Here is a 72,089-nt window from a genome sequence, read left to right on the forward strand (position 1 = left end):
ATAATTATGAGTTATTTTGTTTCAATATCAACATGATATTGCTCTGTATCCGCACAAAAAGGTAGGGGTCATTAATTATGAGAAATACAGGAACATAATTATGTTTGTTGGGGGGATGTTATGCTCAAATGTTTGCAGTAATCTCAAACACAAATCTCATGTATGAAAGAAAGAAGGTTTACTTACCTATTGCAATGCCAGATCCAGCTGCAGGACTTATTTTTTCGCAACCTTTTTGATCAGCTGTATGGTAATAACCATTTGGACATTTACATTGGACGCTTCCAGGAGGCTGGTTTAGGCATGTTGCAGGAGAACGACAGGGATCTGAAGTTACACATTCATTAATATCTGCAAGAAATTGAGTGGAATGAGATACAATATTATTATTAAGTAGACAGATGAAAGGTATACTGTAAATTAGAATTAGATAATTAGCTTTAGTATTCAAGATGCTCAACACTCTTGAATACAAGAATGTGACAGAGCAACAGATCAAGTGTCTAGGAACGATCTCCGTACCTATGCAGCCATCACTTAGGTAAGGGTTTCCTTCAAAGCCAGAAGGGCAATTGCAAAGGTAGCCTGCGCCTTTACCATAGACTTCATTATAGACTGAGTCACTGCAAGTGCTATTTGGTGCAACACATGCATAGCTTGTTTTATTTTTCATTGCTATGGCAGCAGGTTTCATTTCCAACAGCCCAATCAAGCACAACTGGAAATGACATTTTGTTTAATGAATTTAAGTCTGAAGAAACAAAGCTGTAAGCATTGTTTTCAACAACAAAAGCTGAGGTACATGGAATCTTTGCTAAAGATGGAATCCTTGGTAATGAAGAGCTATTATAAAGCCCAGTGCTTACTTCAAAGTTCCTTGCACCTACTGGGAGTGAAGTTTGGCAACACCCCTTGCCGAAGCAAGTGCCATTATCTGCACTCTCAACGCCATCGCACGATGAGACACATCCACTAGTGTAAATTGGAACCGCATCACCCGTGATTAGTGCTAAAGACGAACATCCAATGACAATGAACTTATTGAGAGTACTGTTCACTTGAAAATCTGAAAATGTAAGCTTATACAGCAGGTTCTCTGTGATGTTCCCCCATTCATCGTAACAGGTGTAACTCACTGGAGATAAAACATGAATATGACCTTCAAGTGATATGTTAAGTACTTGAAAATCTCCGAGGCGCGGCGTGTTATGAGTGCAGTTAATAAAGTAAGTATTAGAAATATGTCCAAGACAGCAGTCTTCGGTTGTGCCGAATGGGTTGGGAACCACAAGGCCACCGCAGGTGGAACTACAACTAGAGTTGTTCACGAACCGAGCCGAGCTGAGTTTTGATCGAACCGAGCCGATCTTTAATTTTTTTCTGCCGAGCCGAGTTTTTTAACGAACAAAAACCCTTGTTCGAGCTCGAGCTCGTTATAGAACGAGCCGACCACGAGCTTTTATCGAACAAAATCGAGCCGAGTCGAACCGAGCCAAACACGAGCCGAACACGAGCTTTCTCCATCAAAACGAGCCGAGTCGAGCCGAGCCGAGCCGAATTAAAAAATTCTGGTCAAAACACCGGTTGACTGTTAAAATAACAAACCAAATACTTTTATTTTTTTCTAAAATTTTTGTCATATCACTAAAATATATTGATCTTAACATCCGTACGGTTGGATCATTCATAAATATTTTTAAAAAAATCGAAACATTAATACGATATTAAACACTAATTACAAGTACAAGTCAAAACACCGGTTGACTGTTAAAATAATAAATCAAATACATTTATTTTTTTCTAAATTTTTTGTCATATCACTAAAATATATAGATCTTAACATCTGTACGTTTGAATTATCTATAAATATTTTTTAAAAAATTAAAACATTAATACGAGATTAAACACTGGTTACAAGTACAGGTCAAAACACCGGTTGACTGTTAAAATAACAAACCAAATACATTTATTTTTTTCTAAAACTTTTGTCATGTCAATAAAATATATAGATATTAACATCCGTACGGTTGGATCATTCATAAATATTTTTTAAAAAATTGAAACATTAATATAAGACTAAACACTAGTTCCAAGTACTGTTCAAACAATTGGTTGATTGTCAAAATAACAAACAAAATAAATTTATTTTTTTCTAAAATTTTTATCATGTCACTAAAATATATAGACATTAACATCCATACGGTTGGATCATTCATAAATATTTTTAAAAAATTGAAACATTAATATGAGACTAAACACTAGTTATAGTAAAGGTCAAAACACATGTTAACTGTTAAAATAACAAACCAAATACATTTATTTTTTTCTAAAAATTTTGTCATATCACTAAATTATATAGATATTAACATCCGTACGGTTGGATCATTCATAAATGTTTTTAAAAAAATCGAAACATTAATACGATACTAAACACTAATTGCAAATACAAGTCAAACATTGGTTGACTGTTAAAATAACAAATCAAATACATTTATTTTTTTCTAATTTTTTTGTCATATCACTAAAATATATAGATCTTAACATCCGTATGGTTGGATCATCTATAAATATTTTAAAAAAAATCAAAACATGAATACGAGACTAAACACTAGTTACAAGTACATGTCAAAACACTGGTTGACTGTTAAAATAACAAACCAAATATATTTTGTTTTTCTAAAACTTTTGTCATGTAACTAAAATATATAGACCTTACATCCGTACGGTTGGATCAATCATAAATAATTTTTAAAAAATTGAAACATTAATATGGGACTAAATACTAGTTCCAAGTACTATTCAAACAATTGGTTGATTGTCAAAATAACAAATAAAATAAATTTTTTTTTTCTAAAATTTTTATAATGTCACTAAAATATATAGATCTTGACATCCGTATGGTTGAATCATTTATAAATAATTTCAAAAAATCGAAACACCGATCAGGATATAAATACTAGTTACAAGTAGTAGTCAAATCACTTGTTAATTATTAAAATATCAAAGTAAAAAAATTATTTTTAATATCTGAATTTTTTCAAATTACTAAAATATATATTTTGACATTCGTATAGATCAATAATTTAAAAATATTTATAAAAAATATGAATAAAATTCATAATAATTAAATATATAAAAATATATTTTTTTTAATTTTTTTTCGAACCAAGCCGAGCCGAGTAGAGCTCGAGCCGAATATGCCAAAAGCTCGGCTCGAGCTCGTTTTCTTAACGAACACATTTTTGTGTTCGAGATCGAGTTCGAACCCTTAACGAACCAAGCCCTTAACGAGCCGAGCTCGAGCTTGTTCGCGAACGGCTCGGTTCGCGAACAGCTCTGACTACAACCAGGCTCGGCCATTACTGGTGCGGGCACCAATTCAACTGGTGCTGATTGAACCAAACTATTAATGTTTGCAAGTAACAAAGTGAACGATAACCAAATATATATCATACCTGGATACTACTGCATGCTCTTAGTTTCGTCTGGTTTCTGTAAATATTCATCCTTCCATTCTGTTGGTTCCTTCATTTTTATAGAAAAACTCGGCGAAATTAACCTTTGGTCAAACAAGACCCGTTATGAGATGGAGGAAGTAATATTTTATGTTCAGAGCTTTTAATGCGCTGAATACAATAATACAAGTCAACGAGACTCGATTGGAGCGTTTGTTTAAGCGTCACGCAATGATGGTAACAAATTTGCAACCTTATTTAAAATATGAAGTTTAGCTTACTAATGAAGTTGTACATAGAGCTGTTCGCGAACCGAGCCGTTCGCGAACAAGCTCGAGCTCGGCTCGTTAAGGGCTCGGTTCGGCTCGGTTTGTTAAGGGCTCGAGTTCGAACTCGAACACAAAAATGTGTTCGTTAAGAAAACGAGCTCGAGCCGAGCTTTTGGCATGTTCGGCTCGAGCTCGGCTCGAGCTCGGCTCGGCTCGATTCGGCTCGAGCTCGGCTCAGTTCGGCTCGAAAAAAAATTAAAAAAAAAAATATTTTTTATATATTTAATTATTATGAATTTTATTCAGATTTTTTATAAACATTTTTAAATTATTGAACTATACGAATGTCAAAATATATATTTTAGTAATTTGAAAAAATTCAGATATTAAAAATTAATTTTTTAATTTGATATTTTAATAATTAACAAGTGATTTGACTATTACTTGTAACTAGAATTTATTTCCTGATCGGTGTTTCGATTTTTTGAAATTATTTATAAATTATCCAACCGTACGGATGTCAAGATCTATATATTTAAGTGATATAATAAAAAAATTAGAAAAAATAAATATATTTGGTTTGCTATTTTAACGGTAAACTAGTAGTTTGACTAGTACTTCTCCCATATTAATGTTTCGATTTTTAAAAAAATATTTATGAATGATCCAGCCGTACGGATGTTAATATCTATATTATTTAGTAATATGACAAAAATTTTAGAAAAAATAAATGTATTTGATTTGTTATTTTCACAGTCAACAGGTGTTTTGACCTTTACTTGTAACTAGTGTTTAGTCTCATATTAATGTTTCAATTTTTAAAAAATATTTATGAATGATCCAACCGTACGGATGTTAATATCTATATATTTTAGTGACATGATAAAAAATTTAGAAAAAAATAAATTTATTTTGTTTATTATTTTGACAATCAACCAATTGTTTGAATAGTTGTTAGAACTAGTGTTTAGTCTCATATTAATGTTTCAATTTTTTTAAAAATATTTATGAATGATCCAACCATACGGATGTTAAGATCTATATATTTTAGTGACATGACAAAAGTTTTAGAAAAAAATAAATGCATTTGGTTTGTTATTTTAACAGTCAACCGGTGTTTTGACATTTACTTGTAACTAGTGTTTAGTCTCGTATTAATGTTTTGATTTTTTTAAAAATATTTATAGATGATCCAACCGTACGGATGTTAATATCTATATATTTTAGTGACATGATAAAAAATTTAGAAAAAAATAAATATATTTGGTTTGTTATTTTAACAGTCAACCGGTGTTTTGACTTGTACTTGTAATTAGTGTTTAGTATCGTATTAATGTTTCGATTTTTTAAAAAATATTTATGAATGATCCAACCGTACGGATGTTAAGATCAATATTTTTTAGTGATATGACAAAATTTTTAGAAAAAAATAAAAGTATTTGGTTTGTTATTTTAACAGTCAACCGGTGTTTTGACCAGAATTTTTTAATTAAGCTCGGCTCGGCTCGGCTCGGCTCGGCTCGCCTCGGCTCGTTTTGATGGAGAAAGCTCGTGTTCGGCTCGGTTCGACTCGACTCGATTTTGTTCGATAAAAGCTCGTGTTCGGCTCGTTCGTTAACGAGCTCGAGCTCGAACACAGGTTTTTGTTCGTTAAGAAAGTTCGGCTCGGCTCGGCTCATCAGAAAAAAAATTAAAGCTCGGCTCGATTCGATCAAAACTCGACTCGGCTCGGTTCGTGAACAGCTCTAGTTGTACATTTTGCATTCATTTAAAAAAGGTTTTGATTATGACTAGTCTTGTAAACCCCTCGGCATCACTTTATAGTTATTTCATTCAAGTTGCATTTAAAATGACCCTCGTACTAATAAATTAACTCAATACTGTTCCGGGCATTTGATCAGTGTCAGATAAACTGAACAAAATAAAAGGAAAGAACGAATGAGTTAAAATAAAATAAATGAACTCAATATTGTGCCTGTGAACGTTCATTTTTAAGTTAAAAGAGCATTTCACAATTTAGCTATATGAGTTAAAATCGATCATATATTATCAAAATTCGAAAGCTAGAAAACCCAACATTTTTATCTTATTTACACTCAAGCTCCCTGTGTATATATAATAGATATTGTAACTTGTAAGTGATTAAGGAAATAAGCATCTCGATCTTTTCTTTCAAATGTATGTTTTTTCATATTATGTTTACGGTTTTCGATTCTACTTGTAGTAAATTTTCGTTCATCATTTATTCTAAGTGACTTATACGTCAATTTTTGGTTTTTAATCTTGTCTTAACCCGTTTTAATCGTATAATTTTGTTTTAACCGAATATTATTATACTGTCCAAATTAAATCAATCTAGTTATATCCAATTTTATTTTTTTAGTTTGGATCAATATTATATATATATATTATAATTTTATTCCGAGATTAGTATCCTTATTTCTAAATTTTTATCTTTTTTATTTTATATTCATGTATTAAAAATTTTAACTCATATAATTTATACTTTATAATTTAATTTTTTAAAAAAATATAAATTATAAATTATGATTTACCACACACTATTTTTTATTAAAATTATACAAACACCTAAATAATTTTAACTTTATAAGTTATATTTTTTTTAAGATGCCCCACGGCTCATTAATGGAACATTTTTGTTTCCACAAGTTCTTGAACTCCCAAGTTAATTTTAGTGTATTCTGCAATAGTAAATGTCTCCGATCAGCTTCTCATACAATCATACAAATTGAGGAATGACTTCAATGTTATTTTCAAACTATTTGAATCAACAAAGAAAGGCCTATACTTTGATGAGAAAAACATAGATAGTCTGGTTATTCCTCGTCTACAGAGAAGTCAGGTTCGTCTGGCTTGTGCAAAGACTTAACATTAAGACTTGATCCAGGATGTACATTCACACCCCTCCGACTGCTTGCAGTCAAGCTTTCGGGGTACATGGCATTTCCAGATCCAGGCGAGGGCACATTTTTTTCTGCATGTACTTCCAAATTTTCCGTCTGATGAGCAGCTGCAGGGTTTTCTCTAGTTTTAAGTTCAGCATTCATTTTCCGTTTTTTGTACCTACGCCATGCTGCTTGTACAAAGCATGCAGCCCAGGTTCGCCACTGGTGAGAATAGAATCGGAATTTGTGCCTGAGTTGTTTGCTGTGTAGCCTTCGGAATTGGGAGGCAACAAATTTCAAGTCTTCAGCCATGACCATGAGTGCAAAGACTTCAACTTCAGAAATGGTTTTTACTGTGCGAGTGGATGATGGGAGGGTGACACTTGGACGAGGATCAAGGGCCCATGTTAGTAATTCTTTACCACAAAAATCTCCTGAACCAATACGGCAAGAATTGAAGAAGCCAGTCTGACCACCATTTGTTGTCAAGGAATCAAGGTTTCCTCGGATTATGAACAACATTTCATTAAATGGGTCACCCTCACGCACTAGGCAAGTGCCTTCAGTGCACAGGGCAGGCTTCAGCCTCAGACATATGGCATCTAACATTAAATCATCCATTTGATCAAATAGTGGAACCTGCAGTTAGATTGAAAAATGGAACAATATTATATCAGAAATTATAAGTATATATACTGCAAATAATTTTTGATGATCCTAATATTGAATCATATTTGAATGAGGAACAACACTCTTTTATTGATACTATTTTAAAAATGAAGCTTTGGAGACAGACAATTTGAACTTAAAACTGGAGGTAGAGAAGGGTGTGGAGGAGATAGCTGGGGCCGTCGGCAATGGGTATGGTCGATGCCTGAACCGTATGAAGATGGCTGGCTATGACGTCGAGGGACATGCTTTTGATGATTATATCCGAGACTTTGCAGAGGAGACTAGGGGGAAAGATGTCGAACCCCTGAAGGCGAGGGATGCCTTGTTTGTCTATGTATTTTTTAAACTATCTCTTTTCTAATTTGAGTACGTTATGGATTTGTTATGGATTTGTGTTGGTCAACTCCTTTGAAGCAGCTCTTTGAAGCAGCTGCTCGGTTTATCTTGTTTTTGTATGCACACTTCTGATTCCGGTCTTAATTAGCCTCAAGGCTAACTATTGATTTTTGAAAATATTGAAACTTGTTATTTCATTCAACAAAGGGGTTCTTTAATTGTTACTCGTCATTATTGTCTTGCAATCGTGTTTGATTTTGTGATAGTATTGTTACGCTTGTTTATCTTTCTTTTCTTTTCTTTTTTTCGTTTGTGCATTTGTTTACCAATTTTCCCTTATCTTGATATTCTAACTTCGCTTAAAAAGTGTGCTTGTTTCTTTTCTCTTCTTCTTTTTTAATTATAGTCTCGATATATGATGGTTTTCATTGTGCTGCAACCCTCATTGCTGGATTTGATCCTTTGAACTTGTTGGACTTAGATCTCTTTCCTTAAGCTAACTAAACTTGTTTTTATACAAGAGCTTTTATACTTACGAATTGCACAATATCTTGAACAAAATAGATTGCATTGATAATTTAAGGTAATGTCTTAGCGGGGATCTCATATCAACCCCTTTTCGCTAAAACTGCTTTTGCATAATTAAAGGTAGTTCTGATTCATACATTTCAAGCAAACTGATTACTGATAAAACTTCTTCAAGTGAATCGCGTTCCACGCATTCTTAATGGGAGTCCCATCGAGTGTCGACAGACGATAAGTTCCTGGTGCAACGACTTCTGTTACTTGATAAGGTCCCTCCCACGGGGCTTTGAGCTTTCCTGTTATGGAGGGATGGGATGATGCTGACTCTCGGAGAACTAGATCTCCCACCAAGAATTGCTTAACCTTCACCTTCTTGTTGAAGTAAGATGTTGTACGCGCTTGTTGCTGGAGGACTCTCTCAGATGTTTCATCCCTGATTTCTTCCATAAGGACATTGTGAAGTTGGATTCCTTCCTGTGATGCTTTGGAGTCAAAGTACTCGACCCTTGGTGAATTAAGAGAACCTTCGACTGGTGAGACAGCTTCTAAACCAAAGGCCATCTTGAAGGGAGATACTCCTGTTGAGCTCCTGGGGTCGTTCTATAAGACCAGAGTACATTAGGCAGTTCCTCGACCCATGGCCTTGGCAACTCGTCGACCTTTTTTTTGATCCCCTGTAGGATTATCCTGTTGGTCACTTCAACTTGTCTATTGGCTTGGGGGTAGGCTATCGAAGATTTGATGTGCTTTATTTTGAGTTGTGAGAGTGTTTCTGTGAACGTATCCCCCACAAATTGAGTTCCGTTATCGGTTACAATGATTCTTGGTACCACAAATCTGAACACAATGTATTCCATCAGAAACTCGACCATCTCTTTCTCGCGTATCTTAGCCAAAGGTCGGGCCTCGACCCATTTTGTTGTATAGTCGACGGCCACGACAATATATTGGGCTTGGTTCTTAGACTTTGGGAAAGGTCCCACGATGTCTATGCTCCACTGAAAGAAAGGGCATGGGTTGGTAACTGGAATCATTTCTACTGATGATTGATGGGACACCGACCCGTATAGTTGACATGACTTGCACTTCCGCACAAAATTTTCACAGTCAATTCGCATTGTAGGCCAAAAGAGACCCTGCCTCACTATTTTGAGGGCTAGGTTTTTACCCCCTAAATGATCTCCACAGATACCAGTATGGACTTCAACCATTGATAGGCGAGCGTCTTCTGGGCCTATGCATAGGAGTAACGGGTCTACAAGTCCCCGACGGTATAGCTTATTTTCTAGCACACAATAGTTTCTTGCCTTGTATGATATGGATCTAGCCTCATTTTTATCTTGCGGCAGCTTGTTCTGCAAGATATATTCCAGAAAAGGTTGGCGCCAATCTGCCATAGAAGATATCTCATTGATCTTCAACATGTCGGGGAATGGAGGGCTTAAGTCAATGGATGGAACCTTTCTTTCCTCGACATAAATTGCCTCAGATGTTGTCACAACGGATGAAGCCAATTTAGACAGTGCGTCGGCCCACTGGTTATCTTCCCTGCAAATATTTTTAATTGTCCATGACTGGACTTTCTCCAACAAAGACATGGCCAGTTTCAAATATGTTGACATTCGAGCATCGTGCACTTTGAACTCTCCCTGTAACTGTTTTGCTATAAGCTGTGAATCCCCAAATATTTCTAAAACCTTTACCTCTAGCTCAATTGCTAGGCGAAGACCTGCTAACAAAGCCTCATACTCAGCTACATTGTTTGTTACTGAAAATGAGAATTTTAAGGCCTGTTGTATTTTGAATCCCTCTGGACTGATTAAAATGACCCCTGCACCCCCTGACAATGATGTTGATGATCCGTCGACGTAAAGAACCCAGGCTTTTTGTGGAAATAATGTTTCTTCGAGTACATGACTGTCAAATTTGCATTCCACAACAAAGTCTGATAAGACTTGAGACTTTACTGCATTCCGTGGTAGATACTAATGGGTTTCGAAGGCATAAAACGCAGCGGATAAACGTAAATAAAACAAAAATTTCGAAACCCAAAAACAGGATCCATGTATAATTATGGGCAGATTATGGAGATAACGAATCATTCCTTTCAAGAGCTTAACTTTCACGAACTCAACGGAGATCCTAGCTATCACGCTTTGTGTCTACCTCTCGGAGAAACACCTCTATGGTATCCACACGAGCACCTTCAAGAACGTCTCAAGAACTTAACTATGGAATGGATGTACTAGCCTCCTTCTTGACGATCTGAATTGCCTCTGCCTCTCTTTGCTGCTAGGGTTTTCTCAAAAACGTACAAGTCTCTTTAACATATCATTATGTATTTATAATGGCTGATTAAAAAGGCCCATAACAGCAAAGCCCAACCCTAGTAGGTATTGGATTAAATAATAAAAATAAATTTCTATTATTTAATTAATAACTAAGTCATACTTAATCATTATGGGCAAAAATATTTCTTTTAATTCGAATTTATATTATCTCAATTAAGTCTTACTTAATTATAATAAAATTCAAATAATCATCAATTAATTTAAATCCATAATTTAAATTAACTATTCCATTAAGTGCTCTATTTGTGCGACCCTATAGGCTATTATTTAATTGGCAATAATTTTATTCTCTAATAAATTTATAAACAATGAGCGGTATCTAGTAATACATCATTGTTACCCAATTAAACAATAATTAAATCGTGATTAGATAAAACCTTTCGTGATTAATGTTTTTCGTGTAATATAATCCATTTAACCATACATATTATAGATTAAACTTGAGGCATGTATTTAGTCATCCTCTTCAACATTTAATCCGGGTTTACTTGATCCATGAGTAGATTATCGAGACAAATCATTATTTGAGCATGGTCATGCTTTTATAATCTCACTCAATCAAGAGGCCAATAATATCTCTCCTAATTATAGGAGGGTTTAATCCTTTATCTATCATTCATATTTCTCATACGACTCATGATATACCCGATGTCCACTTTTATCATCACCCGATCAAAAGTAACTTTTAATGTAGTCAAAGTATATTAATCCTCGTATAAAAATATAATAATTTCAAGTCAAAGGATCGTTACACCATTATCACTGTGAGTCTTTCTTATGACTTTATTAAACATGAAGAATCTCACTGTGGGTCTGTCCAGTACCATGTACTCTCACATGTACCTATGTCTTGACTTTAGTATCCCCATACTTATAACCAATGAGATGTGGTTATCTTGTCAAACAACATACTAGTCTATCTATGTATTATTATTGTCCTATATAATAATACTCGACTAGGGACCTTTAAGAATATGATATATTATATAATCTCAATGTTCAAGTCATGTACTTAAACTATACAATTTGTATCATGATTCTAAGGACATTTATTATGCTAACAAAATATCGCAGTAATTAAGGTCATAATAAATACATTTATTGAATGATCAACTGATATAAAGATTATAAAAGAATAATATATTGCCTCTAGGGCACCTACACTAACAGATACTCGATGTGGAATTGGCCAAGCTCGATCGTCCAGGCGGCGAGACGCCCTGTCATGTCGGGCCTGTGCAAGATACGCTTCAGGGGCTGGTCAGTCATGACCTTTATAAGACGACCTTGAAAATAATGGCGGAGTTTTCTGCTTGCTACCACGAGAGCATAAACTAATTTTTCCACATGTGGATAACGAGTTTCGGCGTCTTTCAGTGTGTGACTGACGTAGTAAACTGGGGCTTCTCGCCCGTCGACGTCTTTGACCAACACAGAAGCTACGGACCCATCGGAGGCCGAGATGTATACTTTCAAAGTCTCACGAGGCAATGCTCTTGTTAAAACTGGGGGGCTTGTCAAAAATTCTTTTATAGCTTCACAGCTTTCTTTACATTGATCGTCCCATATCAACTTTTTGTTCCTTGATGCTTCTTTGATGACCTTGAAAAAGGGACTACATTTTTTGGAGGCTTGTGGTATAAAGCGTCGAAGGGCCGTTATGCAACCAGTAAGACGCTGAACCTCTTTGATGGTCGACGGGTCTTTCATTTCATATATGGTTTTTATCTGTGAGGGGTCAGCTTCAATTCCTCGCTGGGAGACAAGAAATCCTAGGAATTTCCCAGATGTTAAGCCAAAAGAGCACTTTAACGGGTTCAACCTCATGTTATTGCGTCTGACGTTTTCAAAAGTCTCTCGTAGGTCGCTGCAATGATTATTTGAGGATTTTGATTTGGCTATCATATCATCAACGTACACCTCGAGGTTCCGTCCCAATTGCTTCTTGAATATTTCATCCATCATACGCTGAAATGTTGCACCAGCATTGATTAAACTGAAAGGCATGTTTCGGTATGCAAAGACCCCGCAATGTATGATAAATGCTGTTTGCTCCCAGTCTTGATCATCCATCCTGATTTGATTATATCCTGAGAACGCGTCCATGAAAGATAACAATTCATGACCCGGCATAGCGTCAATGAGTTGATCTATATTTGGCAGAGGATAATAGTCCTTCGGACATGCTCTGTTAAGGTCTGAATAATCAACACACATTCACCATTTCCCATTACTTTTTTTTACAAGAACAACATTAGCAATCCATGTTGGAAATTTTACCGGCTCGATGAAATGGGCAAGTAAGAGTCGATCAAGCTCCTCCTCTATAGCTCGTCATTTTTCTTCTGAGAACGTGCGCCTCTTTTGTTTGAATGGGTTTTTCAGGCGGTCGACGTGTAGAGAGTGTCTCGCTACATCGACGGGAATTCCCGGCATGTCAGAAGGTGACCATGCGAATATATCTGCAAATTCCTTAAACAACTTTGTTAATTCTTCTTTTGTCTCGATGTCTAGATCTTTTCCCACTTTTACTGTTTTATCCGGCGAACCTTCCACTATCGGCACCTTGAAAGTCTCACCAACGGGGAAAACGAGGGCTCCCTCGGGATATCGATGATGTTATCAGGGTCTATTTGGACAACCTCGTTGACCGTTTGAGAATCACAATCTTGCTTCTTGGGTACCACGATGGTAAAGTAGCATTGTCTCGAGACCGCTTGGTCACCGCACATCTCCCCTACTCCAAACTCAGTTGGGAATTTCATCTTCAAATGGGGTATTGACGTGATGGCTTCCAGTGCCGAAATGGTCGTTCGACCTAGGATGGCATTGTGACTTGAGTTTGCACTGATTACATGAAATTTAACTATCTTCCATACTTGACAAGGCATTGTGCCGAAAAGAACCGGGAGATCAATTGTTCCAACAACCTTTACCTCATTACCCGTGAAGCCATAAAGAGGCGAATGGGTATTTTCTAATCTCCATTCCCCTGTATCCATTCGCGCCAAGGCGTGATGATACAGAATGTTGACAGAACTTCCATTATCCACAAGGATTTTTTTTACTGTATTGGTGCCAATTTTTGCTGTAATAACCAATGCATCTTGGTGTCCTCTTATGATATTTGGAGAGTAATCTTTATCTGAGAAGGATATGACAAGAGATGGAGATGGCTTACATCTCTTGGGATATGAAGGGTTGACACTACACACCTCTCGGGCGTAGGACTTACGAGAATTGTTTGACATACCTCCGGCGGCGTAACCACCGAAGATCACATCGACTACTCTGTGGTCTTGTCTTTGTTGATTTTGGCCCTGTCCTTCGACGTAATGGACGAAATGGCCTCTTCTGATTTTGGACTCGATGAGATTGCTTAATTGATAGCATTGTTCGGTGGTGTTTCCTGTATCTTCGTGGTAGTCACAATACCGAGAGCTTGGAGGACGACGCGGCTTCATCGGCCTCGGAGGTCGAAAGTCAGGCTCTATTTTCAGAATTGCCAATATTGTTACTTTGTCCACTGTAAGCTTAGTGAACTCTTTGTCTTTTCTGTCACGGGGCTGCCGCTGGTATTCTCGATCCCTCGAACTTTGATATTTCTCTTTTGCAGTATCCCTCCTCGGCGATGAACGTCGAGGAGATTTGGAGTCATATCTTCGAGACCTCGGGGTCCGAGGGCTATGAGTTCTTGTTCTGTAGTACTTGTAGCTAGAGCGTCGAGGAGATCTTATGCTTCCCACCGCTTCTTGGAGCGTCATCCTATGGTCGACAATCTGGAAAGCAGCGTGGAGATGTTGAGGATGTTTCTCTATGAGTTCTTCTAGCAGAATAACATGTCTGCTTCCATCAATGTTTGCTGCTAAATAGTTTATTGCCAAAGGTTCCTCCAGGTCTGTTATTTCAGATATAGATTGACGAAAGCGTCCTAAATAGCTTCTCAAGGATTCGCTAGGTCTTTGACGCATCGTAATCAAAGATGCTGTGATCTTGCCCCCTTTGTAGTTGCTTGAAAACCTCGTCTGAAATTTTGTCTTTAATGTAGTCCAGGAGTCGATTGACCTAGATGGGAGATTGTTATACCAACGCAGGGATGTTCCTTGAAGACATGTGGAGAAGAATTGGCAACGGGCGACTTTTGAGTGTCCGTAGAATGCCATTCGACCGTCAAAAGTATTGAGAAAGCCTGATGGGTCTGTTGATCCATCGAATTGATCGAGCGCCGGGGTTTTTAGAGTCCTGTCTATCTTAGCATTTTCGATACTTCGAGATAAGGGGCTTTCCACCGGGGCTTCAAATCTCGATTGTGTTTTTACTAGGTCGCGAAGTTGAGCCATATCTTCCTGCATCTTAAGGAACTCCTCTTGTGATATCGAGTCTGTCGACATCGACCCTTGTGGAGTACCGCCTGAGGAAACTGTCTTTGGGCGTCGAGGCCTGGAATATATAGATTCTGTGGATACTTCCTCCTCATCATAGTAGTAATCTTCGTCGTCCTCCGACAGCTCTAAATATCCCATCTCTTCATCACCCCCTTATTTAATTGATGCCTGCTTCAACTCCTGTTGTAAACGATGGATTTCCTTTATTTTCTCTAACTTTGCTTCTAGTCTTTTAGTTTCAGCTTCTAACAACTTAAGCTCTTCATCTGAACCTTCCGTGCCCTCTATTTCCTGCTCCCGTAAAAGTTTTTTCTGTCTCAATTTCTGCAAATGCAACCTAGCATCACTGGAGAGGACTTGCTTTCCTTTCTCTGTTAAAACACGGGAACGAGTGTCTTTAATGATCCTCCTCTTACGCTTAACAGGTGGTTTCTGCATCTAAGAACCTTCGGGTGGGGGATTATCCTCCACCGGAAACAGCCTTCTTGGCCTGAGGGTCGATGGTTCTTTTTCTTTTCCTGCTGGATTGATTTGTTCTGATTTTTGGACAGTTTGAATTTCTGCTGTGTTTCCACATTTCGCTGGATCTTCTTCCTCGATTATCATGTTGGAGTATCAAATTTCAGAGCTCCTTCTAGCGCCAAATGATGATCCTAATATTGAATCATATTTGAATGAGGAACAACACTCTTTTATTGATACTATTTTTCCAACCCTTTTTATGTAGGGCAATTAGTCTCTATTTATAGGGGACCCTTAATGAGATTTTTCCTTTACAATTGGGCCTCTTATTACAAGATTATATATCAAAGTTCCTATCTATGGTGCATCTTCTTCCTTTATTCTCGGGCCCAACAATTTTATAGCCGGTTAAGGTCTTTATATTCTTGTGATTATCATCGGAATGACGTGACACCTAAAAGACTAAGAATTATCAATGTATGTAAGCTCCTCGTCTGAACAAATTTTTCATGAATTATGGCTGGAGGTAAAGCTCCTTGTCTGAATCGATGTAGGTAACGCTCATTGTCTGAACAAATTTTATTGAAAGGGCTCGTTTATAAAACAGATTCCTTAAAGTAGCACATGCCTGCATGCTTCTTTGATATTGTCATTGCACAGCTAAGTAATACAAGTCAAAACTCTCACCAGTCCAGTGGAGGGGGAGGGAGAGGGGTAGATATTACAGTGATATGAAAGGGGAATTGAAATAAAATACGAAACCACAATACTAACCCGTCGAACAAGATCGTAACAAAAGTGTCGTTTTATATCTCTCCTAAGATCCAATGGGAGACCTTTCAAAAGAGCCTCTTCATCAACTCCTCGGGTAGCAATCCACTTAGATTGGTTGTAATTCCTAACAGACTGTCTCAAGCATTGAGGTAGTTGCCTTCGACGCATCCATTGTTCTGTATCTGTTTTTTTGATCCTCCATTCTTCTAACCGAACTGTGGTTGATTGGAGATAAGTCTGCAGTCAATCATTTTGTGCGGTATTTTAAGTTGCAAGGAATTAGAAAATCACAGATTTAATAAATTTTCCCTCCACTTACAAATTTTATTTTACTTTCTATAAAATTGCCAAGCTTTATGTTGGTGAAGTTTACGTGCCAAACTTACTTGAAGTTGCAGCATAATCAAATCAGTTATCCATTATCATCAAAAATCAAAAACTTACTTGCATATTTCCAATGAGCAACGCAAAGAGAAATAATCCCAAAACTGCAATGATAATTGCAAAACATATTTCTCCGTCATAAGTGGTTGTACCAAGACCTTGGCCCAGAGAACTGCACAATTTTCAAAACTTGTGAGCATTGAAGTGGAAGTTGATATACCACATACTCCTGTAAGTGGAAGCACCATAGAGCAAATGTTGTCCTCTGATTAAGACAGCCAAAATACATAATGAAACTATGATTATATGTTACTAAACGTTCTTAAAACTTCAATGGTATAGTCATTCATCATTTTAGCTAACAGCAATACCAAAACGAAATGATGCTTAATTGACGTCGTAAACCATGGTTCAAAGTTATATCTATTTATTCCGCTCGTTTGATATAGAGAACTTGATGCAAATGAGTTAACTACAGGACCGTTTGTAAACAGAAGTGTAAACGCAAACTGACAGCTGAATAAATTCTAATTGTGTATTTGTACATAATCTTCCACTTCACACAAACAAGTCTACTAACAAAAAAGAGTCTATAGACAGTTTAATACCTGAGATTCTTCAATCCCCACCAAAGACAATAAAAATATTTTTCACAGAAATGTGAGGCTGTAACATGTTTGGTCAATGCATCGCCATAGATACCAAAAGGATAAGAGCTGGCTCTTGGATTGCATATCTTTGTGATGTTGCTCAACTTGAACCAATCACTTCTTGCAGCATCATTAACCTTGTGACAATCAAAGTATTCCCGTTTACATGATTCACCAAGATTGCAAACACTTTTCCAGCATGCTTCTTGATAGGGCATAGCAGACCCGGGTATGCTTCAACTTGGACTAAATGGAGGAAGGCTCAACCAACATGCTAAGACCCCCCTCTCCCAGGCCAATCAAACATAGGAGCCCAGGCCCGGGCCTATCCTACTTCCCGGATCCGGATCCGCCTGCATACCCGGGTCCGGATCAGGGCTAAAACCACAGTGAGGGAGGTCCCATCAAGCACATGCACATCCCGCAACCCGCCAAGCAAAGGTACGTGGGCACGTGACTATGACAGCTATGAACAACCAGCGCACTAGACAAGCACTGCGCGTGTCAGAGGCCGTTTGGACACTCTGGAGGTGGTCCTCCCCTGGACACGTGTAAACAATCCACCCAAGCCAGGCGTCCTCTGGTCCCAGACATCCAACGGCCCAGATTTAGAGGTAACTACCCCTAAACCCTACCTTGGGGCTATATATACCCCCAAGACTGAAGGGTTTAGGGGTTGGAAAATATTTTTTACTCTTACACATTCACACTCTCCCATACACTCAAAAACATACAGCAGCCACCACATGTATACAACCACACACAAACACACAGCAGCCTCAAAGATGACATAAATATATATATACCTTCATCTTCTCCAAAGCCTGTTCTTATTCTTACACCGGAGGCGCCGTGGGAGCCAAACCCCCCTTCCGGTGTTGTTTTGCAGGCGCCCAACCTACAGCTACACCTCTCTCACGCACGGAAGGTCCAGGAACGCCAACGGACGGAGCCACCCGCTCACCGGAGTTATCATTTGGCGCTAGAAGGAGGGGTTCCGTCCTTGGGTCTCGGTGCCCCTGGATTCATCTTCATCAGCAAACTCTTGAGAGAGTCCACTTTCAAACCTGTAAGAACATAAACAACCAAACCCTTCCTTGAATATGAGTTTTCATTTTAGCCACATTTGTATGAGTTTCTTGCTTTAGGCCGTGGTTGTGTGAGCCCGCCCTTGTTTGTTAAGTTTTAGTTGTTTAGGGTTTGATAATCTTGGTAATCTCGAAGCCTGGGGTTTAATAGTCTTGGTGATTTAAAACCCAGAACTGTTTTAGCTTGCGTATTTTCTTTTGTGTTCAAGAGCCTGCTGTTCTTGTTTGGTATTATTGTTAGCAAAACCCAGAAAGTTTGCTTGTTGTTATTCTGGAAAATTTTTGTAATATTCAAAAAAGCAACCCCAGATCCACATTTGTAGCCTCAAATCTTGGTCAGTTGTTTGTACATTTGTGGTGATGGCAAGAGCAGGAAAAAGTACAGCTGGTAGGCCCTCTGCCAGTACCCATATTCAGGATCAAGACCCCTCTCAAGTTCAAGAACCTGGGGGAGACAGGGAGACCTTCCAGGAGCAACCACTGACACAGCATACCCCAATCAGGGATGCTAGAAATGTTATAGAGCTAAATCAGTACAAGTACACCAATGTTCCAGTTGCAGAGGAGCATATGGCTAACTTAACAAGCCATGAACTTGCTGAAGCAATCAGGCTCTACAGAGATGAACAAGCCCGGGCTCAGATGGAATTTGAACAAGATGATGAGCAAGAAGAGTCCGGGGACTCTCAGCAATCCAGGAGATCTGTCTTCGACCGAATTGGGGCTAAGGCAAAAAAGAATCAAAAAGAGCCTAGTAAAAAGGAGACAGAAGCAACCAGAAAGAAAAAGATAGAAGAAATCAGAGAAAAGATAAGAAAAGAAGAAGAAGAAAAGCTAGAGCAAAAAATTCAGAAAAGAATGCAGATGGAGGAGGAGAGGCTCCTCGCTAAGACAAGAGGCAAAAGAACTCGGAGGGACCCTACCCCCGAACTTATTTCTGATGACGAAGAGGAGGGTCAGAAAGATCTCAAGGACATGATTTACGAGCTCCAGAGAAAAATGGAGAAAGAATCCGGGGTGGAAGTTGGGGAGACCCTAACGCCCTTCAGTCACTCCCTAGAAGCCATCCCTCGACAGAAAAATCTCAAACATTACAACTTTGACTCTTTCGACGGACTTGGGGATCCGGAAGAGCACCTCAACTACTTTGAACAAATAGCTCAGATATACTATTACAATGACTTGACGAAATCTAGATTCTTCGCCTCGACCCTCAAAGGGGGGGCTCAAAGATGGTTCAGCAGGATCCCATCAAGAAGCATCCACTCCTGGAAAGAATTCAGAGGAGCCTTCCTTAGAAGATTCAGAGCCAATAAGACACATGAAATGCACATGTGCCACCTGGAGACAATCCGCCAATATGATAACGAAGCACTTTCAGCCTATATGCGGAGGTTCCAGGAAGCCATTAACAAAGTCTCGAATCTCGATGAAAGGGAGGCTCTAAGCATATTTCGAAGAAACCTGGATCCAGAACACAATGAGAGGTATATTGTGGAGTTGATAAACAAAGAGCCCCAAAGCCTGGCCGCGGCTTATTCCATGGCAGCCCGGTTCATAAAAGAAACAGATGTTCTCCAGGCGATGAGAATGACTCGGAATGGAGGGAACAGGAACAAATCTTCTGATGACCGACCAAAAGGGGGTTACCATCAGGAGAAAAAGTTCAAACAAAGCAACCAAACCCAGCAAACAAATGTGGTGCAAAGCACCCCAATTTTCCAAAGATTGGGTCCTAAAACAGAGTCCAAAAGTGATCCCGGTCCCCCTAGGCAGCAAAGGGAGCCCAGGCAAGAGCCAGAGTGGACACAACTAAACAGAACCCGGGAAGAGATACTGAAGGAGATCAAGGGAAAGCCATTCTACTATCCTCCAAAGCCAATGCAGACTCCGCCAGAGAGCAGGCCTTACAACAGGCAGTGCGACTATCATGAAACCCATGGGCACAAGACTGAAAATTGTCTCTCTTTAAAATACTTCATCGAAGATCAAGTCAAGAAAGGCAACTTGAATCAATACATCTCAAGGGAGAAAAATCAGAGAGAGGAAAGACAAAGAAAAGGTAAGAATGTGGTAAATGTGGTCCTGGGAGGCTCACATTCTCCCCCGAGGAGCCCGGGCTCAGGAGATGAGGTATTCTCAATCCAATCCTACCCGGAGATGATGATCTCATTCAGCAGCAAAGATTATGAAGGGGTCAACCCAAATCACAACGAAGCCTTGGTGGTAACACTCGACATCTTTGATAACGAAGTGAGAAGGATGCTGATCGATAATGGATCTTCAGTAAATATACTCTTCAAGCATACTGTGGACAGGATGAAACTTGGGAGCGTACGCTCCAATGAATGCCAAGAGGACCCTCTGTATGGGTTCGGGGACAACTTGGTCCCGATCCAGGGAACTTTATACTTGCCAGTCGTATTCGGATCAGGCTCAAACCAAGTTACCCATGTGATAAAGTTCTACGTGATCAATACTCCTTCATCCTACAACGGCATAATCGGGCGCTCGGCATTGACCAGGATCCAAGCAATCACCTCCATATCACATTTGAAAATCAAATTCCCAACTCCGACCGGGGTAGGAGAAATCAAGGGAGACTATGAAGTAGCTGAAAGATGTTACAGCCAGGCTCTGGTAATGGCTGAAACCCACCAAGACAACAAGAGAAAGGCCGTGGTACTCCGGAAACAACAAAGTATTAAGAAACATCGCCCCCACTCAAGGGACGATGCGAGGAAAGAAGTTCAGGTAATAGAGTCCCTCTCAAATCCGAAAGGAACCAAACCAAGCTCAAAAGAGCAAAAAACCAACCAAGTCACAGAAGGGATTGAATTGAACCTAGGCCTTGGCCAGATCAACCCTACTGTGCAAGCAACCAACCCTGAAACAATTGAAAAAGGGAAAAGCAACCAAAATGAGATGGGAGCCCAGGCTCAAATTTATATGAAGAAGAATACAGAGGCTCGGATCCAAAAGATGGTTTCAGAAACGGCTCAATCCAAGATAGAGGCCGCTGTTGAAACAGAAGCAATCCTGATCAGTAGAAGCGATCCTTCAAAAAAGATAAAGATAGGGTCCGGACTCGAAGCTAACTTCAGAAAAGAACTGGTGTCACTACTCCAAGGGTACTCTGATATATTCGCCTGGACCCCGAAAGAAATGCCCGGTTTGGATGAATCCATAGCAATGCATAGCTTGGACGTCAACCCAGAGAGGAGACCAGTCAAGCAAAAGAGAAGAAATTTTGCCCCGGAAAGGCAGAAAGCGATTGATGAGGAAATTGAGAAATTACTAAAAGCTGGAATAATATGCGAAGTTAAATACCCAGAATGGCTGGCAAATGTGGTGATGGTGAAAAAACCAAACGGAAAGTGGAGAATGTGTATCGATTACACAGATTTGAACAGTGCATGCCCCAAAGATCCCTACCCCTTGCCAAATATTGATCAACTGATCGATGCAACCTCTGGGCATGTCATGCTAAGCTTCATGGACGCCTACTCGGGTTACAACCAGATCAGGATGAATCCCAGAGACATTTTAAAGACAGCATTCATAACCCACAGGGCGGTCTATGCCTATGTGATGCTGCCATTTGGATTGACTAATGCGGGAACAACATATCAAAGGGCAATGAATAAAATCTTCAAGGACCAGATTGGAAGAAACCTGGAATCCTATGTAGACGATATGATCGCAAAATCCACAAGCATAGCCGGCCACATTGGAGACCTGAGAGAGTGCTTCGACAACTTGAGGAAATACTCACTCAGGCTCAATCCAGAAAAATGCACATTTGGTGTAGGGGCAGGAAAATTTCTGGGATTCATGATAAGCAACCGAGGAATTGAGGCCAACCCAGAAAAAATAAAGGCAATACAAGAGATGAAGGCCCCAAGAACACAAAAAGATGTGCAGAAGCTAGCAGGATCACTGGCCGCACTCAGAAGATTCATCTCCAAGCTAGCTGAGAGATGCCTACCCTTCTTCGACCTGTTAAAAGGAGCAACCAATAAGAGAGAAGTTAATTGGAGCCCAGAATGCCAAAGAGCATTTGAAGAAGTAAAAAGGTACCTTTCTCAACCCCCTGTATTAACAAAAGCTCAACCCGGGGAGCCCCTATCCCTTTATCTTTCAGCAGGGGCCCTGGCAGTTGGGGCAGCGTTGATCAGGGAAGAGCATGGCAAACAGCAACCAGTTTATTACGTAAGCCAAGTGCTAAAAGATGCAGAGACCCGTTACCCGAGCCTAGAAAAGTTTGCCTACGCATTAGTCACAGCATCCAGGAAACTCAGACACTACTTTCAGGGAAGGGAAATACGGGTGGTAACAAATCAACCATTAAGGAAGATAATACACAAGCCAGATATCTCAGGGAGGTTGGTAAATTGGGCAGTTGAGCTGAGTCAGTTCAACCTCACTTTCATTCCTAGAACAGCAATCAAAGCCCAGGCTCTAGCTGATTTCATCATAGAATGCAATTTCCCGGAAGAAGAGCCCGTGCCCATGTGCATTGAGACTGAGACAAACACAGATCAAGAAACAGAAGCCTGGGCTCTCAACGTTGATGGTTCTTCAACAAATGAAAGATCAGGAGCCGGGCTCATCCTAAAGAGCCCGGAAGGGTTCACAATCCAAACAGCAATATCCTTTGCATTCTCAGCAACAAACAACCAGGCAGAGTACGAGGCTTTGACTGCAGGATTGAAGTTAGCAAGAACACTCAGGATCCAGAATCTCAAAATCTACAGCGATTCCCAGATCGTCGTAAAGCAAACAAACGGGGAGTACATAGCCAAGGATCCAGTTCTAGCCAAATACCAGGCTCTGGTCCAAAGCTACCTGGCCTCCATACCAAAAGTCCAAGTCATCCAAATCAGCAGAGAGGAGAATTCAGAAGCTGACTCATTATCTAAACTTGTTCAAAATTCATCCGACCTGGATTGCTCCGTCTACTTCGAAGAATTACAGAAGCCAAGCACAGAATCCGAGGAAGTTATGGAAATAGGAAACAGTCCGAATTGGATGACCCCATTCGTTAACTACTTGGAGAAGGGAGAGCTCCCCGAACATAAAGGAAAGGCTCAAAGGTTAAAGGCAAAAGCTTCAAAATTCTTCATGGAAGAGGGAATACTCTATCGCCGGACCTTTTCCTCCCCAATTCTCAAATGCATAGGCCCAGGAGAGGCACAATACTGCCTCATGGAAGTTCACGAAGGAATATGCGGGGACCACATGTCCGCAAAAGCACTAGCTCATAAAATCATAAGGCAAGGGTACTACTGGCCTACCATCCACCAGGACTCGATAAACTTTGTGAAAAAATGCAAAGAATGCCAACTCTTCAGCAATGTGACGCGGATGAGCCCAGTCTTACCCTCCTCAGTCTTGTCACCAATCCCATTCGCTGTATGGGGAATTGATATCATGGGACCCTTTCCCAGAGCCAGAGGAGACCTCAGGTACTTACTAGTCTCAATCGACTATATGACGAAGTGGGTAGAGGCAAAGGCAATGAGAACAATAAATCAACAAGACTGCATCAAATTCATGAACAACATATTTATGAGGTTTGGGATCCCAAGAGTACTTGTCTCAGACAACGGTCCGCAGTTCGTCGGTTCAGAATTTGAATCCTACCTTCAAGAGCGGGGTATCCGGCATAAAAAGTCATCTGTAGCCTACCCTCAAGGGAATGGCCAAGTCGAGGTAACTAATCGAATACTTCTCAGGGGGATAGAGAAGAGACTCAGAGAGAGCAAAACCAAATGGCCAGAAGAATTGCCTAATGTACTTTGGGCATACAGAACAAGCCCCAGAACTAGTACAGGAGAAACCCCCTTCAAGCTGGCTTATGGAACTGAAGCAATGCTACCAATTGAAATAGGATCCCCCTCCCATCGAGCAATCAACTTTGATGAGATAGCAGATGAGGAGGGGCTCAGAACGAATATCGAGCTAATCGACGAAGTCCGAGACCAGGCAGTTGCAAGAATGGAAAAATATAAGCAGAAAACAAGAGAGTACTTCAGCAAGAAGTCCCGGGTCAAAAACTTTCAAGTGGGAGATCTGGTCCTACGAGACACAGAAGCTTCAGATCCCACTAATACCGGAAAGCTAATGCCAAAGTGGGAAGGCCCGTACAAAGTCAAGGAAGTTTTAAGGCCAGGAACATACAAGCTCATGAAAATGGATGACTCTGAAGTACCTAATACATGGCATGGAATCAGGCTCAGAAAGTTTTACCAGTAGAAAAGCAACCAAAAGCAACCAGAACTTGTAGCCTATGGCAAGCAACCAATCTATGATCCGATATTTTGTATGAAAAAATTTGCAAATCAATGAAAAGAATTTTCCCTTCTCAGAAAGTTATTAATTTTAAATTACCAGTTATGGAAGCAAATTACAACCCGGGTACCTTCTCACACCCGGGTTCGAAGCAAAAAACGAAAGCAACCACTATCTGCTTAGAAAAATTCTAAGAAGATGGAGCAATCACCAATCCGGTTTAGACATACCCGGATTGAAAGCAAATTCAAATTCAAAAAACAACCCGGATTAGAATTCAAATTCGGGTAAAAAACCCGGATCAACATTCAAATCCAGGTTGCAAACAATCATTATGTACTTAAGTTTTTCCAAGTACATAAAGCAAAGAAGCAAACACCAACCCGGGTGGGTCATATACCCGGATCGAAAGCAAAATTAAAAATAACCAAAACAAAAAGCAAAAAACAACCCGGATTCAAATTCAAATCCGAGTTGCAAACAATCATTATGTAATTTAATTTTTTCAAGTATAAGAAGCAAAAAAGCAAACATCAATCCGGACACCGTCCCATACCCGGACCAAACCAGATATGAAACCAGTCCGGATTAGGGGCCATGACAAGGATCCGGATCGCACAAAAAAAAAACCAAAGATGGAAGAAAAGCAAAATTTTCAAATGAAGTTCAAAGGCTGGTCCGAATCAATGATCCGGATTGACAACAATCCGAGATAAATCCAAATATTACAAGGATCAAATCAAAGTACGAAACAAAGAAATTCTAGAAAGGAAATTACATGGGCCGGGCCCGAGAAGCCTTGCAAGGCTGATCCGGATCTAGAGGAAACTGGGGCTCGGACCATCATATGGTTCCGGTTCCCCTTGACCCTGCTCGACAGCAGCTTTCGCAGCAAGGAACTCTTGAATGAAGCTATCCCACGAAGCAAAAGGGTCAGTCTTGATATGGCGCTCTGCCACAACCCAGGATCTGCGTACCTCGGGAACCCCGGCTTGAGCAACCTCGAAGTCATAGATATCGCTGGCCTTGAACTCAGCAATTATGGCATCCTTGTTCAAATTCTCCTTTGCAGCAAGCTCCGCCTTTAGCCTCTCAACTTCTTGGGCCAGCCCGTCAGCCCGGGTCTCAGAGTCTTTCAACTTCTCGTTCAGCCCGGTCTCAACCACCCGGAACCCCTCCCGGGCCTCCTCCAGCTCACCCCTAAGGGAATCAGAGAGCATCTTCTCAGCCTTAGTCCGGTTATTAGCCTCCTTGAGCTCAGTGAAGGCAACATCGGAGCAAATGGAAATTGCACTCCCAATCTGAGAAACAAAAAAAAAAAACAAATCTATGAGCAAAGTAAAAGGTAGACAAAAGGACATGACCCGGAGCTAAGAACATAAAAAATCAGAAATTACCTGCCCCCATTGGCCTGTTACCCGTTTCAAGGCGGCAGCCATGTTGTAGCCCTCAACTTCCTCCCAGTCTTCTTCGGATGGGATACTGGACATGAATCCGGCCAAATCAGCAAGGCTCTTAGTCCCTATCCGGACAGGAGCCCCATCCGGGCCCTTACCCTCCGAGTCGCATAAGACCCGTTCGGAAACAACAGTTTTTCCGCGGGGAGGCTTTCCCGGGGCGGATTTCCTCTTCTTCGAAGGAGGCCCCTCATCAGATATTTCCTGGACGTCCGGGTCCTTGGCCAAAGGAGCGTTACCCGGATCAGAAACGTTCCGGGGAGCGGAAGATTCGGCACCGCCCTCTACATCCGCAGATCCGGATCCGGTACCTGGGGCCCCTTTTGTTGTCTTGTAGGCCAAGCCCAAAGAGTTGAAGGCCGCTGCATAAGCTGAAGAAGACATTATGGCTCGGAATGCAGGGTTATAATGCGGCAAACCTGAGAAATAGAAGAAGAAAACTATCAGATCAGGACTAATAAAAATGAAGACTACCAAACTGGAAATGAAGTAATACGGGGAGCCCGGACCATGAAAAGACTTTTTACGCAAATTAGGAAAAGCAGGGGGGTCCGGATCAAATACCTAAATAGGCGTTGATCCGGACCAAAAATTACAAGTTACAAGCAAGTTCGGATGGGGACCCGAATCAAAAAAAAAAAAAAAAAAAAAAAAAAAAAAAAAAAAAAAAAAAAAAAAAAAAAAAAAAAACATTAAACAAGAACTTACAACCAAGCTGGAACATGAGTTTATGGTTCATGAACGTGTCCCGGGTTGGCTGGAACCCGAGACTACCGCAAAATTTCCTGATTTGATCTAAAGCCTCCCCTTCCAAGACTTCCGGGTTAAATTTCGTCTTAACCTCTCCGGCTGTGAAATAAGGAATATACTCCAAATCCCAACCCTTCAACATTAATATCTCCCCATTCCAATGTTTCAAAGAAGTCTGGTGCATAACAGGTTTGGACCTACCCGGGCCAAATCCGCACTCCGCTGCCCGGAATCTAAGCTCATAAAAAGGTTTTTGGCTTGACCTAGAAAGGTAGAATATCTGGTGAAACAGCTTAAAAGTTGGCATAAGCCCAGCTTTGTTGCAGCAAGCTATGAACCAAGTCATGGACTTTATTCCATTTGGGGTTATCTGCATTGGGGATATCCCATAGACGTATTTGCACAGATGCTTCAGAAAAATATGGCAGCGGGGGCTCCACCCGGACCTTAAATGCTCCAGCCAGACCGGAACAAAACCGTCAGCAGGACGGTGGAAGATCCTCTCATACGGCTCAGGCCACCTCCAAGCGATATCAGGGGTCAGTTGGAAAGCAGCCCGGATTGCCTTATCCATCTCACCCGGGTCGGCTTCAGCATAAAAATCCTTCAACTGGTAGTGCTCCCGGCTAATCCCGAATGAAGAAAAAGCTGCCTCCAGGGAGCCCTGATCATAAACACCCGGGTGGCCATCCTCGTGCCTCTCATATCTGACCCGGGTATAGTATATGCTATCGTCGAACCCGGTTGGCTTTCTAACAAAGTGATATTTAATATCAGACCAGAAGCCGTCCGGGGTGAAAATAACAGAATTCTCTGGAAGCCTCTTGAACCGGAAGCTCGTAATTGTCCCCACAGACCCGGAACCCTTTCTAACCATCTTGCCCCGGATTTGTTCTCTACCAGACGAATCCGGATCACTCTCCTCTTCAGAAAAGTTGGGATAGCAGTTATATACTTTTCTAGCCCGCTCCTTGATCCGGACCATATACCTAGTAAAATGAAGGTCAGTTAGCCTGGGCACTAGAGATCTTATTTGTCTACCTAAGTGGTCCGGATCAGGTACTTTATGTTAATTTTATCATAACCTAATGATCCGGACCACCAATGCAAGTCCAACCCGGAAAAACATCAACGATCCGGATCATGGCAACTACAATCCAAAAAACCAAATAACCACGTACCCGGATCTATGCGACAAATACCCAGATCCGGATCCATGGCAACCAAAAACAAATTAAAAACCCAAAGCCATTTAACCCTACCCAAATATACCAAACCCCACCCGGATCCGATACCCCCTACCCGGACCCAAACAAAAACCTTAAGCCACAAACAGTTACCTTCGGAATCAAAAAGCAAAACATGCCACTTTTCACCTATACATACATATATATCCCAGCCAAGAACACGAAGAACAACAGTACAAAAAGCCCATAGAAATCGACAAAAATCCAGCCTAAAACACAGAGACACTTACAGATCTACAAATAAACAAAAAACCAAGCAACAAAAACAACCAAAAAACTCGATTTCCACTTCGAAGAAATATAAACGAATCTCAAGCATGCAAAATCAAAATTCCAAAAACAAAATCAGAGCAAAAATGGAAAAAACAAGAAAGACGAGATCTTACAAGTCAATTGAAGACGAACGGAGCAACAGCGAATCAGCGGTGGAAGACAGAAGCCGAGAATGAAAGCCTTCGAAGAAAGATGAGAGAAAGAACTGAAGAAACTATTGGGTCTTTTAGAATTTGGGAGAATAAAAATAAGAAGAAAAAAAAAGGATGGGGACTGCAGCCTTTTATAGACCCAGGGAAGAGAAACCGCTCCTGCCACGTGGCAGGATCCTACTGGTTCCAGGAGCGGTTACAAAAAAATAAATATGTTAAGACACATTTAAAACCCATAATTATTATGGCCGAGTTTATAGGAGGTAACTGCCCAAAATTCAAATTCGAAGGGGGGGAAAAAAACGAGCAAAACCGATTGAAAATCCAAAACCCTTCGAATTCCACAGCCCAAGACCCGGATCAATAGCCATAATCCGGATCATTGCAAACAAGATACATTTCAGAGGCCACCAGGATCATAAATTCTTCCAAAGGCATCAACAATTCTACCCTAATCCGGATTGGCATCCACTACACCAGATCCGAATTGGGGGGCAACCGGGGGCAGAAATTTTCCTAAGCAACCACTCTACCTTAATCCGGATTGGTATCCATTTCACCAGATCCGGATTGGGGGCCAACCAGGGGCAGAAATTTTTCTGAATCAACTATTCTACCTTAATCCGGACTGGCATCTACCTCACCAGATCCGGATTGGGGGGCAACCGGGGGCAGAAATTTTCCTAAGCAACCACTCTACCTTAATCCGGATTGGTATCCATTTCACCAGATCCGGATTGGATGGCAACGGGGGCAGAAATTTTTCTTAATCAACTATTATACTTTAATCCGGACTGATATCCATTACACCAGATCCGGATTGGGGGGCAGAAACTTTTCTCTAAGCCAAATATGCGATCCTACTCTACTCCCTCATCCAGAAAATCTGCATAAGGGAGTGGGGGGCAAATGATAGGGCATAGCAGACCCGGGTATGCTTCAACTTGGACTAAATGGAGGAAGGCTCAACCAACATGCTAAGACCCCCCTCTCCCAGGCCAATCAAACATAGGAGCCCAGGCCCGGGCCTATCCTACTTCCCGGATCCGGATCCGCCTGCATACCCGGGTCCGGATCAGGGCTAAAACCACAGTGAGGGAGGTCCCATCAAGCACATGCACATCCCGCAACCCGCCAAGCAAAGGTACGTGGGCACGTGACTATGACAGCTATGAACAACCAGCGCACTAGACAAGCACTGCGCGTGTCAGAGGCCGTTTGGACACTCTGGAGGTGGTCCTCCCCTGGACACGTGTAAACAATCCACCCAAGCCAGGCGTCCTCTGGTCCCAGACATCCAACGGCCCAGATTTAGAGGTAACTACCCCTAAACCCTACCTTGGGGCTATATATACCCCCAAGACTGAAGGGTTTAGGGGTTGGAAAATATTTTTTACTCTTACACATTCACACTCTCCCATACACTCAAAAACATACAGCAGCCACCACATGTATACAACCACACACAAACACACAGCAGCCTCAAAGATGACATAAATATATATATACCTTCATCTTCTCCAAAGCCTGTTCTTATTCTTACACCGGAGACGCCGTGGGAGCCAAACCCCCCTTCCGGTGTTGTTTTGCAGGCGCCCAACCTACAGCTACACCTCTCTCACGCACGGAAGGTCCAGGAACGCCAACGGACGGAGCCACCCGCTCACCGGAGTTATCACTTCTTGTCTGTCAATTGATAGAAGATACCAGCAAGCTCCTAAAACCTAGATATTGGAGGAACGGTTCCTCATCAATCTACAGCCACTTATAGAAACAAAAAACATTACACTCTCCAAGTCTCACGTCCTCGCTCACTCTGTTCTCTCATTTTAAAATTAAGTTCAATAATGATTGGATAGACCATTCCAAATCACAAATACAGTTTCATGGAGTACCAAAAAATGTTTAAGCAGAATTTTAAAAATATTACCATAAAGGCATCTGTATCCCTGAATATACAGCCAGTTTACCATTGATAAAACTGTCATACCACTTCAGATGGAAGCAGTAACTTAATTATGTTTACGGGAGTGATATTAGATTTCTAGTGCTTACATGACTAGCTAACATGTAGAGCATCAAGTTGTAGGCAGCTCCTGCCCATGCTGTTTCTGTCACAGAACCTGTGGCTTTGGCAATCTTAGCTGATATTGGAAATAAAATAAGAAATAGTCTAGGAAGGTACTGGAAAATGATAGTGAATCGAAGGACATTTCTTGCCATCGTTGAACCACTCAAACTTGGTATAACAATCCAAATCAATACCTGACAAAAAAAGGATCAAAATGTTATGAAGCTGTGACTAGAGAAAAACAGAATATGTAGTGGTGATACGATACATTTAAATTAAACAAACATACCTGAGGAAGGGGTAGTGCAGCAATCAAATCTATCCAGAAGTCTTTAAATAAATACTTTTTGGCTATCTTTGAATAGTCTAGAACTAATTTTCCTCGCCAGAAAACACGGGAAGAAGGTGCTTCGTAAGCTGTACGAAACCTTACAAAAATTTGAATCATATAGAAGGCATCGGTAAGTGACCTTACTTACAATAGTAAGAATCACTTCTAAGGTTGACCCGATATCGATGCAAAGATTGTCTTTAACCATCGGAAGGTAACAAAACAGGGGGTCAGCAAACAAAGAAACCGAACATGCTACTAAAAAGATTTTGTTCCATCTACGAATAATTGGACCTTGAGGATCCATCCTCTTCTCCTTCCTTTCCCTCTCATAGTCCTCTGAGATAACACTTGAGAGTACTTTGTCCTTGAAGGATCTTAGACTCCTTTTACGTTCCCTCACACTCCTCTCTGAACTTGATTCTGCCAATACTGATCCATCAATCTTGTAATTCACCCTAATAAAACTATCCCCATCGAGCTTGCAATGCTCTGCAGATTCAGGATCACCTTGGAATCTAAAATTAATCTACAAGTATCAGGTTCCGTAATATACTATAGCACATTATAAATAATTAGACAAATTTTAGGACTGACTAGTCCGAAAATGAAAATCTTCAAAATTTGTTGTCATACCAACCAAACATATCGGTTTTTCCAGAGTTCCCAGGCTTTGACAATGAAATGATAGTGATAAATATGTGCATAAGAACAACATATAAAAACTGAGGGACATTGATATAGAATTACTAACATATTGGGTAACATTAGGGATGCACAGTAGTAGCTAAAATAAGTGTAAAGAGACAGTGAAACAGTAATGGGGTCGTAAATCATAGAGAACTACAAACAAGAAGTAATAGGACAGACCTTACAGATCTTGCATTTCCATAAGCCATGCCTGCTGACTCCCAATTCACCTGAGCTTAAATTGCGTTTTCAATGAAAAATAAAATTTTCAGTAATCAACATAGATCAACTATAGAATAGACCTGCAAAGAAATATTGATCATCACCAAGTGCAAAGACCATTAATGGTTTACTCAACAAAGATTTATGTGAAGCAATGTGAAGTAAGTAACAAGTCCAAATTAGAGTTTATAACTACTTCCTCTCCTTATAATACTGAAAGTAGAGGTTAACATTTGACTCCTTTTGAAATATATTTTTGGTGTCAAATCTTATGCTGTTGCAGATAACAAAGTTGTATGATTTACAAATTCTAGCTATAACATAACCAGAGTCAATTCGTCCTTCATTGAACTTACTGGAATTTAATTCATTAACTCTATGATCCCCCTAATACAAAAATCATGTGCCAGTTCTAGTAAGTGAAACCTAGAGAGAGGAGAAATAGCATCGAGGGAGTCAACACTAAAAAACCAAGAAATAGCATCGAAGAAGTGAAATTTCTTGTTAATCAAATACTTGCACTCACTAACACATATTATCAAGAAATTAGTTGAACTGAAATTCAAAAAAAAAAATGAATCCAAGAAATGTGAAAGTACACACTGAAAAAACAGCAGATAGACCTTTATAATTTGCACCAGTGTAAGTAATATAAAGCATTAAACATTTGGTGAATCCCAGGAGTTAAATAGCAATTAAACAAATTATACCAAACAAGTTGGTGAGGAGTAAAAAAGGTTTGTAAACATCCCAGGAGTTGACTACCTAGACTGAGTGGTTCTGTGTTTTTCTGGCAAGTTCAATTATTCGAATTTAAGTTAGTACTCGGGAGTGGTGGTTCTGTGTTAAGTATTAACCTACCAACTGTGGTATCTTATTCTTGACACATGACTATTGTCATTTTCCCCCGCTAACACTTTCATTTTTATTTTTATTTTAGACTATCGTGTTTGTTCCTGGAAACCTATGAGTTCGCTTTACAAGTACCTTAATTGTTTAGTAAGAGCTCATATAATTTGGCTGCCAAATTTGACTGATCACGTTTAATCTTTACAAGTAGTGTCTTGGCGGCTGCCCTTCAATTTTAAACAGTACAAGAATAGTCTATATTTAATATAATAATTATTCTAACAATCCATTTCTTATGTTTGCGTTGCTCATCGTATCTTCCAACCAAACCCCGTCTTCCTCTAATTACCGCTTACCCAACTGGTGTTTGCAGCCAAGTCCGAACACCCCCAATCTACTCAACAAAGTTAAGATATTGGTCCAAGAATAACTCCTCTTTCTCACGTACTAACAAAGTGGTCGCTGAACTTCACTAGTATTAGCATTTTTGTGGCCGAAATTTTGAATTTACTATCTAGTGGCCGCATGTTGCTTTTATTTTTCGAAAAGGTTGCCAAGGGTCACTTTAAAGTTAAGAGGTAGCTTTTCTGATGATTTGCAGAATGCACTAAAAAGCTAGCTTTAACTTCACATTAGAATTTGGATGGTGTTGCTAGACATTGCTCTAGAATTTGAAATCGAAAGAGAAACAACAACGTATTATTTAGTTTCTAACTGTTGAAAGTAAATTTCTAGCACTGCACGAGGTAGATCACAACATCATGGAGCTATAGCAAATACTCTCAGCTACAAATGTCACCGTGAACATGTAACAAGATGAATTATATGAAAGATTTTCCTTAAACTACAACTTTACTTGCCAAATGGTCTCCATTAACAAGTACGTAATGCTTTATCACCTTAATTGTACTTTCCTCGTCATTTCAATACTACTGTTATCGAATCCAACTATTGAGCTATAACCAAAACTAGTGCTGCCAATAGCATCTGAAAGCACACTCTGGCCGAGCAAGTTCTCGGTCTCATTATGATCAGCAGTCCAGCCTTTATCTACCCATGGATGCTCAATCATTGTTTTCAAACCATCCAGCTCCGTTGCCACTTCCTTCATACTTGGCCTTTTGACTCCTGTCACATTTAAACACCTTGCTGCCAACAAAGCTACTTGTTTTATCTGCTGAATGTTCTTCTCTTCACTAAACAAATTTTTGTGAATAATGTCAGGCATTCCATTGCCAGTCCTCATAGAAGATATAAAGTACATTGCTAGACTTCTATCTTTCTCTGGCCTGTCGAAGGATAGTGCACGCTCTCCTGTGAGAAGCTCTGCTAGAAGCACTCCGAAACTATAAACATCACTCTTCTCCGTCAATTCACTTGAGTGCAAGTACTCTGGATCCATATATCCAAATGTCCCTTGCACTAAAGTAGCTATTTCAGCTTGGTCACGAGGCACTACTTTTGAGGCCCCAAAATCTGCAACTTTTGCAGTGAAATTTTCGTCAAGTAGTATGTTGGCGCTTTTGATATCTCGATGAATGATTGGCGGAGAAGCAGCAGAATGCAAGTAGGCAATTGCTCCTGCAATTTCTGCAGCTATTTGTAGGCATAATTCCCATGAAAGATAGGTGGCATTATCTTTACCATGAATATGGTCGGAGAGAGTACCATTAGTGATGTACTCGTAAACTAGCAAAGGGACTTCTGTCTCTAAACAACAACCTATTAGGTTTACTACATTGATGTGGTTGATTCTGGAAAGAATGATCACCTCGTTGATGAATTGTGAAACATGGCTTTGTTCGCTTGGTTTGGACTTCTTGATGGCAACTACTACATTATCAGGTGATACTACTCCTTTATAAACTGTTCCATAACCCCCTCTGCCAATGATTCCAGTTTCAGCGTAGTTGCTGGTGGCTTTTTTGAGATCTTCTTCAGTAAAGAGTCTGGTTGTTTCGGATAACTCGTTGTGTTTGGAGAGCTTTTCTCGTAACATAAATCCACCATTTTGCGCAAAAAACTTCTCTTTCTGTTTGATTTGTTTTCTTTTTTCCTTCAACCAGTATATCCAAGTAGTACCGACAACTAAAACAAAAAGGCTCATGCTCACACCTGCAATTTTTAAACCATTATGACCAATTACTGATTTGGTCCTTCAACAGTTCATACTTTAAGCTTATATCCTCAATGTGGTTTTTGATGTATGGAAAGTTTTCAATAACATTTATCAATTTTATTATGATATATCATTTCCTATCTGATGTTATCTTGTCTACGCTGCATTTGGCATATATAAAGATGGCAACACAAAATTGCTACTAAATTAACTACTCCAGTCACAGATTAATATAATAAGTAAAAAACAAACTAGGCTACCCTCGTTTCTTCTTCCTTTCTACTCTTTCATCTTCTGTTCAACCTCTATTTTTTCCACGCATGTGTTCTGTTTTCCTCAATTTATATGTCGTATGCCATTTAAACACAGCTACGGTATAGGAGGATGTTGCCAAGTAGAAGCCTATTCCGTGACATCTAGACGTAAGGCTGGCCCTTGGGCTAACAACATCAGGTTGATTTCTATAGTTGCTATGAGCTTTTTGTTTTGGAAACTAACATTAGATTGCTCTGTAGAAGTTTATGTCATGTATTTCTGTAGCATCTAGATATAAGGCTGGCCTTAGGGTGACAACATCAGGTTGATTTTTATGAGATTTTAGGTATAAAAAGTGGTCAGCTATTATGAAAAACTAAAAGATCAAAATTATAAATGTTCCCAAAGTTCTGCTCAAATGTCTCCAGTGGTCACTTGTCCGGAACATATATGTAATATATTAGAGAATGACAGGTTACTTACCTATTGCGATGCCAGATCCAGCAGCATGACTTATTTTAACACAACCTTGGGTACTATTTTTAAGACCATGTGGACATTCACAAAGGTAGCTTCCAGGCGGCTGGTTACGACATGTTTCAGTAGAATGGCAGGGCCTTAAAGTTGCACATTCGTCAATATCTGGGAAAATTAAGTGGAGTTTATAAGGTATCGGAATGTGATGCAATATCAAGAAGTAGAAGATTGAAATGCGTTGTATTTAGCTAGAATTGATTAAGCTTTAGTACTGAAATAAGTGACAAATTTCTTTAGATTGTAGAGACTCATTTCAAAAAAGGAAAAGCATAGGTTTTGTTAATATACGAATGCGACAGAGCAAGAAACAAACTATTTGGGATGAGCACATACCTATGCAACCATTACTCAAGTACGGGTTTCCTTCATAGCCAGATGGGCAATTGCACTGATACCCTGCACCTTCATAGATCGACTCAATGCAAGTGCTATCTGGTGCGACACATGCAAAGCTTGTTCTATTTTTCCTTGCCATCTCACAGGTTTCGTTTCCAACAGCCCAATCAAGCATTACTGGGAATGACGTTTTGTCCAATGCCGTTAAGTGTGAAGAAGAAAAGTTGTAAGCACCATCTTCAACAACGAAAGCTGAGCTACACGGAACCTTTGCTAATACTGAAGTTTTAAAAGCCTGAAAACTCACATCAAAGTCCCTTGCACCTTTCGGGAGTGAAGTCTGGCAACAACCAATACCGGAGCAGGAGCCATTTACTACGCTTTCAACACCATCACATACCGAGGCACATCCAGTCGTATAGTTTTGAACCCGATAACCTGTAATAAGTGCTAAAGTCGAGCATCCGATAACAGTGAACTTATTGCGTGTACTGTTTATTTGAAATTTTGATAGTCCAAGGTTATACCGCATGCCATCCCTAAGTTCTCCTAACGCATCGTAACAGGCGTTACTTACAGGAGCTAAAACGTGAATATGACCATCAAGTGAAATGTTAAGTACTTGTAAATTACCATTTCCAAGTAAAGGCGTGTCATCAGTGCAGTTAATGAGGAAAGAATTAGACCTGTTTTCAAGATAGCAGCCTTTGGTTGTGCCAAAAGGGTATGGAACAACAAGGCTACCGCATGTGGAACGACAGTTAGGCTTAGCAATTTCATATGCTGGTAGAACTGGTGCACGTTCGAATTCTGCCGGTGCCGGTGCCGGTGCCGGTGCTGATTCGGGTACGAATGCTGCTACTTCTGATTGCACTGTGTTGATATTACGGGGAAGTAACAAAGTGAGCGACAAGCAGACAAGTATACGTAGATAATACATGCTCATAGAAAGAGTAGTACAGCAGATATATTGCATCCTTCCATTGTGTTAGTTTCTTCAATCTTTATAGAAAGAGCAGTACAGTAAACATTAAGCCAGGTCATCTGCACGCGGAAGACAAGTCAATAACAATTGTCGTCAACGTTTAATTGCATGTAGGGAGCCTTTTACACGCTGAAGACAAGTCAATTCGTATTAGGTTTTAATTTTAAAATATCAATGACATTGTTTTGCTAAAAGCCTAAAACGACTTCTTGGATGTCTTTGTTTAGGGAGACTTGGGACAATGATAGCACAGCGAACGACAACAGAGATTAGAGCTGTTCACGAACCGAGCCGAGTCGAGTTTTGATCGAATCGAGCCGAGCTTTAATTTTTTTTCTGATGAGCCGAGCCGAGCCGAACTTTCTTAACGAACAAAAACCTGTGTTCGAGCTCGAGCTCATTAACGAACGAGCCGAACACGAGCTTTTATCGAACAAAATCGAGTCGAGTCGAACCGAGCCGAACACGAGCTTTCTCCATCAAAACGAGCCGAGTCGAGCCGAGCCGAGCCGAGCCGAGCCGAGCTTAATTAAAAAATTCTGGTCAAAACACCGGTTGACTGTTAAAATAACAAACCAAATACTTTTATTTTTTTCTAAAAATTTTGTCATATCACTAAAAAATATTGATCTTAACATCCGTACGGTTGGATCATTCATAAATATTTTTTAAAAAATCGAAACATTAATACGATACTAAACACTAATTACAAGTACAAGTCAAAACACCGGTTGACTGTTAAAATAACAAACCAAATATATTTATTTTTTTCTAAATTTTTTATCATGTCACTAAAATATATAGATATTAACATCCGTACGGTTGGATCATCTATAAATATTTTTAAAAAAATCAAAACATTAATACGAGACTAAACACTAGTTACAAGTAAATGTCAAAACACCGGTTGACTGTTAAAATAACAAACCAAATGCATTTATTTTTTTCTAAAACTTTTGTCATGTCACTAAAATATATAGATCTTAACATCCGTATGGTTGGATCATTCATAAATATTTTTAAAAAAATTGAAACATTAATATGAGACTAAACACTAGTTCTAACAACTATTCAAACAATTGGTTGATTGTCAAAATAATAAACAAAATAAATTTATTTTTTTCTAAATTTTTTATCATGTCACTAAAATATATAGATATTAACATCCGTACGGTTGGATCATTCATAAATATTTTTTAAAAATTGAAACATTAATATGAGACTAAACACTAGTTACAAGTAAAGGTCAAAACACCTGTTGACTGTGAAAATAACAAATCAAATACATTTATTTTTTCTAAAATTTTTGTCATATTACTAAATAATATAGATATTAACATCCGTACGGCTGGATCATTCATAAATATTTTTTTAAAAATCGAAACATTAATATGGGAGAAGTACTAGTCAAACTACTAGTTTACCGTTAAAATAGCAAACCAAATATATTTATTTTTTCTAATTTTTTTATTATATCACTTAAATATATAGATCTTGACATCCGTACGGTTGGATAATTTATAAATAATTTCAAAAAATCGAAACACCGATCAGGAAATAAATTCTAGTTACAAGTAATAGTCAAATCACTTGTTAATTATTAAAATATCAAATTAAAAAATTAATTTTTAATATCTGAATTTTTTCAAATTACTAAAATATATATTTTGACATTCGTATAGTTCAATAATTTAAAAATGTTTATAAAAAATCTGAATAAAATTCATAATAATTAAATATATAAAAAATAATTTTTTTTTAATTTTTTTTCGAGCCGAACTGAGCCGAGCTCGAGCCGAATCGAGCCGAGCCGAGCTCGAGCCGAGCTCGAGCCGAACATGCCAAAAGCTCGGCTCGAGCTCGTTTTCTTAACGAACACATTTTTGTGTTCGAGCTCGAGCTCGAGCCCTTAACGAACCGAGCCGAACCGAGCCCTTAACGAGCCGAGCTCGAGCTTGTTCGCGAACGGCTCGGTTCGCGAACAGCTCTAACAGAGATGGCTGCTTCCGTAATTTGACAGATCCCGAGTGGACTGTTGAATAATAATAGTAAGGTTAATGTTTGTGGGATCCAACTCAATATATTTTATTCACCTATATAACCTTATATTATTACATCATATTGTCAAATATGTTTTTTATCATACCCATAATATATAAATGTCGCAAAAAAAAAATAGTTACTTGAATATTTGTGTACAGTTAATTTTAAAAAAATTGAATTTCAGATATAAAGTTAGGCATAGTACATAAATGGATTATTATCTTATTTATTAATCATTTTTTAGTTTGAAAATATATCTCATGTATTTTTAACATATTTTTTTATTATAAAAAGTAATTAAAATGTACATAAATAATTTTTAAAGAAAATATAGAAAATAGAATCGTTTATATATAAATAATATATATTGGTATTAGATATTTAGATAAATTTGGTTTATTTCGAATTTGAAATCAAAACTTGGCCAATTATTCAAAAAATACTCGAAATTTGATTACAAGATCCGACCGAAAAACATCGTCACATTCTACGTTTAGTAAATTTAAATTATAAGCTCGACGAGAATATCTTATTAATAATGTGAAATTTTTTAATATCTTATGTTAATATAAATTAATGTGTTTGAGGTTTTTATAGGATCATGTTATGGATTAAAAACTAATATATGTAATTGCTGTATTTAGTACTAAGGAACGTGAGCTTCAAGGCTCGATTTGACTGCTCTTGTGTTTCGTGACTCAATCTGCCTTAATAAGATGCCTACGTACCTTGCTGATTGCCAAGGATCAAGTCAAAAAACGTAGTTCTTGGTTGTGGGGTGAGGCCCCTTATATAGATGTTGGAGTCCTTGAATTGGACTTAGTGTAGGAGACTTGGTGGTCAAGCCTCTGAATTAGGATAGACTTAGGAGTCCTAGGAAGTAGGAAGCTGATTCCTTATCCCATGAGGTTCCTTGGAGGCCAATCTACAAGGATTTATATTCCCATTAGGACTTATCTTGATAGCTGTTTTTCTCCCTTATTTATTAATTACGAAATTAATAAATAATCAGGGTTTTGGGCCTTCTTTGTTCCATCAGGCCTGATCTGGTCCATCAGGCCTGATCAACGCGTTAACCTTTTTGGTCTGAATATCATATATCTTCTTATTGGGCCTAGCAGCTCACACCTTGTACAATTAATGCAATATTTAATTATACAATCAGTATTTATTTATCCCTATCATTTGCCCCCCAACTTTTGGGAAACATTGATTAGGTTTCGCAGAAGTTAAGTCTATTCATTCCCTTACAGGGTTTCATTTTTGCGTAAAGTGTGGAGCGACCTACACGTTTACAACGATTGTTCCTTTTATTCAGGAATAATCTTAATTTCCAGGAATTTTTCCCTTAATTCCGGGATTTTTCCCTAATTTTATGGATTTTCCCTTAATTTCTAGGATTTATCCTTAATTTCTGGCATTTATCCTTATTTTTATGGATTGTCCCTTAATTTTTGGGATTTATCCTTATTTTTCTGGATTTTTCCCTTAATTTTTGGGATTTATCCTTATTTTTCTGAATTTTTCCTTTAATTTCTGGGATTTATCCTTAATTTCTGGATTTTTCCCTTAATTTCTGGGATTTATCCTTAATTTTATGGATTTATTCCTTATTTCTGAAAATATTAGCATTTTTCAGAAAATATTTTAAGGAATTTCCTTCTTTTTCTTCCCCCTTTTTCCTTTTTTTTATACAGATTTCGACCAGGAATCCTGTTCGACCAGGATCCTGGTCGAATTAGCCTCTGCTGTGCCTTGGTCGAAGGCTTTTCGAGGAGGAACCATTCGAGCAAGAATCCTGGTCGAATTTCGGCCAGGATTTTTTCTATATATTTTTTTTTCGACTAGGAATTTTTCGACTAGGATTTTCGTCCCTTTCGGTCATGATTCTTGTTTTTCTGACCGAATTAACCATCCTTTGTTGCTGAGGTCGATTGGATTTCGAGCAGGGCACATTCGATCAGGAATCCTGGTCGAATTTCGGCCAAGATTTCCTCCCTTCGGTTTGGATTCTATTCCGATCAGGGTTTTCGGTCAGGATCTCCACTTTTGACCGAATTATCCTCTCTTTGGTTGCCCAGGTCGACGCCAATTCGGGCTCGAGGATTTCGATCAGGAATCCTTAACAATTTCTGGTCGAATTGGTCCCGGTCCTGGTCGATTTAAGGCCATTTCTTCACCCCTGATCGACAAGGTTTCAACCTCAGGCCATTCGAGCAAGAATCCTTCGTGTTTTTTGGTCGAACAGGTCAGGATTATACACATGGATTTGGGCCCTTAAACCTGGGCTGATCTTTGGGCCTTAATCTAGTGGCCCTTATCCCTGGCCCTCCCAACTTCAATTATATAGGTCCTTTCCTGGGCTCGTTTCTTATTGGGCTATACTTTGGGCCCAATATTTTCAACTGGGCTTCTAAGATCATTTGGGCCTCATTCATGGGCCTTTTTTAAACACTTAGGCCCTTAACTGGGCTTTTGTTTTCTAAGTTAAGAAGTTTCTGGAATTTTGAGGAATTTTCCCAAAATTTTCTGGATTTTTCCAGAAAATATTCTAAATTCTTCCAGCATCTTGTAGATCTTTCCAGAAGATTCCTGAACTTGGGCCCAAATGGGCTTTTCTAGGCCCATTTTCCCCTCTTTCCTCCTATATATAGGGGGGGGGAGTGTTCTTACTCACACTCTTCACTCCTCATTTCATACATCTCTAAAAATTCTCTAACTTTTCTCCTCTCTCAACTTTCCTCCCTTAGTTTCCAGCCTTCTTCCTTTCAAAGTTTCCAGGCTTTTCCAGCTTTTCTAATGGCTGACAAGAGTTCCGAGAGGGCGGCCAAGATAGCCTCTGCTTCAAAACGAGGTAAGGATATCGAGATCCGTTCTTCGTATATATCTTTAATCGATATGATTAACACTAGGGGGGATGAATATCCCTCCACTGCACATCTCGATTCTTTTAATCATTGTAATACTTGGCACAACATAGATTTTGATAAACTAAATGCACGTTATAATGTCCTTCCTCCTCTTAGACTAGTTCCAGTCTCTGGTGGTGATCGTACTTGCCATTGGAGACCCGACACTCTCTTTATTTACACAGATGCCCTTAATGCTGGGCTTAGGTTTCCTTTCCACCCTTTTATTCCTCATCTTTTAGTTGATTTACAAATCAACCCGTGTCAGCTTCCTCCAAACGCTTGGAGGAACATTTTATGTTTTATGGTCTGCTGCCTTAGGGAGGGTTTTCCCCTTTTCGTAGCTGTTTTTAGGAAAGTCTTTCAGTGCTATAATAGCTCTTCCAGTATTTGTGGTTGGGTCTATGTTAAGCAAAGGCCCAAAAGTAAACATATCTTTAACAGCGCCTCCATTCCCGATAACAACCAAAATTGGAGAAATAGTTTCGTTGGGTTACGTTGGAAAAATGGTGACTGGGGCACACTCTTCCGATCTTCCTTCGGGAAGGTCAGTGATGGTAGCCTCAAATCGATTCACTTAACTCCTGAGGAAACTATTATTTATAATGGGCTTACTCAGGACAACGGCACTACTACCAGCTGGACTCTCTTGGAGGAGTTCTCCCTCATTCACGTGGGACTATCCTCTGTTTCTCAACAGGGTATTTTTCTTCCCTTATCATCTTTATTTCATTTCATGCATTATTAACATCACTTATTTTTTTTTTGCCTTATTTTGCAGCTGCTAAGGAGATTAACGAGGACAATGTTCCTCCTGTTGAAGAGACTGCTAGGATGAAGAAAGCTCGGCTCGCAGGCCTGGACACCCGCGGGAAGGCCATGGAGCCTAGCTTCTTGAGAAAACACAAGGAGCTTATGGGGGAGGCTTCAACTGAAGGAGCTGAAGGCCATAATGCTCCTATCACTGCTACTGCCCCTGCTGCTGCTGCTACAGGCGCCTTCCAGCCTCTCTGGGGATTCCACCGAGGGGATACCGTGGTTGGTTCCACGAAGCATGCTTGGGATTGGTCCTACCATAGCGTGACTCCCAAGGATTTTACTGACGTGGTGGCCACCCCTGACCTTGAGAGGATTAAGCTCATGGGAGCTCAGTCTCTGGCTTCGATATGCCTTTTCTTTTTTGAACTCACCTTTCTTTATTATAGCATTTTCTTGCCTTATACTTTGTTGATTGCTTTGTTTCAGTCTAACGCCTATTTTCAAGGCGCTGTAAGGCAAGCCGAGTCATGGAAGCGGGCTTCCGATAAGGCCGATAATGCCCTCAGGAGGCAACATAAGAAGTATGCTACTATGGAGAAGAAGTTCAAACGCAAGGAGGAGGAACTCGGGGAGTCTAACGCCGAGCTGGTGGTACTTCGGGCGGAGAAAGACAAAGCTATAGATAACTACCTGGACTTAGAGGAGTTTGCCCAGTTCATGAGGATTAGGGATGACTCAGTCTTTCCCGGGTTTTTTAGGACTGGTTGGGACACGGCCCTTGGGACCGTGAACGAGGCTTGTCCTGATATTAACCCGGCAGATTATGTCTGCCCTGATGACGAGGCTTTGCTACAGAGGTTTCGTACCCGAGTAGTTGTCTCGAATCATGTTCCTCAGGATCCGCTCCTTCCTCCTCCCGAGTCTTCTTCCAGGCCTGCTGAGGATGATAGCTCCTCCTCCTCCTCCTCCGAGGCGACATAGACATCTAGCGAGAGTGAAGAGGATGGTGACATGGATGCCGAGGGCAGCTCAGCTCCTTAGAGCTTCTTCAGCCCTGCATGACTCATTTTCTTTATCTTATTTTTAAGATTTTATTTATCGAACTCTTGTAATATTTATCCGATCTTTTTTATTTATCACATTTATGCTTGGATTCATGCATTTTGTTTTACTTGTTAGGCCATAGACATTTAAACATACTTTGAAAACCTCATGAATTTCCATAAATTGTCTGGGATTCGTCCCTTACACAAGTCTTAATAAACTTCAAAATAAAACTAGAACATATAAATCCTAAGCAAGCAAAGCTTCAAGGTGCTTTTCAACCTACTCGCCATCTTGACAAGTGAGAATCGTATCCAACTGCCCTACACATAGTAAACCTTCAGGTTTTGTGCATGCCAAGTTCTCGGGACTTCAAAACCATCCATAGTCTCTAGCTTGTAGGTTCCTCTACCTTGAACACTCTTGACTCTGTACGGACCTTCCCAATTCGGGGCAAGCTTCCCTTTTTGTCCTACACCAGATGCTTCTATCTTCCTCAAGACTAGATCACCTTGTTTAAAAAACCTTTCTTTAACCCTTAGGTTATAGTAGAATGAAGCCTTCTTCTGGTATTCTACTATCTTTGCATGTGCCCCATCTCGCACTTCGTCGATTAAGTCCAGAGCCAACCTTTGTCCTTCCTCATTTTCCTCAGCATTGAAAGCCTGAATCCTTGGAGAGGAATGTGATATCTCCATGGGAACTACTGCTTCTGCCCCATATGTCAACATGAAGGGAGTTGCTCCGGTCGTGACTCTACAGGTAGTCCTATAGGCCCATAATATGGGAAGTATCTCGTCCACCCAATTATTTCTTGACTTCTCGATCCTCTTCTTTATCCCATCCAAGATTATTCGATTTGCTACCTCAGCTTGCCCATTGGCTTGTGGGTGAGCCACAGAGGTGAACCGTAACTCAATCTCATTTTCTTCACAATACTTCTTGAATTCCTCATTGTTGAATTGTGTTCCATTATCGGTGACTAGGATACGGGGAATCCCATATCGGCACATAATATTTTTCCACAGGAATTGTGCAACTTGCTTAGTTGTGATCTTGGCCAAGGGTTTGGCTTCAATCCACTTGGTGAAATAATCAATGGCTAAAATTAGAAACTTTCTTTGTGCCGTGGCCATGGGGAAAGGCCCCAAAATATCCATCCCCCACATAGCAAAGGGAATGGGCGAGTTGATAGAGGTCAGCATCTCGGGGGGTTGTCTAACAACAGGTGCATGCTTCTGACAGCGGTCATACTTCTTCACATATTCTTTGGCATCAGCCATCATTTCTGGCCAATAGAAGCCTAAACGGGTTACCTTATGAGCCAAGGCCCTACCCCCCAAGTGTTGTCCACAAATACCTTCATGTACTTCTTCAAGAGCCAAGCGGGCCTCATCGGGCCTGAGACACCTTAAATAAGGAACCACGAAAGATCTTTTGTACAGAATCCCATCTATCAAAGAGTACCTTAGTACCCGAACAGTTAACTTCCGTGCTTCAGTTGCATCGCTTGGAAACCAACCGGTTTGAATGTGAGCCTTAATGGGATCAATCCATGATGTCCCCAGGCCTATAGGAGCCACAAGCTTAATATCTATGCTTCGTGTCTTCAAAACACGGAAGTACACACTTCATGAACTTTCTTCTATCTCGGATGAAGCAAACTTTGATAATGCGTCTGCCTTAGCATTTTCCTCCCTTGGAATGTGCTCAACATGGCATTCATTGAATTGAGTCATCACGGCCCTTACTAGGCGGACATACTTGGCCATCGTTTCATCCATTGCCTCAAATTCTCCCTTTACCTGGGATACGATCACCTTCGAGTCTCCGCGGACCTTTAAGTTTCTGACTCTAAGTGTCCCTGCTAGGCCAAGGCCAGCTATCAGGGCTTCATATTCTGCCTCATTGTTTGTAGTTGGGAAGTCTAATTTCATGGCATACTCAATCAAGAACCCGTCAGGGGTTTGTAAAACCAATCCTGCTCCACTAGAGTTTGTTTTTGATGCTCCATCAAAATAGAGAATCCAATATTCTTTCTCCTTATCATCCTTCTCTTTGTCCCCATTATCGACTCCCTTGTCTCGAGGTATGGTATCTTCCTGCCCCCCGACTTCTTGGTTGGGTACGGTACATTCCACCACGAAGTCAGCTAGTGCCTGGGCTTTTATTGCCGTGCGTGGCTTATACTTGAGATCGAACTCTCCCAGCTCTATTGCCCACTTAATCAATCTCCCATTTGCCTTGGAACTGTGAATGATATTTCTCAGGGGCTGATTTGTTAGTACCTCAATCTGATGAGCCTGAAAGTAAGGACGCAGCTTTCTCGAAGCCATTACCAAGGCTAGAGCAAATTTCTCAATAGCTGAATAATTTAACTCAGCACCATGCAGAATTTTGCTGACATAGTATACGGGTTTCTGGACTTTCAGTTCCTCCTTAACCAACACTGCGCTCAAAGCACTCTCTGAAACAGCTAAGTACAAGAATAAAACTTCATTCAAAGCTGGCTTGGCCAACAACGGGGCCTGGACCATATACTTTTTTAACTCTTCGAATGCCTTCTGGTTTTCCTCATTCCATACAAAGTCCTTGATGTTCTTTAGTGACTTGAAGAATGACAGGCACTTGTCTCCTGACTTGGAGATGAATCGTCCTAGCGCAGCAACCCTTCCTGTGAGCTTCTGAACATCCTTGATGGTTTTTGGTGGTTCCATGTCTAGGATTGCCTTTATTTTGTCGGGGTTGGCCTCTATCCCCCTCTTGGAGACCATCAATCCCAAAAATTTTCCAGATCCTACTCCGAAAGCACATTTTGTAGGATTTAACATCATCTTGTGGTACCTCAGGACCTCAAAAGCTTCCCTTAAATGGGTTATATGATCAGTCTTTACTAGACTCTTGACTAACATGTCATCAACATAGACTTCCATAGTCTTACCAATAAGATCCTTAAAAATTTTATTTACCAACCTTTGATAGGTGGCTCTTGCATTTTTAAGACCAAACACCATAACAAGATAATAATAAACACCAAAGTCAGTGATGAATGATACCTTTGGAATGTCATCCTTGTGCATCTTAATCTGATTGTATCCGCTAAATCCATCCATAAAACTCAGCATCTCATGCCCAGCAGTGGCATCAATCAAAGTATTAATCCTTGGCAACGGAAAACAGTCTTTAGGGCATGCATCATTCAGGTCAGTGAAGTCTATACACATCCTCCACTTTCCATTAGCCTTCTTCACCATTACCGGGTTTGCTAACCATTCCGGAAATTGAATCTCCTCAATGAAACCAGCCTCTAAGAGCTTTTCTACTTCCTGTTTTATAGCTTCTTGTCTTTCCGGGGCAAAATTTCTTTTCTTTTGTTTCACTGTCTTCCGGCTTGGATCCACGTTTAACTTGTGAGTAATCAGCTCCGGGTCTATGCCTGGTATATCAGCTGCTGACCATGCAAATACATCACTATTTTCTTGTAAAAATTTCACCAACTTCCCTCTAAGGGGCTCCTCTAATGTGGCTCCAATAAAAGTCATCCTCTCAGAATTCTCAGGGTCTAAAGGAATTGAAACCAAGTCTTCTGCTGGCTTACCTCTCTTCTCATCATTTTCTCGGACATCCATATCTTCAATAGGAAGAACCTGCCCCCCGACTCCATCTTCCCTCAAAGAGGCCACATAACAGCTTCTAGCCATTTTTTGATCTCCTCTCTCTTCTCCAATCCCGTTCCGGGTGGGAAACTTCATGACTGAATGGTAGGAAGAAGGGACTGCCTTAAAGGCATGTATCCCTATTTTTCGCATGATAGCATTATAGGTTGAACTAGCTTTTACCACCACAAAGTCCAACATCTGCGTTGCTTGCCTTGGTTCCATACCTATGGTGGTTGGCAACTTGATTATCCCCTCTACAGGACATTCTACTCCAGCAAATCCATATATCGGCATGTTGGTTGGTGTTAACTGGGAGTCATTATACCCCATCCTTAGATAGGCGTCGTGGAGCAAGATATCCACAGAAGCACCATTATCCACAAGGACCCTCTTGACCGGGCTATTTCCTATTACCGGTGTTATGACCAGCGGGTCGTCATGAGGAAACTTCACACCCTCTAGGTCAGAATCATCAAAAGCCAATGTTACTTCTGTCCTGGCCCTCTTCGGGGCTTCTCCAACAATATGCATAACCTCTCTAGATTTTTGGACAACCCAGCAGCAGTTGGACCTCCAAAGATCGTATTTATCACAGGCCCTCGAGGTCTCGGCCCTCCATAAATGGTGTTTATAACTGGTCCTCTAGGCTGGGGGTTTTGCCCCTGATCGTCTTGGTCCCTCCTACGATCCTCAAAGTTCTTCCTTCCATTATTATTCCTGTCCCCTCCTTCTCCAGTATATTTGTTCAATCTTCCTTTTCGAATGAGGAACTCAATTTCATCTTTCAGCTGCCTACACTCATCGGTGTCGTGACCAACATCTTTGTGAAATCTGTAATATTTGCTTTTGTCTAGCTTGGCAGGATCAGCCTTCAGGGGCTTAGGCCAACGAATATCTCGATCTTTCTCGATTTCCATCAAGATCTGGCTTTTAGGAGCATTCAGCTTAGCGTATTCGGTGAACTTTTGCCCAGGTCCTCCCTTCTTGGGGGTTGAATCAGGGTTTTTCTCGGTTCTAGGATACTTGTCCTTAGCGATATACTCCAGATCAGTTTTTCGCTTCTTGCCTCCGGTGGGCTCATTACTTACTACGATCTTCATCATGCTTTCTTCAACTTTAATATACTTCCCTTCCCTCTCCTGGAGCTGCAACATGCTTTCAGGGGGGCGTTTGGCCAGGGACATCTTAAAAAACTCATCCCTAGTTCCTTGTTGCAGCGCTATCATGGCTACCTTATCATCAAGGTCTGGGACTTTAAAAGCCTCCTTTGTGAAACAATTCAGGTAATCTCTCAAGGATTCCTTTGCCCCCTGCACAATGCTCATAAGAGATGCAGAGCTTTTCTCATGAACTCTTCCACTGATGAATTGCTTAATAAAAGCCTGACTTAATTCTCTGAACGACCCAATAGAGTTTGGGGGAAAGCGACTGTACCATCTTTGAGCCATACCCGACAGGGTTTGAGGGAAGGCCCGACACTTTATAGCATCATTCAAGGGTTGCAACAGCAGTGCATTAGAGAATGTCCTAACATGATTAGCGGGATCTCCCGTGCCATCATAGGCTTTGATGGTTGGCATCTTAAACTTCCTTGAGATATGGGCATTCATTATCTCTTTAGTGAAGGGCGGAGTAGGATCATCAGGATCTCCAAGGGGAAGAAGATTGCTTGGATCAGTTCTTGGGACAACAACCCTTCTTCGTACCGGACCATCCAGGTCTATGACAGGAGGAGGATTTCTCCCCCTAGGAGGTATTTGGGGTCTTGTGGCCTGGTGCGCCTCCAAGTCACGCCTCAGCCTTTGGATCTCAGCCTCATGAGCCCTGATTCTTTCCTGCACTTCTTGGGGATTCGCCCCTTGGGTGCTTTGAGAGCGTTGTCTTCCATCGGCCATCGGCTCTTTGCCAGGACGCCTCCTTCTTGGGGCCACTTCATCATCCGAAGATTCAGAGTCTCTCTCAGTATAAGGACCAGAAAATTCCTGATCCTCGGGGATAGGAGCCAAACCTCGTATATAGGGGGGCGATTGCCCTCGTGCTTCACTTCGCCCAGCATGTCCACTTCCTCAAACCTCGGGGTAAAGGGGCATCCCATAAGGGGGATTAGTAGTAACAACAGTTGAATATTCATACCCGACGGGTCGAGAAGTCACAGGTACATGTACTTGTTGAACTTGAGGATTCGTACCTTGAATAGTCGGGGGAGTCGTCCCTTGTGGCTCAGGTTGAGTTGCCCCTATCTGGGCTTCCCCTTGAGTAGATGCATAAGTTGAGTGGGGAGGAATCTCCACGGTTGACGAAATCACTGGGATTATCCCTGATGGTGTTCCTTCCTCCAGAGCTCTAATTGTTCTCCGTGTTCTCGCCATGGTTGTTGTTGTGCTTTCCCACAGACGGCGCCAAATGTTATGGATTAAAAACTAATATATGTAATTGCTGTATTTAGTACTAAGGAACGTGAGCTTCAAGGCTCGATTTGACTGCTCTTGTGTTTTGTGACTCAATCTGCCTTAACAAGATGCCTACGTACCTTGCTGATTGCCAAGGATCAAGTCAAAAAACATAGTTCTTGGTTGTGGGGTGAGGCCCCTTATATAGATATGGGAGTCCTTGAATTGGACTTAGTGTAGGAGACTTGGTGGTCAAGCCTCTGAATTAGGAATGACTTAGGAGTCCTAGGAAGTAGGAAGCTGATTCCTTATCCCATGAGGTTTCTTGGAGGCCAATCTACAAGGATTTATATCCCCATTAGGACTTATCTTGATAGCTGTTTTTCTCCCTTATTTATTAATTACGAAATTAATAAATAATCAGGGTTTTGGGCCTTCTTTGTTCCATCAGGCCTGATCTGGTCCACCAGGCCTGATCAACGTGTTAACCTTTCTGGTCTGAATATCATATATCTTCTTATTGGGCCTAGCAGCCCACACCTTGTACAATTAATGCAATATTTAATTATACAATCAATATTTATTTATCCCTATCAGATCAAGTCAACTAATTATTTATATTAAAATTACTAATTTTACTGATAGCGCATTATTATTTTCGGGACTTGTCCCGATTTTAAAAATATTCGAAATTTGATATGAGATCCCACGAGATTTATTAAAACTATGATGATATATTAAATCGATTTATTTTTCATTTTACATTTTAGAAAAACCAGCTTTTTAAAAAGAATTCTTTTAGATAAGAAATATTCATTGATTAAGATAATATTGTACAAATATTTTGAATTATTTTAATATTTTGAATTATTCAAATAAAAGTTATATTTATACTATATTATAGCATTTGATTCAATGCATTTTATATTATTTAAAGAAAATATATATATTGTCTGAATTAACCAGTTCAACTGATATTTATAAAACTTTATCAAATTGAAAAATATTTAATTTTAGAATATTATAAAATGTTATCAAATTATTGTATGAAGAAATATTAGAGTTGTAATGAAAGAAACTTAAAAACGGTTTAAATAACGATATAATTACAATTTTTTCTTCGAATTCTTGAAAAAAATCATGAATATCAGTAAAATCTTTACAATATATAATTTATTTTTATATTACAACCATGATTGATACTCGGTTGCGTAAAAATAGATATGGATTGTTTGTTAGTGATAATGTGAATACCATATATAAATTATTGCAATTTATTTATTACATGATTTTAATTTTTGAATAATTATAAATGCATGTTATTTAAGTAATCAATTGCCTCACGAGATATTAATAATGACTATACATGTACATAAATCAGATATTTAGCATATAAATAATTGAAACATCGTAATTTACTAAGAAATGTAACATGCGATAATTTACATACTAACACACACATATAACTTAATCTTATTTTGTTAACAGTAGTGTAAATAAAAAACTAACATTTTTCCATACATACATACGTTGAATTTCAAAAACAAATATTTTTCATTAAAATTAACTTTTATATTAACAGTATTGTAAATTTTACATATATATTATGATTGCAAGTCATTTTGACTCCAGTTATGCAATTTTTTATCCTTTTTAATTGGGTAAGTTAATAATAAGTTAGTATTGAACTCGGTAATAATATAGACCCGTGCATATAGTTTATTTAAATAAAATTCAAAATTTTTTGTCAACTCTGTATTCAACATATATGTTAATTTTTAGCTTTTTCTTTGTAAACTTACTAAACGCATTCTACAGATTAAATTTAATCGTTTCGTTTTAAACGTACACTGACTACCCTATTTATATTCATTCATTAAATACAAATTATACAACACAAACAAGAATATATATTTTTCTTAATGAGCTATATAAGAAATGTTGTGTAATTTGGTAATGTCTTGTATGAAAATAATACACATTGATAAACAATCAACTTGTATTTGATATACGTTAGACATTGTACAACATTTAAAAATAAGAAAATAATTAAGAACATTATAATTGCATGATGCATAAAAAAACTCTAGAAAATGATCCATTATGCTAGTTTACAAGTAAAATTTACCAGAGTTTTTTTCTTCTTTTAACGAATACCTTAGTGACCCCTGCTTAAAGCTTTGTTTAAAATTAAACTGCTTGATTTGTTAATTTGTTAAGTTCGTTTAAACTTTCATCAAGTGTTAAATACCGAATTGGTTAGTGGCGACAAGACATCAAAAAGGCCTATCATTTGAATTGGTAAATTTATAATAAATATTAAGTTTGTTTAAACTTTTATTACATGTTAAATATCAAATTAATTAGTGGCGACAAGAAAGGCCTATCATTTATATTGCTAAATTTATAATAAATATTAAATAAATATTTTCTATAATAGATGATCGGGAAGTTAATTTCAAAATACTACTACGAGATAATTTTTAGGAGAACTTAGATTTTAGAGCAATCCGTTCATTGACAGGGTTTAGAGAAGAGGTGTTCATGGGTTCACTAATCCCACCAAAACGAATAAACCCGACCCTCTTTTCGGCCAATCAAATTGATAAATTAAAACTCAATACTTGATTGGGTTAAAAATATTTTAAACCGACTTAAATGGGTTGGATATGAGTTTTACGTTTTTTCGGCTAACCAACTCAACCTGATTTGAACTGTAAATTTTGTTCCAAAATTCAAATATATATTTATATATTACTATACAATATACAATATATTATACTTTCATCAGTAAATTTATGCTTATATTTTCCAAAATTATGTAGTTGAATTATGATACAATCATTACTAAATTTATAATGTTAGTCAAAATGAAATATTAGCGCTAAATCGTAAATATTACATTTTTTAGTTTTACTTGAATTTTCGAAATTAACGAGTCTGTATAAAATTAAAATTCTATTGAAAAATTATTAAACACGTTCAAATCGGTCAAACTAACCCAAACCGATGTAATAATGGGTAGAGTTGGATTACAAATTTATTTTTTAAGGGTTAAGTTAAAAAAATTTAAACGAATTTAATTGGGTTGGGTTGCAAAAACGCCTCCAATGTAAAAACCCGAATTTTTGACATCGGTAAAAGACCTTTATGAATATTAAACTTGCGGTTTAATAAAATCTTTTGCGAACACACCATATACGAGTTTTTAATTTAAGATTCCGAGTTGATATTATGACCATACATATCAAATGAATGTATGTAAAAGCCATTAGTTTTCGAAGAAAACGAACTTTGTAAAACAACCGTATCTACGAACCATCAAGGAATACGAGAATCACAATACAATTATAAATCTAGAATCCTACAAATTAAAACCCAAGTACAAGGTTTCAAAGCGTAAAAGACTTATAAGAAAGGATTTACCCCGCGAATCGCTTACGAAGATTTATTACGAAAATGAATAAGCGACCAAACGAATACATAAGTGAATAAATAAAATGTATCAAGCCATGCAAATAGAGAAAAATAACTAGTAAGGAAGTAACCAAGGATTGTCAACCAAATAGTAACCAATCTAAGATGCACAGTAACCTAGCTAGGCAAATAGTAGCATGAATAGTAGATGAAGTACTTAAGCTAGCAACCTAGCTTTAAAAGTAGCCAATCTAGCAAGATATGATGAGATTTGCATATCTAAAGATTATATACACAAAGATTATATCAGTTATTCAAGAAGCAACACAAAGAAGCAAACTAAGTTCTCTTTCTTTTTCTTCAACTCGGCCAGACTGAGAACAACAGCTTAGAAAGGCTGTATCTCCTTCATTTTTCACTCAATAATTGCGTTCTATAGCTTGTTCGAAAGGTATTGAGACGATATACACCTCTTATCTCACACGACCTTTCCATTTAAGTGGTTTAAGGCTCTCATTTGTCTAGTTCTTTGCAGAGATGTATGGAAACTGCCCAGGAGAAACCACTAAGAAAGAAAAATCCATATTTCGAGTTCTAAGAATTCAAAAATCACCAAATTTTAACTAAAGCTTTCCCCTATCATTTAAAATGTATGTTCAAAATTTCATGACCATTGGATTAGTATAACATAGTCAAATCCTTGCTCAAAGTTGGGGATGAATAGTAAATCCGAAAACTAACTTTTGTTTATGACTTAGGTTTTGAAGGATCTACCCACTATAAGCATCATCCAAGACATAAAAGCCCTATCCAACATAGTCCTAGCAGCCCTTGTCCTTAAGAAGGTATAAAATCTTACTTTTAAAGATTCCTTGGATGAGTTTTGTGATTGATGTTGAGATAAGCTTTAGTATGTTGGGTTCTTGAAAGTTTAGTACACTTAAGATGGATAGAATCTTGATGAGTAATGCTTATTTTGAAGATGTTACTTTTGGATGTTGATTAATATAAACTTAAATACAAGTTAATGGATTAATGTTGGTGATTTTGAGTGTTGGTATGAGATTTGAGGGATGAAAACCTCAAGGAGTTGATGTTGTGAATTTGAGACTTTGATTGCACATGAACTGGTAAGATAGAAGGTTTAGGTAATATACTTTATGTAAAGTAAAACCCAATGGACATATCAAGCTAGAACTTGATTTTTAGTTTACGTACATATAAAGAACGCATCAAGGCGATTTACAATTTAGGAGATATGACCATTTTAGTAAAACATTTTACACGAAAGCAAAACGCAAAAAATTGGTCTAAAAGTTGGACGTTTTTGGAACCCTTAAAAACATTCCAAGACTTTGGAAATATTGAACAAAATAGCTAAGACAGTAAGTAAAACGGCCTAAAAAGAATCGGGTTAAAAATGTTAATTTTTTTATTTTATAAAAATGTCGGAGTGAAGGTCGCACAAGGAGAGAATCCCAAAAATGACCGCCACTAGCCACTGCCATTAAACTGCTGCTTCGGGATTTTCACCCCTGTTCTCAGAAAACCTTTTTCAAGTATTCTGTTCTAAATTTTGTCTAGATCGCGCATACAAAAATGGCGCGTCGATTGAGTTAATGGTTTGAGAGAAATCGATGTTTTAGTAAAAGCGGTATGAATAGTAAAACTCCGTAGTTGACCGAACTTTTAAAATGTTTATATTCATAATTTCAAAATGAAACTTTTATGATAAATATTACAAACACTCAAGAAGCTCTTCGAAGTAGTTTCGTATTAAAATATTAATTTTTGATTTATTAAAAATGCTAGAGTGCAAGTCACGTAATAGTAACATTCGGTAAAGTCAACTCTAGAAGACCACTTTGACCGTTCGTTTCGACCAAGGATTGATACTTATTTTGAGCCGGTCGAATATTGAAAACTATGAAGTATTGTACTTATTATAAATATAAGTCGGTGATGGGATTAGGAATACTGATTAAGATTATGATATTTGTTGATTAGAAAACCCAGAACGAGTGGAAGTCAGGAACGTATCTTGGACTCCTGACAAGTTTTCAAACCCTACCTTTTAAAACTGTTGTGTTGTGTTTGTTTTCAAATAATTTCTATATATACATGAGGTTGGATTACGATATTTTACGAATTGTGATATATAATATCATACGATATGTTAATGATTTTGGTATATGAATATTACCGGATTTCAATCGATAACGCTAGAGAGTAGCGTTATATATATGAGGTGTATATTTTAGACCGAGGATCGGTCAGTATAATTTGATGAAAACCCGGAAGTATTCTGGAGGTGTTTTATTTAAGAATATTAACGCTATAGTAGAGCTTGATGTATAAGTTGTAAGACCAAAAGTCAGTCAATTTTTATAAAGTATAAACCCGGAAATCATCCCGGAGATATTTTGGACGATTAAAAGTCCGTAGCTATTTCATTCCAAGGGACTCGATGTCCTCTCGCGAAATATTAAAGTACCTCGAATTTATTTAAAACGATTTCCAAAATCGTATTCCCTCAACTATATTTAGTTACTCGATCAATGAATATTATTTCAAATATTTATTTAATATAGGAGAAGTATTCTCCAACGATTTTTTATTTCATACTCAACTATTTTATATTTATTAAAGATTAATTTAATTATTTAAACATAAATTAGTTGAGGAATATTATTTCAAATATTCTTTTAAAATACAATTATTTGAGGTTTAATTATTTAATAATTATTATTCAATTATTAAATATTTATTAAATGATGTAATATGATTTAAAAATCATAAAACCTAATTTTAAATATTTTTGAGTTTCAGAAAATCATTCTAATCATTTCAAATCGTTGAAAATATTATCTCGACATATTTTAATTATTTTGACTATAGTGTCAAAGGAAACTTCCCCTTATCTAGTTTACAATGGTCAACTCACATTATCTTAGTACTCCGTCCGAAAAGTCTCGGAAGTACATATATACATATATGAGATGAGTTGTACCTATCAACAAGCAAAACTCTTGGGGAACTTCGATATAGTTCGAGTTCCAAATATATGATAGGATTCTTCCAGGACAAGGGGGGTAGAGATCCGGTACTTTGTGTACAGGGGAGACTACTAGTACCGTATGAGACATTACCATGTGTACTCAAGGACCGACGAAGTGTGTGTATACCCAGAATGGGACACATAGCCTGTATGCGGCCAGGGTGATAATCGGGAGTAAGGAAGTCGTCCTTCTATATGTAGAAAAGGATAAATATTTACGGTTATAGGACTGATCCTCGTATTTCGAGGGCTTTGGTGAATGTCCTATTCTTCTAATTGGAATTGAGATGCAATACCATAACCCCAAGCCTAGGCACTGGGTTTACCATTAAGGTATTTGCTGACTAATAAGTCAATCAAAAATATTATTTTAAAAAGAGGTGTATATCACCAAGAAAATGATTCTGCTGAGTATATAAATCGAGAACATTGTCAAGAAATTGTGATATATATAAGATATCTGATTTGATTTAAAAAGGAAAAGATGTATACCACCAAGTTTTCAAATCGTCCTATTATACGATGAAGTATTATATTAACAGTTATTCCCAAACTATTTTATACATTATGGCTGAGCATTATTGCTCACTCTTACTTTCTTTTAAATGTCACAACACAACAGATAACCAGTATGCCAGTAAGACACCTAGTCGACTGCAGCCGCGATGAAAAGTCCTTGCATCATTAATTCAGGATAGCTAGAACATTTAGATAAGCTTCAGATAATTGTAAAATTATTGTATCTTCATATAGAGGTTACGAATAATAGTTTGAGATCCTGTAAAGTATATTTGAGTTGTAATAAAAGAAGATTACATTTTTTACATCGTTTCTAAGGCTATAACTTGTGTTTGTGTGCGTGTGAGATTGTGGTCTGTTGGATTATTAAATCAGTACAAGTTATACATGATTGAAGGATGGCGTGAAGACCAAGATTCCTCACCCCGGATTTGGGGGCGTTACATCCAAACCGGCTCATGAACACCCATAGTTTAGAATCTAGGCAGACGGAAGGATGAGTGTCTGTGATGCGCTCTTCAACCGATAAAATGGAAACTAATATAAATAACAAAAAGCCCCTTTCTCGAACAAAGGGAGTGAGCTTTTAGAGTGACCTGTGTCAAGTTAAAATATTTTTTATTAAATTTTGACTATCTTATTTGAATGTAAAACAAGGTAAAAATTATGAAATTCAGTATCTATCTATACTCTTTATTAATAAGAGAAACCATGTTTTATTGCAGCACAAAAGTATCAAAATACCACTAGAGAATTATATAACTATTTTTAAAATTATATATTATTAAATCTAAATTATTTACACGAATTGAATTTTATTAATAACCCAAAATATTTAACTATTTTTTATATTTTATAATATTAAATCACAACTATTAACACGAATTTACTTCTATCAATAAGTCAAACCATATTTTATTGCAGCACAAAATACCAAATTATCGAAGTACCAATCTTTGGTACTTAATGATTTTAAAATTTATATTATTAAATCCTATGTGTTAACGCAAATTGACTTCTATTATCCAGAGACTTTGTTTTCTATTTATTAGTACCCATCCAAGCGTCGATTTATTTTAAAATTGTAAAACATCTTTTAATAGTAATTAAATAATAGTAAATGACTTTATTGATATTTATTTACTTTTAAACACAAAATTATTGATTTAACGATTGTATTGCTGTAACACCTCAAATACTATTGTTAAATCCCCAAAAAGTGTTGCTGAAAGTAAAAAATGGGTCTATGATAACACTTTGCCAAAAATAGGATCGTAACTAAATCCAGTGCTACCATAGGGGTCTACGGTTATATTTTTGAGTTTTAGGTAAAACTGGACAAACGTGTAACCATAGTCTGCCTATGCCAACACTTTTCTTGTATTTGGTAACACCAGAATGCCTGTAACCATAGAACTATAGTCACACCTTTATAGTTTTGGTTACATTAATTTTGGTGTAACCAAAAGACATATTCTGAGAATCTTTGTATATTTGATGGTTCTTATAAGCTTTATCAACACTTTTCAGAGATTTTCCAACACATGGATTTTATCTATTTACAACAATGGTAACACTTCCAACGGCTATGCCAACATTTTATATAAAAAGATAATATATCATTTGAAAATATCATTTACCATTAGATTATCAATAATAACAATCCAAGACCATATAAAGGCCTGCCAACACGAAACATGTCCAAGACAACCATGAATATAAGACATTCGCAATCCAAAATAACTTAAAACCATAAATTTTAGATACCAAATAACTAATACCACTGCCAAGTTAACTACAAGTGCATGAAACCAAAAGTAATATCGTGATAATTACTACTCAGACGCATCAGAATCATGCGTCAATTTATCTGACTCATTGAAATCGAGGTCGAGGTTGATGTTCAAATATGAATTTATCTGACCCATCGAGGGTGTGTAGTTGAAACCGTATCAAGATTACCATCCATTGTATTTGTAGCAACCTATAAACATTACACCGAACAAATTAAAATAATCAAAACAAATTAAAATAATTAGTATGTATAATTCTTGATAACCTCAAAATATGGCCTAATTTCCCTACTTACGCCTATTAATAAATGGCTTTAACAGTAAAAGTTCATCTATTCATCCACCTAAATGCTTATATGTGCAATTTCAAGCACACAAGGAAATACATTAATCGACAGAAATTATTCTAAAGCAAATAATTAAAAAGGAAAAACAAACTTTGAACTTTAAAATATGTGCTACCGGCATCTCTTCCGGATTACGGCTAACCAGAAATGAATCAACACCAAGATGCTCAATTGCTTCTTGTTCTTGGCGAGGCCACTAGTCACATTAGCAAAAATAAAAGAAGTACTAGTCACAGTTACCTTTATGCCAAAAGCCCTGGAAAATTTGACAGCAACATGACCAAGTCCTTATAAGCCTACGATACTAAAAAACCATCTTGTTCGAGGGAAGCAACACGAATTAACATATTCTATGAAATTTGAACAAGGAAACTTACACCAAAATACGATCTAGGCAGTATTAATAAAATAATAGATTACATGAATGCAAGTACAATATTTTCTATATTAAAAAAACAATAGTGTATCATCTATTATCACATTAAATTAAGTTAAATAATGGTGTATTTACTAATATCAAGTTAAATTACAAAAGGGTCAAATACACTGCATCGCCCCAAATTAGTTGAGAACTAGAGACACCCCAAGTAATAGACAACATCATATTAAATAATACAAAATAGAGAGAGCAGGAATTTAATACTCTGTTTGGTTCAGACATGGAAGAAATAGTATATGGGGGAAGGAATAAAAATAATAGATACAACTACACATTAATACATAGTTTACTTTGTTCCCGGATTATTCAATAGTTTACAGTATTAAAACGAACTATATATATCAGTGCTAACAAATCAAAGCTTGATTTAATTTGTGGCTTGCTGTAAACAAAACCTCCTGACACGAAAAAGCAGGGGAATTGGTATTGGACTATGGGGGGGTTCATTCTTAGCAAGAAGAAATCACTAAGCAACAAACCAATACATCAATTGTTTGAACACCAAACAACAAGAAAATTTTATACATGTATATACACTAAAAATTCATATAATACAGTAAGAAATTCTGATAACATGTAGTTAATCACAGAATAATAATTCTACAAAAAATCAAACCATGATATAATCCTTTGTGATCTCTCTTTACACTATTGGACTATGCAACAAATAGTAGATATATTGACGAACGGCAAGAATGTAATGCAGAAATGATAGAGCAGCTTATTTAACCCTAAGATTAATGTGTTCCGAACAATGTCTTCCTGGATGTTAACATATATAATGATATTATATTATTATAATAGTTTACTTATTATGATATTTTCCTTTATTATGTTTGGTTTTTGGCTATATAAGCCCCTCTTCTATTGTAATAAAAAACAAGCCATATTATAATAAAACCCTACTTTTATCTCTCATCTCTACTCCTTATACTTTATTATGGTATCAAGAGCTATGGTTCAATCCGGGATAGGTTGATGATTAGTTATATCGGGTCAGGTTCCACATGTTGGGTTTAAAACATGTGTTCTAATTGTTCTTTCTTCTCGTCTTCTTCTTATTCAAATCATTTTCTCTTTTTCTTAGATGATTTTGAGTTTTAATCATGACTATTTTTTTCCGATTTGGTTGGATTTCTCATAGGTAAACAAAATTGATTTTGGTTGAAGTTTTTTTTTCTACTGATTTTGGTCGGGACTCTCATACAACTTTTCTGTTGATTTTGGTTGGAACTCTCGTATAACTTTTTTTGCTGGTTTTGGTTGGGACTATAATACACACTCTCGGTCTCGCTTCGATGATATTGACTCCTTGATAATATTATTTTCTTTCTTTCCTTCCCTCTTATCTTCCTTTCCTTTTCTCCTGTTGATGAGGGGTAGCCCTAGGCACATCTGTATATTTCTCCGCCTTTTATTTATTTATCTGGTGCTCTAGGCATATTGGCCCTTCGAGTGATTGATGTAGATTATTTGGTGCTCTAGGCACATTGGCCCTTCGCGGGATTTGATTAGATTCGGATACAATTTGAATTGGGATATAGTTTTTATTTGGTTGAGGATCAGATACAGTTTGTTGACTTTGATTCGGTGATTTGGAGTTTGTATTGGGTTGATTACGGAGTTTGGTTTTGGATTTGGATTCAGTTTAGCATGCAGTTTTGGTATTGTTTTCGATGGTTGCAGATTTGTTGCATTGGTGATTTGATTGCTTTGTTTTCTCTAGGTGTTATGACCGATATTTAAGTACTCATAATTAAGTTGTATTTAGACAAATGTGTGTAAATATTATTCACTTGCATGAATATGTGTCAATTAAATGTCTACGTGGCCCAAGGCAGCAGAATATTATAAATCGATAAGCGAAGCGTTTTATCTAGAATTTTTGTATGTGATTTTCAAGCTATTATTGGTTGATGAAAACTACTTTTCAAAAATATATTTTCTTTAAAATTATAAAAGTGATCTCATTAAATTTCTAAAATTTCAAGCTATTTTATGGTAAAATTCTTGTAATTTATAGAATTATATTTTTATTTATAAAGTCATTCTTTTAAATGATATTTGGAATTGTGAATAAATATTTGTTGATTACTAAATTGCCCTTGCATGAATTTAATCATCCAAAAGGAGAGAGGGACACTAATATCATTTCCAACCCCACTAACTTCTTTTCTATTAACCAATTTACTAGAATAACCTTGCATGCAAAATTTGGTAATTTTGGAGAAAGGGTAACTTGGTCCTTACTCACTCCACTATCTAATCAACATATAAAAACACATAATCGTATCAAGTGGAATCATTCTAGAGATCAAACACTCAACCAAGCCACTTTCTTTCTCTCACTCCTCTCTCTTTTCCTCTCTCTCGGCCGAATCAAAAACACACACACACACACACACACTCAAATTCCATTCAATCTTTCAAGATCCTAGTGTAATCTAACCCTCCAACCTTTGTTCAAGTTATATTTGTATGTTTTGTGTAGAAATTTAAGTGATTAAATGTTGCATGTCTAGTTTATTTAACAACTCAAGTGGAAGGCCTTGATTCTTGTGAATCTAAGGTCCAAACCATGAGATACATTATTTTTTGAGAAGGTAATGGTTGGTGAACTGTTATACTCCCACCATTTCCCTCCTCACCATTCGGCAATGGCTTTAAAAGGAGCCGAATGGAACCAATTTTAGTTATCTTCTTTGCATTTAGTGTAAAAACCATGTTTCCAAACATTTATCTTGATTTAAATTCATGCATGTCAATGATCCTATTATTTTTAAGTCTTGCGTGTTAGTATAAACTCTTGCATGCCACATTTTGCTTAATATATGATGATATAAATTCTTGCATGTTAGTTTTAGGATGTGAACTAAAGGTATTAGTAGAGTACTTTCAAGTTTAAATGATTTCATGACTATATGTTCAAATTTGAGATATTTTAATCTTGATATTGCTTTGCATGCACTAGATAATGACTTGATTTGCTATATTAAATTATAATAAGTTGTTAAGTGAGTTCAATACGTGGGTATCATGACTTGGTTTGAGGATTATATTCGAATATGTGCATGTTAAGTTCGAAAATGTGGTTAAGTGTCATGCATGCATAGTTGTGTTTATATATCATTGGTTATTATGATATTTATAGTACAGAATGATCTCCTCAGTAGATAATAGGTTGAATAAGAGGGAGTGTGATTTAGTTTTGGTGGTCCTTGTGGTTAAGTGTTTTAAGTCGAATGAGATTAAGGAAGGAAGGGTAGTTTACCTCAAGTGTTGAGTTGAAGTCTTGGTCGAAAGTTTGGAGTGTTTTGAGTGAGAATTTGTGAGGCCCTAAAAGGCCCAAGCTCCAGAATGTTGAAGCATGGTATAAGCTTGAGTTCAAAAGCCATAAGTTGAGGGAATGCTTTGGTTTTGGTGGGTGCATTGGTGAAAAACCGAGAGTAACCCAAAATAGAGACAGTTTTGGAGTTAGTGTGTTTAGGGTCCAATTTAGGATTAGTTTTGGGTAAAGATGTAATGGAGTCTAGGGAAGCTTAGTAAGCCATTACAACCAACCTTAGAGCAAGATTAAGGGGTTATAAGTTAGGTAAAACAGGGCAGTTTGCAAAGTTGCAATCTGCAGAATTGTGTCAACTTCATTCTAAGCCATAGGTGAGCCCAAGTGAGGCCTTAGTGTCAATCCAAGTTTGGGAGTTAGTTTTTGGAGTAAGGAGTTAGGAAAAGTCATAATTGAGTGAATGCACTAAGTAGAAGGGTTCAAATATTCCAAGGCACACCAGGTGGTGCCAGATGGTGTTCTCGGGAAGATTAAGGCTGTGTGAGTTATTTATGAGTCTAATAAGGTGGGGCCTAGGTGTGACTTGTCATGTATATGATAGGTAAAGGTCAGTAGAAGGGAATGTACTAAGATTAATCAAGAGAATTAAAGGTATAGTACTTAGAAATTGCTAGGTTTGGTGACTAAAGTTGAGAATTGGGAAGGATCGAGTATCAAGGGTAGAGTATCTCGAGATCATTCGATACTCATATGATTATTGTAATAACCCCAATTTTTGGAAAATTTTGAAACCCGGATGAATAGTAACTTTTGCTGACAATGCTGATTAAGGAAAATTATCAGACCACGTTATATAGGAGTACTGTTATGGAAATTCTAAGATCGTATTAATATTCCATAAAGTAAATGAGTGTATGTAAAGGTCATTAGAATTCGGATACGGATACTTTATTTTTTTCCCGAAAATCCACCAGATACGGAAAGAATTGAGTATAAGGTAACAGAATAAAAAGGATTTAAATTCAAGGATTTTAAGAGAGGATCATAAAAGGAATATAATGTATTGAGAAAGGTTAAGGGAACCCAAGTAATAAGATCCCGGGTATGATCCCTCAAACGATAAACGAGAACGAAAGTTAAGCGAACCGTATAACAGATCCGCGGTCATTAGGCAAGCAATTAGGAGTTAATCAAGGAGGTTAGGGATGATGATATCATCAAACCAACAAGAAGAAGACAAGTGTAACAAGATGACCTAAGCTTGATGACCTAAGCATGACAAGTGGGAAGGATTGGTTGGTTGATTGTGAGCCACACATTTTTCACTATGTTAAAAAATTTAATTTATTTCCAAGACAAAAGGAAGCAACCAACCAACAAATATCATAACACAAATACAAATTGAAAGTTGACTTTCCCATTTCAAGAAGAAAGCTCTCGACTAAAACAAACCCAGCAACTTCAAACTGCCATATCTCCTTCAATACTCACTCAAATGTTGTGTTCTATAGCTCGTTGGAAAGGTATTGAGAGGGCCTACAACTCTTGTTCAGAAGTCTCTTCCAAATAAGCAGGGTAAGACCCTCATTTTTACAGTTCGTTAAATCGGACTTTTAGAAACTTCAAAGCCTAACTTTGTGTTCTTGATTTCTTTGGAAAGATCAAGCCTTCCTAGTAACTTTCCACCCTCCAAGAAAGGTATAAATCTTCACACCCTTTAGTAATAAGTTTGAATGTTGAAGTTTGGAGATGGTTTGGATGGATGAGTAGTAATTTGAATGATAAGCATGATTCGAGTTTAATTGTTAAGTAGTTTAGTTGAATTTGGAGATGTTATAATATATGATTGGATTGAGATCCTTGAGCTTATTATGACTGAAATCAGTAGCATTGATGTGTATCTTGAGTTGTTGTTGATTGGTAGTTGGATTGATATGATTTGGAATGGTAAAAATTTGGGAAATCGCGTAAACATAGCCGTCGTAATGTCCCTGTTAGGTTTTGACCATTGCCATGATTAGATAGTTCATGTTACAAGCTTCGTTTTGATATGTGGTTCTCTTAAATCCGATGTACGGTTTAGGAGAAACGACCGTTTTAAGTAACGGCGTTTCGCGACCGAACCATTACCCCTCGCCTTACTTTGAAACCTTGGTTAAGACCCTTAAATGACTAATTGGAATATGAAACAATTATGTAAAGTGGATTAGGCAGTTGCTAAGGCACTCGCAAAAGAATCGCCTTAAAACTCGTAATGTCTAATTTATTAAAAATGGTGGAGCCGAGGGTACTCGAGCGACTTAAGTAAATCGTTAAGCGCGAAAGCGAACGTTAGGACTCTAAATGGTTAAAGTCTAGTTTCTTAAGCGACCGGGGTTTAATTCCGACTTATGTTGTTGTTCATAGGTTATCGGACCCACTCTAAGCTTAAGTCTATCCGGGAGCACTCAGACAAGTTTTCTACCCGCTATACTGTTGTTGTGATGTATATATGTATATGCATTGTCTTGTGATAAATGCATGTTGGTTAATTAGCAAATTCTTGTGACATATTGTAGCATGTGATATGGTATATATGCATGCCTGTTTCATATTCTTGATTTATATATCGGTTGGTTCAAATGCTTATAGTTGCATAATACCTATGCTAGAGATAAGCGGTATTTGAGTTTACCCTTAGTATAGGGGATCAAAAGGTGAACATATTTCTAAACCGGGAGTCGATGTTCTCGAGTATAATATATATATTTTTATATATATATATGGTTATAGTTTTCAAAACTATTAATCGAATAAGGTTTATTCGATAACTTTAACTTAATTTTATTTAATGAATATTATTCGAATATTCATTCGAGGGCTTATGACTCCTGTTATTTTATTTAATGAATATTATTACGAATATTCATTCGAGGGTTATGACTCCTTTATATTATTTATTGAATATTATTTATAATATTCATTCGAGGTATTATGACTCCGCTTATTATTTAATAATATTCTTTATTTTATTAAAGAATAATGTTTCGATAAACAAACTTATTTTCGATTATTCAAATGAAGATAGTACTTTTATATAAGTATATCTTTGGTTATTTAATATCCATTTCAAGTATGAGTTTTAAAACTTCTACTTCGAATATTTTTATAAGGATTATCTTTATGAGAATATTATTTTAATAATAATATTCAGATATTTCTAATATATCGGGACTGATTTATTTTAATAAATCAGCATTACTCCAAACATTCTTAAAAATTTTTTTGAGTCTTCAAAATGATTTTTAAAGTTAGAGTGGACCCCAAAACTCATTTTTATATTTAAGATCCTCCTTTCAAAGGGGATTTAAATACTCGCTCAAAACCTGGGGATCCGGCTCTGTGGTGTATTTTACATTCGCAAAGTGGTTGCTGTTTTGAGAAAATAATTTGATTACTTGCCCAACGTTCGGGAAGTAAGTCCCTCTAATTGAGTCGGCATAAGCGACAGGCCGGGTTACGGTCTATCAAAGTGTAAGTGGCTGGGTGGCAGTCCATCAACGCGTAAGAGGCCGGGTGGCGGTCCAGCACAAGGTCCGTATGTGGCCAGGGTGATGACCGGTGGGGGATTCATCCATCTACTAGTAGAAAAGGTTACTTATTGGTATCTTTGCCTGATCAGTAAGATATCGGGTTTATGCCAAAATTCTTTCCTTTCCAAATTTATTGAATATTGAAACTCTGTTCATACTTTACATGACAGAGGTTTTCAGGAAATGTATGGGAGATATATATGAATATAATTATATATCGGGACTTAATGAAGCATCTCGTAACTTCATTATTTATAATGATATTTCAAGGATTGAATCTATTCAAGTCTTATCTTGTAGTCTCATCTGGGTGATGAACTTTTGAAACTGATTATAACTTGAACGGTGGCAGTTCAAGTAGTATTCGGATATAAGTATATTGGAGTATCTTGTAACTTCATCTTTTAAACTTATATCTAGTAAACGATTATCTTGTGCATGTCAAAGATTTTCGGAAAAACGTTGAGACAAGGTTAGATATATGAGATCACCTTGCAAAGATATTTTTATACAGTTATAAACTGGAACTCTGTGTATATTATACATGTCAGAGGATTTCAAAGATTGTGAAAAGTATATATGTATATATACTGAATATTTTGCGACTTCATCGCATTAAGATATCAGACTTGGTTCATTTCTTTTGACCAAGACTTTCATGAGTACTATGAGAAGGCTCATATATTGTTAATCATTATACATATTATTTTGGTGGGCTTGCTGCTCACCCTTGCTTTCTTCTTTCATCACACAACAACAGATAGAAAAGATGAACAGGACCAAGCTCCCAATTCGCGAGCGGATAGGAAACGTTCCGCAGTTTCCTATAGGCATTGATGTCGTTGTAGCTGAGGTAGGAACTACCAATAGGCTAGGCTTCAACTTTTGATGTACCAAATTTATGTATATTTATGAATTGTAATAATGGCAAAGAAATGTAAATTTATTCAGAAACCCTTTTAAGGTGTATTGGCAGATAATTGTAGAATAAAATGACTTGTGATTATTTTTGGATATTCATCTCTGAGACTATAACTTATGGTGTGTGTGTTTATTGTGGGGTCACAGTACAGAGTAGTTGATTATTTATTAAGATTGGGTGTTATTAAGGGAATGGAACTCGTGACAACCCGGATCCCCGACCCCGGATTTGGGGGTATTACAGAAGTGGTATCAGAGCTAAGCGTTATAAACCTCAGAGATGATGTGACGTTAAGATAATAAGTTCACTAAGATAACAAGAACTCTTGCCAAGTTCATAGTCGGGCTACCTAATGTAGTACTGACAGTTAAAAACCCTTATGGGAACCCTTATAAATATCATGATAGAAGCGTAGTTCGTTATCGTATATAGTAGCGGGACTCCGAACCCTGAGGTTGAGGAGAACAACGCGATGATGTTTTATTAGTTATTGGAGATCAGATTGTGGATCCAATAGAGCATCCTAACACGGGACCGGATGATGTTCATATTGAGGATGTAGCGGTTGAGGATGTTATCCCAGAAGGGATTGTTGTTGAGAAGGATCTCGTGGAGGATCCTAACAAGACTGAAGAGATGATCGCTGAGGAATTGATAACCATGGTTAGGGCGACTACCAGAGGTAGGATTGGCCGGTCACTACCGGAGGTTCGTTCAAGTTTGCAAAGATAGTAGCCCCTTTAACATGGCTTACTCGTAAGACTGAGAAGTTCGAATGAACAGAGGAATGCGAGAACAGCTTCCAAGAATTGAAGAAAATATTGGTGACGGCCCCTGCGTTGGCGTTGCCGGAGGGAAAAAGGAGATTTTGTGATTTATAGTGACGCTTCGCACAAGGGATTAGGGTGCGTGCTTATGCAGCATGGTAAGGTAATCACGTACGCGTCCAAAATAATTAAGGGAATATAAAATTCGATATCCCACCCATGATCTTGGACTCACGACAATAGGTTGCCCTAAATATTGGAGGCACTACTGGTATGGATAGAAGTGCGAGATTTACAAAAACCATAGGAGCTCTAGTATATTTTTACGTAGAAAGAGCTCAACATACGCCAGAGGAGGCGGTTAGAGCTAATCAAGAATTATGATTGGGAGATTCTTTATCATTCGGGGAAAGCCAATGTGGTGGCTGATGCCCTTAGTAAAAAAAGGAGAGACTCAAGATGATAATGTCTTTGGGAGAGTTTATAAGAGATTTTGAGAAAATGGAAATAGAAGTGAAGGTAACCGGAACCGGTACCGAAAAGCTGTTTGAGATTGCAATACAGTCCGAATTATCGGAAAAGATCATATTGTGCTAGAAAAAGTGATGAATGAAGGCAGAGAGCCAACAAATAGATATGAGATTAATACCGAGAAAGATGATAAGGGAATAATGAGGTATTCCTATAGAATTTGGGTTCCAAATGTTCAAGAGCTTAAAGATGAGATCTTAGATGAAAGCTAGTTTGAGGAATAAGATTTAGAGCAAACCCTGAACGTGATAGTCAGGGAGGTCGCCATCAAGATAAAAAGGAACCCATAACATAATGAAGTGGAAAATGAGGATTTAAAACATGTAGGATGACCCCGATTATGTGGAGGAGGAGGGAACGTCCAGACTAAGGAAATAGAAAGTCGAGTAAGGAAAGGAGACCCGAGACGGTACTCCTATACGGCAATTCATGGACCTGTCTAAACAGAACTAATACTTTATTCCCAACCACCACCTTGAGGAAACAATGTGGTGTGAAATTCTTTCAGGACCTTTAAGTCTCTAAGCTCTCAGAGTTCCAAGGAACAGGTTGACCCAGTCGAGGCAAGAGCCTGGCTAAAGGAAATAGAGGAATTATTTGAGATTCTGAATGATTGACGAATCACAAAAGACTATTTTTGTCACTTACCCTCCTAAGAGAGAGACCACCCACTGGTGAAAGGCCAAGGAAGGCACGGAGCAAGAGATTATAATAAACTGATTTAAGTCCAGTCAATTATTTTCAGGAAAGTACTTCCCAAGGTTATGGAGATAGTGTAAAAGCTTTAGAGCCAGAACAAAGGCAGACGAGTATGATGAATAATGAATCTAAGTTGTAAAAGTTATCAAGATTCGTTCTGAGGACACGAATCCAGAATGACGGGATGTTTGAAATCAATGCTTATGTTGTGTTGGTTCATGAAATAATGATAAGAGAAAGGAAAATAAAAAGAAATTGAAGTGGAAAGGAATATAAAGGCAATAGAGTTTGAGGTATGATAAGTGTAACACCCCCAGATCCGGGGTCAGGGATCCGGGTCGTCACGGTCTTTCTTTCCATAATTATCACTTAACTTAATTAATAATAAACAACCTCAAGCTGTGACCCCACACTAACACACACCACCACACGTCATAGTCTCAGAGATGAAATTGAAATAAGTACAAGTCCTTGAATCCATACTTAAAAGTTATTACAACCCAAAATGATTACTTGATAAATTTACAGTTAATTGCCATTATCTGCCATAAGTTATAATTATACAATATTTGGTTCCCAAAAGTAGAATGTCTGATCTACAGGTAGATCTACCTCTGTAGCTATAGCAGCTACGATCTCAACGGGAAGGCACGGGGCGCTTCCCACGCTCTTGCGCTGGGTCTGCTTGAGCCTGGCCATCTTTCCTAACTGTTGTTGTGTGATGAAGAAATGAAGCAAGAGTGAGCATTACAGCTCGCAAGATAATATATAGTGGTAACAATAATACAAGCATCTGAAGGGATACTTACTAGAATCCTTTATCATGTGTAAGGTAATTACTTACTGGATATAAGTTTAAAAGAAGATGAAGTTACCAATTACTTCACTATACTTATACCATTTTTAGAAATCTATTTGAACTACTACTGCTCAAAGTATAATAAGATTCAAGAGGTCATCCCATAGATGAGACCATAAATTAAAACTTGAATATATTCAATCTTTGAAATATTTTTAAAAGAAATAAAGTTACGAGATACTTCATTCAATGGAAACACCAATAAAACTATTTGACCCTGTCAATGCTTCGGCAACCACCCATTCGTAGCCTTTCGATCGAAATGCTACGGGTAGTGTTGCAGAATTATCCAACTGGATGATGAACTCATTACGGGAGTTTGCCGTGCCAGGAAGACCACTTACGATGATCAGTCGTAGTAGTACAACCCCACCATTTTCTACATGTAGAGGAGAACATGTCGGATTTACTTGTCAACCGAACACTGAACTCCTAAGTAATGGACCGCCTTAGCGGAACTTCCAGGCCATTTGGGCCAATATAATAAGGCTGGGCCTGAAAGGAATATGTCCTAAGTCCAATCATGTATTAGGATTTAGGAATAACTTTTATGTAATCTGTTTTGATTTCATTGATATTAATAAAGACTTGTTTTGTTTTTATTACGGGCTCTATCTATTTAAGTGTTTAAATAAGATATACCATAGTTTAGAGTAAAGCTTTTTATGGATTATGATGAGATCATAATAGTGAGACCTAAAAAGATGATAACTCTAAACTTAAATAGTTCCTGGTCATAGGATTACTAACTGGTAATTAATAATCCGCAAAGATCGGTACATACTATGCTTGCTTCATTATGAAGGATGTCTGTTCTCATAGACATTTGTGTGGTGACACTATAGCTAGTATGTAGGTGCTTATTATAGAATAAGTTCACTGAACATGACTCGCACAGCTGAACAACTGATGGAGTTCACTCACGTGTCAGCAGTTGTTCACATAGTGATAGTTGTACAAGTATCCTTAGACTTGAGGTCATCATAGTCATCTTGTGTACACTGAACTATGCTTTGGTTTAGTTCTTAGTCTCCAGGGACAATTATTAGGGCTCTTCTGGATATAGGAATTTGTACACGAAGATAGTGTATGATCAATAAAGGATCTACCCCTTCCAGTGAAGGAAGCGAATGTTCAAGGCTGATCCACTTATGCTAGTTCAGGAATCTCTGGCCAGAGTGAATGAAATTAGAAAGGAGTTTCTAATTTGCATAGAACTACGCATAGTAAATGGTAAGCAAGTGATTAAATTAGATAGGCTTGACACGAGATCCATGCCTTGTATTTAATCGGGACATTGTAGGGTAGAAGGAGTTTATTGTACGGTAACTATTCACTGACAGGTTCTTGGTATTCTAAGCAGTGAATTCATATTATCCGGATAGTCGCGATATGTTGAGAAGCATCACTCACGATGTAGAATAAATGTGATTAATTAATTAATCATATTTAATAAATTAGAGAATTTATATAAATAATGATAAAATAGTTTTATTATTATTTATTTCTACTACCGGCTTAATATTGAACCTACAGGGTCACACCATAAAAAGAGAATGATTTAATGGTGGAGGAATTAATTAATAATGGCTGATAATTATTTATTTATGAAATAAATAATTAATTGGCAAATTTAATAATTGATTAAATGAGATTTAATTGATTATAAATTAATTAAGAAAAGTTCTTAATATTATTAATTAAAGGATTTAATTTTTGGAAATTAAATCAAGAGAGAGAATTATTTCTAAAGTGTTTAGAAAAAGGATTAATAATTAAAAGGTGTTTTAATTATTAATGACAATAATAAATGGGATAATAATAATATTATTTATGGGAAAATTTCAGCTGAAAATTTTGCCTATAAATACACTATTATAGACCCTATTTTTATTCTAACCCGACCTTTAATGGCTTAAAAGGGGTGTAACGCATCACCGGAATGCGTTACAGGGCTTGTAACGCGTTCCTGTAATGCGTTACAGCCCGTCTGTTGATTTTAAAATTGATTTTCTGGGAGTTTCGTAACTCCGTTTTAGGCGTGCAATATACCGTTGGATTCGTTTTTTCGAGACGGATTAATGGAGTGATCAATTTTAGTTTATATAAAAGTTTTGAACTGTTTATATTTCCATGAAGTGTTTTAAAGCTATTTTAACTGTTTTAGTTGCTTTTAAATGCTTCATGTGATACATAGAGATGTATAATGCTTAGACCAATATGCTAGATGATGTAATATGCCTACCTTGATGTT

The 72,089-nt window shown here is 38.0% G+C and overlaps 3 protein-coding genes across 3 annotated transcripts; all 3 read right to left on the reverse strand.

The window, feature by feature from the left end:
- Positions 1–6,501: 6,501 nt before the first annotated feature.
- LOC141707380 (protein CNGC15c-like) lies at positions 6,502–33,142 on the reverse strand. Its single transcript, XM_074510510.1, has 10 exons — positions 32,368–33,142; positions 31,703–31,824; positions 30,977–31,350; positions 30,791–30,873; positions 30,486–30,695; positions 30,109–30,154; positions 17,128–17,371; positions 16,580–16,691; positions 16,136–16,372; positions 6,502–7,269 (listed from the first exon to the last, which is right to left on the reverse strand). The coding sequence occupies exons 2-10, from the start codon at positions 31,729–31,731 to the stop codon at positions 6,562–6,564; spliced, it is 2,043 nt and encodes a 680-aa protein (XP_074366611.1). The 5' UTR covers positions 31,732–31,824; positions 32,368–33,142; the 3' UTR covers positions 6,502–6,561.
- On the reverse strand, positions 25,205–26,392 carry LOC141707381 (uncharacterized). The gene is made up of 2 exons (XM_074510511.1): positions 25,949–26,392; positions 25,205–25,852 (listed from the first exon to the last, which is right to left on the reverse strand). The coding sequence occupies exons 1-2, from the start codon at positions 26,390–26,392 to the stop codon at positions 25,370–25,372; spliced, it is 927 nt and encodes a 308-aa protein (XP_074366612.1). The 3' UTR covers positions 25,205–25,369.
- Positions 33,143–33,272: 130 nt separating the features above from the next.
- LOC141707379 (wall-associated receptor kinase 5-like) lies at positions 33,273–36,862 on the reverse strand. The gene is made up of 3 exons (XM_074510509.1): positions 35,838–36,862; positions 35,451–35,609; positions 33,273–34,708 (listed from the first exon to the last, which is right to left on the reverse strand). Exons 1-3 carry the CDS (start codon positions 36,814–36,816, stop codon positions 33,489–33,491), a joined length of 2,358 nt encoding a protein of 785 aa, XP_074366610.1. The 5' UTR covers positions 36,817–36,862; the 3' UTR covers positions 33,273–33,488.
- Positions 36,863–72,089: the final 35,227 nt, after the last annotated feature.

This window comes from Apium graveolens, chromosome 2, assembly GCF_009905375.1.
Source record: "Apium graveolens cultivar Ventura chromosome 2, ASM990537v1, whole genome shotgun sequence".
Taxonomy (NCBI): Eukaryota; Viridiplantae; Streptophyta; class Magnoliopsida; order Apiales; family Apiaceae; genus Apium; species Apium graveolens.

Bases quoted from the DNA above. Each gene is read 5' to 3' on its own strand.
- LOC141707381 (XM_074510511.1), bottom strand. From the start codon at position 26,392: ATGTCTTCTTCAGCTTATGCAGCGGCCTTCAACTCTTTGGGCTTGGCC. The intron at 25,853-25,948 runs GTAATTTCTGAT...TTTGTTTCTCAG, and splicing joins TAACAGGCCAATGGGGGCAG to ATTGGGAGTGCAATTTCCAT.
- LOC141707380 (XM_074510510.1), bottom strand. From the start codon at position 31,731: ATGGCTTATGGAAATGCAAGATCTGTAAG. The intron at 30,696-30,790 runs GTATGTTTGTTT...TTTTTTTGTCAG, and splicing joins CTGCACTACCCCTTCCTCAG to GTATTGATTTGGATTGTTAT. The intron at 17,372-30,108 runs TGATAACTCCGG...CCTATCAAGAAG, and splicing joins ATCAATTGACAGACAAGAAG to CATGCTGGAAAAGTGTTTGC.
- LOC141707379 (XM_074510509.1), bottom strand. From the start codon at position 36,816: ATGCAATATATCTGCTGTACTACTCTTTCTATGAGCATGTATTATCTA. The intron at 35,610-35,837 runs GTATGTGCTCAT...TAATTTTCCCAG, and splicing joins CTTGAGTAATGGTTGCATAG to ATATTGACGAATGTGCAACT. The intron at 34,709-35,450 runs GTAAGTAACCTG...TAAAAATTGCAG, and splicing joins TGGATCTGGCATCGCAATAG to GTGTGAGCATGAGCCTTTTT.